Source organism: Ipomoea triloba, chromosome 3, assembly GCF_003576645.1.
Source record: "Ipomoea triloba cultivar NCNSP0323 chromosome 3, ASM357664v1".
NCBI classification, from domain to species: Eukaryota; Viridiplantae; Streptophyta; class Magnoliopsida; order Solanales; family Convolvulaceae; genus Ipomoea; species Ipomoea triloba.
In genome coordinates, this window is record NC_044918.1 from 17,720,813 (window position 1) to 17,792,901 (window position 72,089).

At 34.4% G+C, this 72,089-nt stretch overlaps 5 protein-coding genes and 1 non-coding gene across 6 annotated transcripts; 2 read left to right on the plus strand and 4 right to left on the minus strand.

Annotated features, from left to right (window-relative positions):
* Window positions 1-21,053: 21,053 nt before the first annotated feature.
* Window positions 21,054-24,059, minus strand: LOC116014223 (indole-3-pyruvate monooxygenase YUCCA2). Its single transcript, XM_031254235.1, has 4 exons — window positions 23,115-24,059; window positions 22,067-22,315; window positions 21,678-21,800; window positions 21,054-21,338 (listed from the first exon to the last, which is right to left on the minus strand). The coding sequence occupies exons 1-4, from the start codon at window positions 23,808-23,810 to the stop codon at window positions 21,123-21,125; spliced, it is 1,284 nt and encodes a 427-aa protein (XP_031110095.1). The 5' UTR covers window positions 23,811-24,059; the 3' UTR covers window positions 21,054-21,122.
* A 17,739-nt stretch (window positions 24,060-41,798) lies between these two features.
* LOC116012997 lies at window positions 41,799-43,634 on the minus strand. The gene has a single exon (XM_031252662.1). It carries the CDS (start codon window positions 43,632-43,634, stop codon window positions 41,799-41,801), a length of 1,836 nt encoding a protein of 611 aa, XP_031108522.1.
* Window positions 43,635-48,366: 4,732 nt separating this feature from the next.
* Window positions 48,367-49,844, minus strand: LOC116012224 (heat stress transcription factor C-1). The gene is made up of 2 exons (XM_031251717.1): window positions 49,523-49,844; window positions 48,367-49,435 (listed from the first exon to the last, which is right to left on the minus strand). Exons 1-2 carry the CDS (start codon window positions 49,727-49,729, stop codon window positions 48,590-48,592), a joined length of 1,053 nt encoding a protein of 350 aa, XP_031107577.1. The 5' UTR covers window positions 49,730-49,844; the 3' UTR covers window positions 48,367-48,589.
* Window positions 49,845-65,683: 15,839 nt separating this feature from the next.
* Window positions 65,684-65,764, plus strand: TRNAL-AAG. Its single transcript has one exon. It is a non-coding gene; the product is annotated as a tRNA-Leu (tRNA).
* Window positions 65,765-65,797: 33 nt separating this feature from the next.
* Window positions 65,798-68,741, plus strand: LOC116014096. The gene is made up of 6 exons (XM_031254092.1): window positions 65,798-66,014; window positions 66,095-66,164; window positions 66,305-66,410; window positions 66,632-66,730; window positions 66,815-66,961; window positions 67,032-68,741. Exons 1-6 carry the CDS (start codon window positions 65,882-65,884, stop codon window positions 68,304-68,306), a joined length of 1,830 nt encoding a protein of 609 aa, XP_031109952.1. The 5' UTR covers window positions 65,798-65,881; the 3' UTR covers window positions 68,307-68,741.
* A 257-nt stretch (window positions 68,742-68,998) lies between these two features.
* LOC116012998 (G-type lectin S-receptor-like serine/threonine-protein kinase At1g67520) lies at window positions 68,999-70,180 on the minus strand. The gene has a single exon (XM_031252663.1). The coding sequence runs from the start codon at window positions 70,178-70,180 to the stop codon at window positions 68,999-69,001; it is 1,182 nt and encodes a 393-aa protein (XP_031108523.1).
* Window positions 70,181-72,089: the final 1,909 nt, after the last annotated feature.

The following is a 72,089-nucleotide window of genomic DNA, read 5'->3' on the forward strand; positions in this document are numbered from 1 at the left end:
CACCCTTCTTTTTAGAAGGTTGCAAAAGGTCACTATTCTTTGTTCATTTTTGTACTACTGACATAACTTTATTACGGAGTATGTTTTATCTAACAGCTATAAAATTGTGGGTACATGGGGACAGGAGAATTCTTCACAACTTCTTCATCCTAAGTTGCTTGTTGGATCCATATCGTTGCTCTCTCATGGTCTAGTCACACACACTTTATATGGACCCAACAATTCTAAATCGTTTCCTGGACAAAAATTTGTGTGAGATCAACTATTTCACAGATCTTTACCTGTGATACGGGTCGGGTTAAGATAAAATGTAATACTTATATTAGCAGATGTAATATTAAATTCTGAATAGAATATTCATTACTTATAAGGAAAAATATAATACTTTTGACGAAAAGAATAATACTTTTACATCAAAATATAAATTAAAGTAACAAACATTTTAATCTTAATTTTTTTTTATCAAACCAGAAGGGGAAAACCCCGAGGAAAACCCAAATTTGGGCACTGCCCCTCGCTCTACGGGCACTCGTCACCCGCACAATATCATTAAGGACGAAAGCTTCACTACAAGGAGGGCAAGTTTCTAAATCCACTAGATTTGCTTGTTGTACGTTGTTCATTAAGTATTTATATTTGCCCGATTTGACTCGACCCGTCTCATGGATAAGAATCCGTGAGACAATCTCACACAATTCAAGTATGACCCTTAGGATTGAGTTCGGGATAAAAATCTTATTTAATTGGTAAATAATTTTTTGTGTTAGTTTTTTTATTTTTTGATCCACATTAATGAATTATTTGTCCAATCTTTGTTGCGGAGCTCAATATTGTGGAGGAAGAATCAAAGAGAATGAATGTTTTCTCATTACTCAGCAAGAAGGGAAAGCAGAATGTTTTATACACAGAATTGGAGGGAAAGGAAAACTGACTGAACTGCTGCTAACTAACTTCTAACTATAGCTAACAGAAGAGAATTAATACAAAGGCTATTAATTCTATTTTATTCTCCTAATATCCCCCCTCAAGCTGGATTGTATAGGCTCAACAATCCAAGCTTGGATATGTATTTCTGAAAGGAGCCAGGACAGTGAGCTTTTGTCAAAATGTCTGCTAACTGATTTTCTGAAGCAACATGTAGCAGTTTGATGATGCCTTTGTTCAACTTTTCTCTAACCAAGTGGCAGTCTAGCTCGATATGTTTGGTGCGCTCGTGAAATACTGGATTCTCAGCGATGGCAATAGCGGATTTGCTATCACAATAGACAGTTGCAGTACTTTTGTGATTCACCCCAAGCTCTGTGAGTAGATAGAGAAGCCACTGGACTTCACAAGTAGTAGCTGCCAATGCCCTGTACTCAGCTTCTGATGAGGACTTGGAGATGGTAACTTGCTTCTTAGACTTCCAAGATACCAAGGCATTCCCTAGAAATATGCAGAAACCAGTTACAGATCTTCTAGTGTCCACACAGGCTCCCCAATCTGAATCAGAAAAGGCTTTGAGCTGTAAGTCAGAGGAGGAAGGGAAGAACAGCCCTTGGCCAGGGGCAGCTTTTATATATCTTAGGACTCTTTGAGCAGCTTGTAGGTGCAGATGAGTAGGTTTGTCCAGGAATTGAGACAATTGTTGTGTGGCAAAACTAATATCAGGTCTAGTAATTGTCAAGTATAGAAACTTCCCAATTATCCTCCTGTATCCAGTGTTGTCTTCAAGTAGTTCTCCTTCATTTTTGTTCAGCTTGTGGGATGGAACTGTTGGGCTATGGACAGGCTTGGAATCTGTAAAACCTGTTTCAGAAAGCAATTCAAGGGCATATTTCCTCTGACATACTGCAATGCCCTTCTTCTGTCTTGCCACTTCAAGTCCTAAGAAAAATTTCAAAGGGCCTAAATCTTTTATTTTGAAGTTGGCATTAAGCTGACTTTTAACTTCTTGTATAATTCCCAAATCAGCACTGGCAACTACTATGTCATCCACATAAACAAGTAAAGCTATAAATGAATGACCTTCTCCTTTAGTGAAAAGAGAATTATCAGGTATGGACTGCCTAAACCCCATGTTCTGTAGTGCCAGGGTTAGCTTGGTGTTCCACTGCCTGCTAGCCTGTTTCAAGCCATACAAAGACTTGGTTAATTTGCATACCTGACCAGCCCTTTTGTCTGCAAACCCAAGAGGCAACTGCATATACACTTCCTCCTGCAAATCACCATGAAGAAATGCATTGTTGACATCCATCTGATGAAGGTGCCACTCTTTTGCTGCTGCTACTGCCAGGAGAGTTCTGATGGTTGTCATCTTGGCCACAGGGCTGAATGTGTCAAGGTAATCAATGCCAAGAGTCTGATTGTAACCTTTTGCAACAAGTCTTGCCTTATACCTTTCAATTGTACCATCAGCTTTGTGCTTAACTTTGTAAACCCATTTGCAGCCAATAGGTTTCTTTGAGGGAGGTAGATTGACTATCTCCCAAGTGTTGTTGCTTTCTAAGGCTTTGATTTCCTCTTCCATGGCTTTCCTCCAACACTCATGTTGAACTGCTTCCTTGTAGTTATTTGGCTCAGAATGGCATGATATATTCATTACAAAAGACTGAAATGAGGGATCAAGTTTGCTGTAATCCATAACCTTGTTCATAGTGTGAGGAGAAGTCCTTACTTTTAGGTTGTGGCACACATAGTCCTGTAGATATGTGGGAGTGTGCTTCTGCCTAGTGGATCTCCTGGTGATCTGTTGGTCAGTGTTCACAGAAGGATTGACCTGATGATTTGTCACCCCAGGTGATAGTTCACTGGTTTCTTCACTCAAGGGACCGTGTTCACAACTGTTTTCATCATTAATTCTGACTTGGTTCTGAGGCTGCATGACATCAGGCACTTCTATGGGAATTTCATTCATTGAAGGAAGTATGATTTGGGGAATCCTCTCTTCTTGAGTAGTGTCTTGTTGAAATGGGAAGATGTGCTCATAAAAGATAACATCCCTAGACAGCAGTAGTTTCTTGGACACAAGGTCATACACTTTGTATCCTTTTGTAGCAGTGGCACATCCAAGGAAAACACATTTCTTGGCCCTAGCATCCAGTTTGGATTTGGGACTGACTATAGTGGCATTGGCTAGGCAACCAAACACTTTCAAGTTCTGGTATTGTGGAACCCTTTTAAGTAGCACTTGATATGGAATCTGATCATTGATGGCAGCTGAGGGCAACCTGTTAATTATGTAAGCTGCATGCAATATGCATTCACCCCAAAAGGCTTCAGGTAGATTGGCCTGAAATATGAGTGCCCTAGCAGTGGCTAAAAGATGGCCATGTTTTCTTTCAACCCTGCTGTTCTGTTGAGGAGTGTAAGTACATGAGGTCTGATGCACAATCCCTTTCTGACTAAAGAACTCTTCCATGTTGAATTCCCATCCATTATCAGACCTTATACATTTCACACTGGAAGCAAACTGATTTTCAACAAGCCTGCAAAATCCTGTGATCAAGTCCCTAACCTCAGACTTCATCTTCATCATGTATACCCACACTGCTCTGCTATGATCATCTAATATGGTAAGAAAATAGTGATGACCATGAATGGTAGCTACCTTGTAGGGTCCCCATATATCCACATGTAACAAATCAAAGCAGTTAGTTGACAATGAACTACTAGACTGAAATGGAAGCCTCTTTTATTTAGCAAAGTGACAACAGTCACATATCAAACTTTTATTGATCTGAATCATAGGTTCCAATTTCTGTAAGCATACAAGTTTTGAGTATGAAGCATGGCCTAGTCTAGTATGCCACAAAGTGCATTTATTAACAGTTGAAACTGAATTGCATACAGATGAAGGAGTAGGAAAAACTAGGTGATATAAACCATCTTGCAGCTCAGCTCTTCCAATCATTTTGCCAAGGGTAACATCCTGTATAATGCACTGATTAGAGTGTATCTTCATAGCATACTTTGAATTCTTAATGAAGGCTCCAACTGACATCAAATTGTAATGAAAACCAGGAACATATAGCACATTATGCAAAACAAACTCATCAGAAATGTATACTGAACCAGTGAATGTAATGGCAGCCTGATGTCCATTGGGTAGGCTAACATGCAGATTGTGAGCCTTTTCTTGATTACTTAACAGCTTTAAATCACAAACAATATGGTGGGTAGCACCACTATCCACAATCCACTTAGCCTTGTTATATTTAACAGAATTAAGTGAGATTGTACCTTCATTTTGGAAATCAGCTGACACTGTGTTGGCTAGAACTTGTGTAGGCTGATCAAGGGGTGAATTCAAGCCCTCATTACTTGATTTCTGCATCTGCATGAATTCCAAGAAGTTCTTGAAATCATTCTGAGTGAAGGACATGCCTTCATCTTTGACACTGGGCTGCTGTGTTGCAGGTGAGCATTGGAGTTGGTTAACTGATCCTTGGCTTCTTGATCTTGGTTTCCATCCAGGTGGATAACCATGCTTTTTATAGCATTTATCTTGGGTGTGGCCTGTGTAACCACAATGAGTGCAGACTGGTCTCTTGTTAGTAGGTTGTGTCCTTTTGTAACCTTGTTGAAATCCCCCATCACTCTTAGCCATGAACACACTGCCTGTAACACTGTTTTCACCTGCTTGGTGTAACTGACTGCCAAAACCAACATTGGCCAACTGAAATTGCCTCTCCTGTTGAGCAATCATGGAGTAGGCTTCATTGACATCTGGTAAAGGCCTCATGAGCATAATCTGGTTCCTAGCTGCAGTATATTTCTCATGTAGCCCAATCAGGAAAATTGAGAGTTTGTCCTTCTCACTCTGTTCATTGACCTCATCCAATTTTTTGCCACAACCACACCTAGTGGTGCAAGCACAGCTCAAAGGAGGTCTAATAATAGCTAATTCATCCCATAACAACTTCTGTCTGGTGAAGTATTCATTCAGGGAGTTATCAATCTATTTTGTTTGGTAAATCTCACATTTAATTTCTGCAATCCGAAACAGATCTTGTTTGCTAAACCTCCTTTTCAGATCATTCCAAATGCCATATGTTGTTTCTATCCACAGAACACTATGTTAGGAATATTTGTAATAAGATTTTGATGAGCCAAGAAATGTATTTTAGTTTGAAAAATTAGAAACCCAAAATTTTCGTAAGCTAATGTACCTAAAGAGTCAAAAGTCAACTTGGAAGAATTCTTGGAGAAGGAAGGAACTTGGTTCGAATCCGATGGAGGTTAAATTTAATTGGAGCACAAGGAGTAACAAACGGTTGAAGCAGTAGAGATAGTAGAAGACTTGTAAAGATGGTTAAGGGTCTCTAGTTCGAATCCCCTAAGCCACGAAATTTTAGGAAATCAGAACTTCTCATATATTATTTAGAGGCATAGTAAACAAAAGATTGAGCGGAGCATTGGAGTTGAACTTGGCAAATAATCTAAGTGGTGCTACGTTCGAATCCCAGGAGAATTTATTTAGAGAAAAATTAATTCAGATGAAAATGCACATTGAAGACTGCAAAAATGCACATGGAAGATGCGAAAATTCATGAAGGAATATTACAAGGAAATAAGTCATACAAACACAAAAAGGCAAAGGTGTATAAATCTGATTTGTTCAAATTATCCCACTTCAACGGATATATTTGACTGATTTGCTCAAAATGGTTTTGAGCTGTGGTGGAGGTACGGAGATACGAAAATAAGGAGAAGAGGTCTATTTACTACATTCCAAACAGATGAAGAATATCTGGAGATTGAACACTACACTACAAAATGGAATATGTCTACAAACACTACACTACAAAATAATATGAATTGTGGAATAAATATATCAACTCAACTCAAAGTAATCTGACTACTACATTGTGGAATATATCAACTCTATATCAACTCAACTCTCCAACGGAATTAAGGCCAGAAGAGAACAAAATGGAATATGTCTACAAACACTACACTACAAAATAATATGAATTGTGGAATAAATATATCAACTCAACTCAAAGTAATCTGACTACTACATTGTGGAATATATCAACTCTATATCAACTCAACTCTCCAACGGAATTAAGGCCAGAAGAGAAGAGGAGCAATTTCAGGAGATTAAGGCCAGAAGAGAAGAGGAGCAATTTCAGGAGGAATATAAACCAACTCTATATCAACTCAACTCTCCAGAAGAGAAGAGGAGCAATTTCAGGAGGAATATAAACCAACTCTATATCAACTCAACTCTCCAACGGAATTAAGGCCAGAAGAGAAGAGGAGCAATTTCAGGAGATTAAGGCCAGAAGAGAAGAGGAGCAATTTCAGGAGGAATATAAACCAACTGAGCAATTTCAGGAGGAATATAAACCAACTCTCCAACGGAATTAAGGCCAGAAGAGAAGAGGAGCAATTTCAGGAGGAATATAAGGAAAAGAAGAAGGAGCAATTTCAGGAGGGAAAGGAGGATCAGGAGGAATATCAGGAAGCGGAAGAAATACGGAGACTGCAATAAGCACATCAACAATAAAGAATTAATCTTTTCCAACGGATTAATTCTTTCATCAGCTATAAATACGAGACACTTGAGCAAGAAGAAAAACGGAGATATACAAGTGAAAGGCAAGAAAAGCAGTGTGATACATCTGAGAATAGCAAAGCAAGAAAAATCCGAAAAACCAAAAATCCATATTTTTAGTTCCTGAGAGTTGGAGAAAAATATTTTCTTTTACTACCTTGTATCAAAATTTCTACTGAGTGTAGATAGAGGGCTGAGTAACAAGAGGAGCTTGTGAAAACGCTAGGGAGTGTAGCTTTGTGCGAGACACTCGTTGGTGTAGGAGTATAACTTTGTGCGAGATACTCAAATCTCTACTGGGTGTAGATAGAAGTGCTGGGTTGGCACTTGGTGTTCACTATTGTATCTGGGTGATTGAAGATAGTGAAAGGAGTAGAGTGGACGTAGGCTGGGTTTGGCCGAACCACTTAAAAAATCTCTCTCTCATTTACTTACTGCCCATATATGTTTTGCTCTGTACACATAATATCTGCTTGCACGTACACACACTGATTTGCAAGATTCATATTTGTGAAACCCATTTAATATTCCTAATCTCTACAACTTGCTTATTTGGTTTTGCTAATTTCCTGCATTCATAATATTTTCAAGACCCAGGCACTATTCATCACTATTCACTCTTATCTGGGTTTACCAATTTCTGTTATCTCCTACGTCCGCATGCAAGCCAAATTTATTGTATATCATATTTGAGCTATTCAAAGTATTTCTATCGTATTGCATGTGATATATCTCCTCTCTATCACTGAGTTTTAATTATAGCACTTTACGTACATTATTCCGCTGTGCATTTCAAGTTGAATTTATTCACTTGAAATTATTTTAGTTAAAGTGTTATTAATTTTTAATTTGCTAGAAAAGTCTATTCACCCCCCCCCCCCCTCTAGACTTTTCACCACCCATTCGGGACCAACACACTACTTCCAATTGAAGGGGATAGGGTTCGTACAATCCAGGATTTCACCATGTTGTTACATCTTTCCCAAACGAGATACTTCTCTAAATCATCCTCGGATGGTTTCTGGATGGTTCCATTAATGAAAGGTATCTTATTCTTACAAGAAAGGGCCATAGTCATTGCCCTAGCCCAAGGATGGTAATTCGAACCATCTAACGGGTAAGAAACGAGTTCCAAAGCAGGATTCTCTTTAATGTGTAAGAAGTAAGGATTCGACTGCGTAAGAGGATCATAGGTTACCTCAGTTGCAGTGGATCTTGTTGCTGGTGTGGAGGAAGAAGGAGTTGCACTTCCGGTCTGATTTCCAGCAGGATTGCCTGTTGTGTTGTCGATCGGAGTGGATCGGTTGTTGATCGGAGGCCAAGCAGCCATTGCAAGGGAAGGAGGAGCTCATAGCTTGAATGCTCTGATACCATGTTGCGGAGCTCAATATTGTGGAGGAAGAATCAAAGAGAATGAATGTTTTCTCATTACTCAGCAAGAAGGGAAAGCAGAATGTTTTATACACAGAATTGGAGGGAAAGGAAAACTGACTGAACTGCTGCTAACTAACTTCTAACTATAGCTAACAGAAGAGAATTAATACAAAGGCTATTAATTCTATTTTATTCTCCTAATAATCTTTACCCTTAAACCTTAATTAGTACCCCTCCTACAATTCATGCTCACTAGTTCTTTGCCCCGTCCCCCTCATTCGGACCAAACAGACTTGAAACCCAGGGAAATCTGAATGGTGGGTCTGATGACTCCTGATGATGTTGCTCAGATTGCATACTGTGTGATGAAGATATGGGTTCAGTGATCTGCAAGGATTTTCTCTGTCAAAAAGACAAGTGTAGCAGAAAATTAGAGCATACCAACAATGAGTAGTCTCAACAATGGAAAATTTGTCGTGATATTTTTAGTGCCATGTAGGAGAGCTTGGAAGAGAAAAGAGGAATGAGTAAAACAAAAGGAAAAAATAAAAAGGAAAAAATTATGACAAGAAAATGTGAAAAGAAAAAATTTAAATAAATTTACGTGCTCAGCAGTGCCTTTTAGGCACAAGCTACTAGGTAGCTTTCTCTCACTTCCTCAATCAATATATTCCACAAAAATTTTGATTTTGTAAGAGATAAATTTGAAAAAAAAAAATCTCACCCCAAGTTTTTTGTTTTGAAAAGAAGAAAAAAATCTTTATAAGAACCTCTATTAGTGATGCTCTAACAAATTTATAGTTTTTCAAGGCTGTTTAAGTTGCATAAATCATAACTTTTTGTGAGCTCCACGAAAAAAAAAAGAAAAAATATGATAAAATTTGTTGACCGTTGTGAATGCTCTTATAGATTATGAAGTGGAATTGATTGGTATGAACTTTATTGTAAGAGTATCAGGATGAGATTTTATTCCGATGAATTTTTATTTTTATTTTTTTGTAATTTGTTTAAACAATAATATAAAAATAAATTATATTAATTTACAAGGTGTTTGGTTGGGAAGAGGAAATTATTTAGGAAATAAATTGCAATTCCGTGGGAAAAAAAAAGATGTGAGAATAAAGTAAGAATTGAAATTACATTGTTTGATAGGGAAGAATATAATTATTGGGAATGAGAATGGAAGAAGTGATATTAAGACTAAAATGTCATTGTATAATAATAATTAATCAAGGGCAATTTATTAGTTATTTTTCTTTTTTTTTTCTTTTCCCACTACTGTTGAATTGGAGTTTCCTTATAATGTATGAATTCCAGCCAATTCCACGGAAGGAGAGAATTGTATGTAATTACCTCCAACCAAATAAAGTAGTTTCAGTAATCAAAAAATTGTAATTATGGTGTATCAAATAGGCTCTTAATGATCCATGATTGATTATTATTTATTAAGAGAAGCTAATGTTATTGTACCATTTATAATTAAAGTAAAACTTTGTGCATGCACGTCAACATCTGAAATCTCAGTCGAAAAAACAACTATTCCCTTTGACGTTGCAATGGTGTAAGTTTGTGTTTTGTTCATCACCAATTGACCATCTTTCTTATCTTAACAAGTTAAAGTCCATAAGGTTCCTTGTCGTTCTGAAACTTTTCTTGGTTCGAAAGTACTTTATTTTTTCCGATCTTTTGATGTGACTATGAAATGATAGATATTGGAAAACGTGATCATAATTATGTGTTTAGGTGTTTGTCGACTTTTCTTGTTTAATGTGATATTGTCTTCAGCACCCAAGTGCATTTTTATTTTTTTTTTGAAAACAAGAAGTGCATTGTTGCCTAGTTGCATACATGCATATATAGTTGTACTTTATTTTATTTCTATTTTTCTATGTTTTGATGTTTAATTCAAGTTATATATCATATAATATTGATAATATAAATAAATTTATTGGTATCAATCCATTTTTAATTTAACATTGCTTTTTCAAACATTCTTATTTAGTCTCAGTATTATTGTGACATGACCATTTTTATTATTTGTCAACAAAATTATTTAAATTGCAGTAAATACAAGTGCATATTGATTTATTCAGTTTTAAATGTTAGGCCTTTTTTCTTTTATGGTTTTAGATTTATATGTGATATTTCACTTTTAGTCATTTTTTTTTTTATTCAAAACATTCTTGTTAGTCCTAGCACTATTGTGACATGACCGTTTTTGGTCATTCATTAACAAATATGTTTAAATAACATTAAAATGACGTTATTAACCATTCAAAATCTTAATTTTTTTTCTTGGGAATAAAATTATTATCAATACATATATACATCTACTGCAATTTATTTTATTTTTTTTTACACTAAACCCTACAATCTCATGTCATTGAATATTTTGGGTGGTTTCAACAAAAAATTTCAACATTTTAAAGTTAATATCCTAAATTTTTAATTAAAAAAATAATACATTTACATTAATAAATATAACCTAAAATATTGTGGACTGCGGAGCATGCTTGATCGGACAATGGTAGGCGGCTTTTGGTGTAGGCTCAAGTGCCGCCATAGGCCTTTAATTTGACCACGCTGCTGACTAAACTAATTCAGACCAAATCCTTATTATCAAATATTATTGGTGATTGGCGTAACCCAGTCCAATTAATCTGGTTATTGATTTGGTAATTATTAAGATTTTAAATTCAATTTTTAATAAGAATAATCTAGTGGCCACTTGGTTTTCAAAAAAAAATAATTAGTGGCCACTTAATTTTAGACTGATTTACTCTTTTGTCTGTTAGGAACTAAGGTCACAAGATGAGATTTATCTTATTAGCACTTTTGAATCTTTATCCGTAAAACAGGTTAGATCAAAATGGTTATACTAAAAATGTAACACTAATCATGCATAAATTGTTTGTTACTTATAATGAAAATGTAATACTTTTAAAACAAAATGTAAAAGTATTACATTTTTCTTCAAAAGTATTGCACTTTTCCTTATAAATAACACACTTTATTTCTAATTAATATTAGAATTTTCAGTATAAGTATTGCATTTTTTAGTATAAGTATTACACTTTTATCTTGACCTGACTCGTCTCACGGATCCTACATACATTTTTGCCTTTACTCTAAGGTTGGTTTACCTATTTTGTCGGTTGGTCACAATATGAGATTTACTCAGTGCGCACTTTCGAATAATGACGATGCATTTTCCCAGCCTCCCCATCAAATATATAAGATTTTGTTTAAGATATTTCAGCTGCTTTCTCTATACTTTGTTGTTGTGTTGTGTAATTAGAAGATTTTGTTGGCCAACTACTATGTAGTGTGATGATACTTCTGTTATCATTTTAAATGGGTGATCACAAGATAAAACTCTGGTGGTAGGGGCATTGATTTTGGGCTGAAAAAAGATTGAGAAATTATAAAACATATACTACCTTGACACCTTGTAAAGAATCATGAGTGGTTTTTATTTATTTATGGGGAAAGCACCGAAGTAGCTTATTTGGAGTTATTTTGACACTTATTAGTTATTATTACGGTATTTACGAGAAATAAGAGAATTCAATACATTTTAGGAGAGAAATTGCCAATGACCTTGTGGTCTAGTGGCATCCGGTAGTGGCATTTGGTTGCACCCCATGTTGGAGGGGGCAGGTTTGAGCCTCAGTGGAGGAACCTTTAGTAGGTTGAGAAAGTAGTTTATGAACAGATATTACAATGTAACTGAGTCAGTAGTACTCAAAAAAAAAAAAGGAGAGAAATTAAATTTTGCTAATTATTTGAACCACATTTATAACAAGCCATTATAATACTAATTATGCCTCAACATATTGCAATTATTTTGTACAATATAAATGAAAAAGCACGTGCCGCTTGTCCTGTATAATGCCATTTTCATTTTAAGGTAAAAAAAATGACAAATTAAATTAAAGGAAAATGGCGGCTAAATTGCATGGAAAAAGCATGCACGCTTTGAAAAAAAATTAACGACCAATTCGACGAGTGTATCTGCGTGTGTGTTAGTGTTTAGAATTTTAGATGTGTGTTAATGAACAAAGTTTTTGATAAATTATCCCTATTTGTGTTTAATAAATGTTTATTTATTTTGGTAAACAAACATAAATGAATAAATTTTAGAGTTCGTTTAATAAAGGAACAAAATCTAAACATTTGTATACTCGTTTGTATGTTAAGAGCTTATGAACGCATTTGTTAGTGTTCGTTTAAAAATGTTCATGAACAAGTTCGTTTAATGTTCATGTAATATGTTCACGAACATGCTCGTTAAGACTATTCACAAGCATGCTCATTTAAGTGTAACTTATTTTATTTTATGTTTCAAAATTTAAGATACTACTTTAGTTTATATATATATTTTTAACATATAGACTATTTCTTATTCACATACAAATTGAAGCATGTGCTCATCTCAATTAAAAGCCTAAACTGATAGTTGTATTACAGATTTATATTTATTATATATGCTAAACACGCCCCCTCACGTGCGCGGGCTTTGGCATGGGATTGACTCTGATACCAAATTGAAGCATGTGCTCCATCTCAACTAAAAGCCTAAATTGATAGTTGGATTGCACATTTATATTTATATTTATATATTATATGCTCAACAAAGCAAACACAATTTTCAAAAATCTTAACAAACGAATACGAAGACTCCAAAAATCGTAATAAACAAACATGAACAACATCTATTTGTTCGTTTTTAGTTCGTTAAACGCCTAAGTGTTTGTTATAAACAATACTCAGCACTCCGCAGATTCTTTATTGGCAATTAGACATGGTATAAAACACGAAGATTATTAGTGAGAATATAATATTTATACCTTGGAAACCCTTCAACCTATATAATATTAACTATATATTTATACATATAGAAAATGTTTAGGTGACGACTTAACTTGTATCGAGTGTAATTTTACATATTATTGGAAATATTGCATTTTTTGTCCTTCAATTATATATACATGTGGTACAGGTTTAGTTCTTGAGTTATATGTGTAACTATCTTTTAACCGCTAAGTTATGCACAAGGTGACGATTTAAGACACTGGATGACAAAATCATGCTACTTGATTATATTACATATACATTGGTGGCAAACTAGCAATAGAGATAATCATGGTCCGGTTTGAACCGAACCGTGCACGGTAGAAATCAAACTGGAAGTGTCCAATTTGATAAAATGAGAACGATTTCCGGTTTGAAACCAGTCGTTTCTGGTTCCAAATTGAAAAAAAAAAAACAAAAACAAAAAAAAAAAAAAAAAAACAATACTCCAAAGTGGAAGACAATGATTGTTTAAAAATTTCAAAAAAAAAAAAAGTAAGAAAACTGTGTGGCTTTTAATTCTTATTAAAATTTTGATAAGATAAGTAAACAACTTAATTTTGATAAAATTAAGTGCAAGCTCAAAATTATTGTTATTTTTTGTTTAACTTTAAAGTTTAAATATTTGATAAAGTACCATTTAAAAAAAATTCAAAATTGAAAAATTCCAAAAAGAAATATTAATTGTTCAATTTGAACTATTTTAAAAATAGAAAATATTACAAAAAAAAAAAAAAAAAAAAAAAAAAAGAAGAAGAAGTTCAAATAGGCTGTTAAAATCGGAACCAAAACCTTCTTAAAAGGTTTTGATTTTGGTTTGTCATTTTCCATAATTGTGAACCGGAACTAAACTGCAATTATGGTCTCACAGACACCGTCTTTTACCATAAATATAACTTACAGACACAAAATGCAATTTTTCCTATACTATTTGAGTTAATATTAGATACAAGTAACAATTATTTGTCCTATAATATTTAGTACAGTCACATATATAGTGAGCAATTGTCCTAATTAAGTACAAAACTACAAATCAACACTATGCCAATCACTACCTTAAAATTTTCATAGATATACGGAGTGAGTTTAAATGAAAATATAATCTTCCTGTATGTAACAATCCATCAAGATTGTGTTGAATATATAAAACCATAGGCAACTTCAACAAATGACTTGGTTGTTATGACTTATGACCCAAACTAAAACCAAAACCTACCATATGCAAGTTGAATGCGTTGATTGTTAAGAACCAAACTAGTGGTGGCTTAGCCTAGGGCGGGGTGGTTAGGTGATACGAGCAGTGTGTCAGGCAGGCTGGTTGAAGAACATGCAGAAAGGCAGCCTGGCCTTATATATATCTAAGTGCACCACGAAACATACCTAAATGTATCAACATATCATCAAACTTACCAAAATATCACCACATGCATTTTTTTTTTATTAATTTATCGCCCCGTTAATCTAAGCTCATCAAATGGTCCATATCTGTTTGCATGGTTGCTACACCAGAACCAGGCCCCACACACACACAGCTCATCAAATGGTCCAGATCTGTCTGCATGGTTGCTACACCAGAACCAGGCCCCACACACACACACATATATATATAAATAATAGCTAGTAACGATGGTGGTGGTGGTGTGCACAAATAAAAGTGGTATGCATGCAGCAAGTTGGAAGTGGCGGTCCCCAATAGGGGATCGAGATAGAAAATTAAACCCTGCAGAGAAATGAAAAGTGGAGAAGGTGAAGATAGATGTGTATGTGACAGTGCAGTGCAGTGCAGCGTTAATACGTACTGTTACCGCCTCATGCGTTCCTCCCAAAAATATATATAATTCTCACCAATCTGATCAATAAATGGATGACACAACGCAAACAACAACGTATGTAGTACATATGAGATAAACCAACCATGTCGTTTGCGCCTGCTTGAGTTGCCCCTTTCATCCACGTAATAAAGCCGCGTTTGCTCAGCTTGCTAGCTTCTTATAACACGCATGCACTGCACACTCGATCATCCCCCACTGCACTGCATGCTAACCATCATTCTCCATATGCCTATCCTAGCTTCCATCTCCCACCCCAACTGCATGCTTCCTATCATTTTTCTAGCTCCCATGCATGCTTTATTGGGGAATATTCTTGAAAATCCAACTACCAAGCTGATGAGCTAGTTCCATCTCACCCAAACAGTTAACCAGTAAATCTACGACTTGGGAGAAGAAAAGTAAATCTACGACTTTATATACTACTTGCTTAGCTTATTATAGATGAGATGTGACAATCACCCAAATTATCTATAAATATTAGTATACATATTTCTTTGAATTGATTGGACTTTAAATTCTTCTCCTTTGACCGCACAATATAAATAATAAGTAATAAGGATATTGACCTTTGGTAGTATCAAATTTTGATACGAATTCTTAAATCGACTTTATTCTTATCTCCTTATCTTGCATTATTTGATTGGTTTTATTTAGTTAGTATTGTATTATTTACTTTTCTAATTCAAGAAGGATCCGGGTCCGCTTAATTAGGAAATCAAGTCATGGGGAAATAACATGTATTTTTCTTCTTCAAGTATTTATAGGTACAATGTACAAAATCCGACTATGTATACAATCTCTTGTCAAATTACCTCATTATATTGTATGACTATTATATTAGATTTTCTTTTGTGTATTTGATTATTATGTAGATATGTTTGATGATACATTTTTACTACATTTCGTTATATAAACACTAAAAATAGGTTCACTAGTATGTTACGAATACAAGTAATACTGTAGCACTTCATGCTAGTTGGAAACCAAGCCAACTAGGTTACTAGCTATTTCCTTTGACAATTCTTTGAATATATAGATTTCTTCAGCAATATAATCTACCTATAGGTGAATGCCTAGCCTTTTCACTTCAAGGGAAACCCACTAAGTTGCATTGATAAAAGATTTCCAACCTTCTAGTCATAAAAGATAATATCTACATGATTTTTTGAAACTTCGAATACTTAATTAATAGATGAAAGTTTGAGAGTTTGATCAAATTGCTTGTGTACATGTCTCTTCTTATCATCACTTGTTCTTAATCTCTAATCTTCTACTAAGTTTCATGAAAGCTCTATTTATAGATTGTGGACTGCCAAGATTTAATATCAATTTTAAAATTGTCTTTTGATTTTCTCTAAGATGGTATGTGTTGAAAGATTTCCATCTCTTCCTTTTATGTTGAACTTCTTTGACTATTGGTATTTACTAGCTTTTTGGTATAATATATTGCTTTATCTTCAAAAGTAGCTTTGCATCCTTTCAAAAATTGTCTTATTCTTAGGAGTCTTGAGGAATGTGCCCAATACTTTCTTTTTTTATAAAGACATTCTTTTTTCCTTGTATTGGATTCTTTCCTATGTACTTTAGGCGGTACACCTTGAATTTTGTTGCACTAAGAATATTTGTCCAATTTGGACTTCGATAGTTCTAGTACTAACTCCAATCATAATTAGATGTTAAGACCTCTATCGGAAATCTCAACACATAAATTAAAGTTCTACCATTTGCTAGTCTGGGTAATGAGCCAAATTGGTAGATCTTTTGTTAAATAGAGACTACTTAATTGGATATGTTGGTAAGTTTTTTCTACTGAAAAGTTTTAGGGAATAATCTAAACAAGTTTTAATGGAATCAGTTCTACCATTGTTTGTTGTAAGATCTACCAAATGACTTTTGCCAAAGTATAGATCTATCGCATTTGGATCTTCCAATTGTTGTATACAATTGTAAATAATGAAGATTACTACGTGGTATTTTGGATTTAACAAATTATCCTATCAAATAGGAATTACAATTTGCAACAGAATTTTGGAGGTTCTAAAGCAATTAATTATCTTTACACATTATTAGCATCATCAAAATCTAACGAACATTATCCCTAACCGTGAGGAGGATGATGAACATGACCAAAGTAAAGGAAACAAAAACGCCAAGAATCCAGTTGAATGACTTAACTAAAGGACCAACTTTAAATTAAATGTGGTGCTAGTTGTTATGCAAGTATAAGGAATAAAGGAAATAGAGTTGTGTTTTTATTATTAGTTATAACTTTTGACTTAATACTAACAATTGGTATCAAAGCATATTGTGCACTTGAGGGTGACATGTTTTGAGATGAAATTGTTGGACACACCAGCTTGAAAAGACAAGTTCAGCATTATGTCACTGAAACGTGACATTAAATACTAAGTTAGAATAATAAAATAAAATAAAATTTTTGTTATTAATTATAATTGGTGTAACAAAAATTGATGAATAAGTTTAACTAGATAGTAAAGATTGATCAAGAACTCCACTTGGAAACGAAATCCTTCATTTCTAATTGATTGAACGTTCTAGGATCTTTAACCAATGTTCCATCAGCCTTTCAATATAATTACAACATTTTCAAGACCCTTCTAGTTTTAGTTTTAGTTTTCGTTTTCTGTTTGTTAAAATGTCAAATTTGGCGGTGGGTCGACATTTATATACATATATTTGATAATATATACTAGTAGTACATTAAACTAGCAGAAAAACATAGTAATCAAACGGTTAGTAGTAATAAATAAAGTTTAGGACCACGAACAATAAAAGCAGTAAATCCATCAATTTAGTAGGACCATAATAACCCATGAGGGCATGTGCACCATGTGTACCCTGGTTTAGGGAAAGCTGTTGTTAGGGTTCACATATGTTTTTACCCTTGTGGCTTTCACGTGTCCATCTGCCCTCTGGACCAGAAACCACATTGCCCTAAACCATGGCTTTCGCATGCACACACATGCATATATATTACCACATATATATATATAGAGAGAGAGATAGATAGAGAGATATTAATGATCAAATATGGAGGCTGTGAGAACTTTCAAAAACATGAATATATACCACCTGTTATACGAAAGCACACAAATTATTCAATTCCAGAGTAGATTGTGTGTATTGTTCACTAGAATAATATATTATGAGCATTTATATATGTAGACTATTGACTATTTTGTGTATTCATGTACAAGTTCACAGGTTCTCACGAGAGTAGGGAATCTCATTGGAACATCACCATATATATATATATATATATATATATATATATATATATATATATATACATAATTTGGATCAAATAAGAACCCTGTCGCAAGAGAGAACTAGGAACTAGAGTCATCGATTTAGGAAAATCTAACGGCTTCAAAATTTAAAGCATAAAGATAGAAATGTGGTGACATTTTTGTAAATAACTCAAATTTTAAAGTGCAATTGACAACTCTAAATAGTGCAACTAACAACACCGTAGGGTGCACCCATGAAATATATAAGTGCAGAGATGCACTCTATAGTATTGATAGATGCACTTTATTGGGTTATTAGTTGAGCTTTAAATAAAGTTTGAGTTATTTATAAAAATGTCATTGCACTCTATAGCTTTGTTATTAATTGCACCCTATAGTGTTAAAAGCTGCACTTTAACGTTTGAGTTATTTACAAAAAGTGTCACGACATTTTTCTCTAGTTGCTTCAGATCTGTTAGATTTTTTAAAATTTATACTCTAGCATTTTCAAATGCACAATTGTAATTACAAAAATGTTACCACATACACTTTGTATAAAAAAAATTCAACCATTGATCATCTTAGATGGACAGATAAGAAAAATGAGAATCAATCATATCTGTCGATTTAAAAAGATCAACGACTCTTAAGCAAGAAAGAATACAATTGCATTTTGGTAATCATTTCAAACTATGAGTGCACTCCGCAAAACTATCGAGTGCATTCTTTGATATCTACATATACAATTTTTTGAGTGCATTTATAGAGTCACATATCACAAATGCACTTATACATGGCCTTAAATATACTAGCTTAGGGGTGTTAAAAAGTACATATTCGCACCAGTTTTTATGCATTATTCAAGTACAAAGATAACATGATTATGTCATAACAATACAATATTTATGCATTATTCAAGTAAAAGATAACGGCCCGCTTGGTAAATGATTGTTACTTGATTGGGTTAGAGGGTATGAATAGTTGACAATATTAGCTGAATGTAGAAAGGTGTTTGGTGAATTAACAGTTAACTTATAGTTATTTGGTATAATTTATTTTCTCAATAAACTAATTGAAAAAGTTATTTTGAGCAGCTTTTTGAATTTTAGAATTTTGGAGGTTTAAAAAGCTGATTAACCAAATATTTTATTGACTTTTTAATTAAGTCAAACAGCTAATAGTGATCAAATAAACTAAAATTAATTGATAGGCTAACTATTGGAAACATGATTATGTCATAACAATATAATCTGTCAGAAAAGAAGATAAAACCTGCATAGGATTTTTAGGGGATATGATCTTTGGGATATGAACCCTAAGGTGACCGTTTTCCTTATTCATTGCCTGCCAATATACACATTTATTTGTCTTCCGGTATATATGTCTAAGACTATATATAAATATGTATTGGAATGTGGCTTGGAGAGTCGACATCTGTGGTGTTAACTGCTACACAGGTATAACAAAATAAAGTTGTGCATTTGCTACAAGCTATAACTTTTGACGTAGTGATAAGCATTTGATCCTACAATTGATATCAGAGTCGGGGTCACATGACGAAGTATAAGGAAATAAAGTTTTTGCTACTAACACTATAACTTTTTGCATAGTGTTAATAAGCGTTTGATCCTATGCTATGGAGTTATTTTAAAATTTGAGTTCTATGGTTAAATATGTAAAGTTTCATTAATCTTTTTAACCTCTAAAGATGAGTTTGGCCTGAGCTCAAAAGTCGGCAAGTGTAGGGTAGAAACCCCAGAACTTTTAAGGATAGATAGCACCACGACTCCACGAGATCCCTCAAATGGTCCAAATATTTAATTGTAGGCCATTCTAATGGTCCTATCAATACTGGAATTTATGTTAGAAGGAGGAATAAATAAACCAGAAAAAGAAATAAGTCTTTGAAATGATGTTGATACTCATCTACATCTCTCTAGCGTTCTCTTATTGAGATTTAATTTTGGGTTGAAGTTATATGTCCAAATCTGCAGTCGTCGGTCGGAATAAACCCTACCATGCATCGTGAAACCCTAACTAATAATCATCCCTTTTGCCTTAAACACTTTTGTCATTTTCAACACCATTATATTCATTCTTCCTTCTCAACTCTATATCTATCTTTTTTTGCTTTTCTTTTCTAATAATGATGATCTGTACAAGAATACAATTTCTCACTCATTTTCAGCTTGATAGATTATCATATATCAGTAGAGATATTACATTCATTCATACATCATCAGTCACACTCTTAAAAATTGACCAAATGATTTGTGCCTGTGTGATAAATGATTAAACGCCAAGCCATGATTGGAACTGTTATGCAATATTGACATCGATGTTTTCATAAACTGTACTGTGATGACCCCATCCATCGCACACCAATAATTTTTGTATTATAATAATTATCCATCTGGCAAATTCCTATGAGTAATATCTATATGTTATTATGTAATAATGTCTTCATATTCCTAACTTTTGACAATTTAGGGTAAAAGTTTTATCAGATAAGTTTTCCAGATTTTTGTGTGGTGACTCTAAAGGAATCGAAAAACACATCAGAGAAAGTTGTATAATGCATATGCTTCTTCCAAACCGAAAAAAGTGATATCTATCATATCAACTAAGGTGGAAAACGAAAAGAAAAAAAAAAGTAGAATAAAAATAGCCATATTTCCTTTTTTAACCAAAAAAAAAAATTGTTTAGGTTGGGCGGAGGTTTGGAGGGTTGAATCTAAACTGTCAGGCTCTTATCACTACGCCAAAAGATATAACTACTAGCAAAGACGTTTCGATGACAGGATATTGGGCTCACTAACATTTTCCCATCAAAACATAATAAAGTAGAAACTACTACGTTGAAAGCGCTATAACTAATAGCGAATACACAATTTGCTAATAGCAAATGTTACACAAAAAACGCTATAACTAATATCGAATGCTAAGATACTGTATTTAATTTCGACGAAAAAATATGGCACGAATAAATTTACCCATTTTTATCACAATTCAAGCACCTATACACATCTAAGTCCAGTCCAATTCTTATATATATGTACTGGTTACTAAATACCTTAAAAAGATTTCCTCCCTGGCCTGATGCCTAATTGCCTATTAATCTCTCAAATAATTAATTTCAACTAGCATCTATATACAAAGTATTAATGCACCTGTAAATCCAACCCCGGCCCCTACCCCTACTTGCTTGCAACATAGTACACAATCAAAATTAATAATCCTAATCTATTATTAATTCTTAAGCTAGTTCGTTTATAATGTTGAAGTTTTGAAGGCAATTTTACATGCAGGCTTGGCCTTGAGCTTCCATTGTTGTTCAATATCCTCGGCTATTCTCCTCGCGTCCAATGATGTCCCAAGTAGACCTCGTTTGGTAAATCCGACAGCGTATAAACCATCATCGCCTTTCCACCCGTTTGGGAATGCTTCATTTGGAAATCCATCTTTCTCCGAAAAGAAATGTTTTCCCTGAGGAACACATAAAACACCGTTCCGTTAATAAGAATCTAACATTCCCCAAGAATGTGGGGTTCCACCTGAATTTGTAGACACCTCTATGGGGTGAGACAGCTGGCCTAGAGATTTAAGGCTGCTTTATATCCAAAGCCAAGAATCGAATATTGACTTTTGTTTAAGGATCAATGAGTATCTTCTACTCAACCACACCCTCCAGGTTAATGTATGATTCGAGTTATTCCTTTGAATACATCCTCGATTATGAATTACAAATATGGAAATTTGACATTCCGCTAGCTACCTAAAAGATGAATTATGTATCACAGACTTTTTTGATAGATAGTTGTATACCTTTAACCAAGATGGGACGTTACTTTTATAGCCCGTGGCCAATATGATCGCATCAAAGTTTTCCATCGTTCCATCTATAAACTCCACCCCGTGATGGGTCAATCTCTTTATAGCCGGAACAACCTGCGCGCAGGCAATCATATATAAATTATTCCATGAATTTTTAGGTGACTATAAGAAGATAAATCAGCCTAATAAGTTGTTCATAGTTGATCAGCTCAAACAAAAAATGAGCTATTTTAACTGGGAGTCAAATTTGTAATTTTATGGTTATCAAGTCAACCTGCTAATCAACTTGGTTAGGCCGGTTTCCTCCATAAATTTCATGTATTTTGTAATTACGAGAAAGAGAAAATGATGAAAATTTGTGGTTAAAGTTAGGAATTTACCTTAATTTTGCCCGTTCTGATTTTGTCTAGTGTTCCGACGTCCAAGACGGGGGTTTTTCCGGTGGTGACTTTGAGTTCAAGGGGACCAATCTCAGGCCGGATGAGACCAAGATTTTCTGTGTTTCCGATTACAAAACGAGAAATAAATAGCAAAATACGGTCCGCTAGCCTCACCGGAAACCACTTGAGCAACCACATCGACAATCCAAACGTCGACCTCCCTAGCATCTCCTGCGGCAATACATGCACCTGCAGCAACCAATGAAGGCAAAGATTCCTTAGACCTTTAAACCTTTTTACGTAATATGTTGTGTTTTTCCGATAATACGAAACATAAAAAAAAAGTTGGGTTAAGTTGAGGCCGGGATAAGAAGGTTTAGTCAATTCTTGGGCTGGACCATTTGTTGATTAAAATGATAGTGTGTGTACTTTGGAACCCCATTACGTGCTTTATTTTTCTTTTTCCTTTTTACAGGGAGATGGAAGCTGCTGAGAGAAGATCAACTTGGAAGTCCCTCAAATCTACTATGGAAATGGTGTGTCAAGTACAACGCATGCTATATAAAGCACTGATAGTACAGATGAATCCAGGAATATAATTTTAGAAAGTACAAAGAACTAGGTCGTCTGCTTCTAAAACCCTAATAACTAACGCTGCTTGGTCAAACTTTTTAAACCTCCTATACTAATTTTTCAGATTCAACATTATATATATTCCCAAAGAACCAAGATTCTATCAAACATATTTTTATCCTAGTTAGCATATATGTCAGAGGAAAAAAGAAGAAAAAAAACCCCTTAGCTTCTTGACTAATAAATTATATTACTCCCCAGCAACTTATTAGATTTTGTTACTTCTGCCATCATTTCAATACCTAAAATAGACCATGGTTTCCTCAATTTCAACTCTACCATCTTCTAGGTCTTGAATTTTTACACCCCTATACTTCATATTTTATATCTTATTGGCTAGTTCGACTGATAGAAAGAGACTGAAAGATGTAAAGTTCGAATTTTCTAATAGGATATGAAACGTTATTGAACTTACAGAATCCCTAACAACGAGAAACGGGTGAGCACTATAGTTGCAGAGGTCCAAACACACTTCCATGCCGGAATTTCCACACCCCACCACCAAAACTTTGCAGTCGTGGAAGGTTTTCCCGGTCTTATACTGGCTGGTATGAATAACCGGCCCGGAAAAGTTCTCCATGCCGTCGAAACCCGGCACAACTTCCTCGGCATTTTCGCCGGTGGCCACAATTAGCCACCGGCACACATACTCAGTCACCTCCTCCGCCTTCTCCCCCACACACTTGACCGTCCAAAACCCGCATTTCTCGTTCAGCTCGGCCCGAACCACTGTTCTATTGAACTCGGGCTGCAAACCGAACCGGTCCGCGTAGTCTTCCAAATAAGCCACGAATTGTTCCTTCGTAGGGTATGTGGGAAAGTGGGAAGGGAAGGGCATAAAGGGAAGTTCACAAAAGTGTTTGGGGAGGTGGAGGCGCAGCCGGTCGTAGGTTTTGAGCTGCCATAGAGACGCTATGCAATTAGCCCTTTCAAGAATCAAGCTCGGAATGCGCCGCTCTTTCAGGCAAGCCGCGGCGGCTAAGCCTGAAGGGCCGGCGCCGACTATAACCGGGCCGGGAACCCAAACCCGCCTTGGCGATTTGGACATTATTTTCTTGGGCTCGAATTGATCGTGAGTTCTTTTACCTTCCATTTCCTTCAGGCAGTCCATTAATAACAACCGAAATATATAAAATTTCAAGATTCAAGAAAAAACCAAATAGAGTTGTTGCAAAATACTAACTCCTAGCCCGTACCCCGTACGAGAATTAATACTAAGTAGACTAGAAAACTAAACCTTGGACGACAAATTATATATGGGATGTGTATGTCCGAGTAAAATTAGGATTTGGTTGAGATGATATGATGAAAGAAGGTTGTTATGGTTTGAGGAAAGAGGCGATCGAGGAGACTAAGGTTGACACAGAAGTTTAGAGTGAAGTGAATCACAAAGGAATTGATTTGGAGATGTAGCTAGGCTGTAGTGTATGTGTCAATGTGTGTATATATACACACACTGTAGTGGGGGCATTATTTCTTTAATAGAAACAACTACCACTAACCAACAACAATTCCCTCACAACTTTGTGAGGGAAAAACTTATTTAGTTACTTAGGTGGTTCCCAAAAGGTTGAATTCTAAATCCTAAGGGCCCATGATAAAATTTGTATACCCAAACTCTATCTAATGAAATTTCAATGGATTTGAAGATGGAATTATGGAGATGATGGAAAGATGCATAACTATGTCCCGCCTAGCTAGTAGTTAATTTCCAAACTCTATCTAGTTAATTTGTATACCCAAACTCAAAATGTCATTTTCTAAATGGCTATGGCTGGTGGACCCTTTATTAAACTTATATTGGACTTGTTTGATTAATGACGGATCCGTCGTTTTCAACGTTTTGACCAAAGTCAAAACGCTAAAAATCATGTTTGGTTAGTGGCGGTTTGGAGCAGCGGATTCGCTCCAAACCGCCAAAGTGCAACACGCTACAATCGGCAGCATGTTGCAATGGCATTTTGAGAGTTTTCCAAAACGCCCTTCACACTTTATAATAAAAAAAAAAATTAAACTAAGGGGGCAGGCTCCAATTAAGGAGCCCGCCTCCTGAAATCAAAATGGGAGCCTTGAGGCTCCTATAAGAGCCTTGAGGCTCCTTTTATAGGAGCCTCAAGGCTCCATTCCTCACTTATCCCACCGATGTGGGATAAGTGAGGGTTTAGGGAATTAGGGGAGCCGCTGTGAGCGGCTCCCCTTTTCTTCTTTTTTTTTTTTGTTTTTTTTTTTAAACATTATTATTATTATTGAAAAAATTATTAAATCTCTTTTTCTTTTTATTTTTTTATTTAAAAACATTATTATTATTATTAAATTATTAAATATATGTATACCCTTTTGGTCATTTTACATGTTAACCGCTAATCTAAACAGCTAATTTTACCAAATATCTTTTTACAAATCGCTAATGTACTCCGCTGGTCAAACTCGCTAATACAATCCGCTATTTGATAACCGCTAACACAACCCGCTACCGCTAACTACTAACCGCTAATAACCAAACAAGCCCATTGTAAATAACAAAGATTCCATTTAAATGTTCATACTTCATAATCAGAGAATGGGTCAAACTAAAAATCATTTTGCACACATACAAGCTGTATGTATGTGCTTCTGTCCCTCTCCGATTCGCATCTTCTTTGTCCCGCAGTTTCTGATTTCCTCTAGCCGGAGCCAAACCGTCACCGTCGTCTCTTCCAAACCAACTCCGGTCACCGCCGGTGGTAGTTCACGGTTGTGCCACCTTGTGATGGTGGAATATTGCCAGAAGAGTGGAGGATGGCGGGAGAGTACAGTTCTCAAAGCAGCGTTCCGTTATCAGATGGAGGCCGGCTTCAAAGCCTCCATCTATCCTCCATGGCAAATTAAATAGTCATCCATGTTTAGAGCAATTTCAATAGTTAATTTTTGTTACTATTTCATATCAATATCTATTAGTTAGGGGATATTTGGTCCATGTCATCTAAGATTATTTATGGATTGTGAGTATAATAATTATATTAAGCTAGATGTGACAGTAATATTTTAATTCAAGCTGATATTATTACATCCTCTTCTTAAGTAATCTAGAATTGCCATCCAATATTCCATGTTTATAATAATAATAATAATAATGGTCAAATTTGCCACTAAAGTGAAAATTTAACAGCACTTTTCTTGCATTGTATTGTCAATTGGACCATATGGATTTCAACATAATTGTTTACAAAATATCTTAGGAGTAATTGGGGGAGGAATAAAATCAAAATCAAACTAAATATATAGACACTTATTAGAAAGCGATAAACTTAAAAATGGACAATAAATAAAATATATTTTAGAATTTTTAATAATGTTTTATAGGAAAAAAGTGTCAATCGCATTAACACGTACTTATTGTGGGGCGGAGGCCGGTGATGGACCAAGTCTAGCAATTGGTGACTAACGGGATTCTTGGGCAGACGCTGGTGAAGGGTCAAGTCCAACACCCTGCCTCTTGAAAATGTATGGTGGCGGTATATAAGGAAATAAAGTTGTGCCTTCGTTGTAAGCTATAGCTTTTGACGTAGTGGTGGAGGCTAACAGGTGCTGGGAGGGAGAGTTGTGGTTAAGTGACAAGTCTGGGATGGGAAATTGTGGTGAAGGAGCAAGTTAAGCACCTTACCTCTTGAAAATATGAAAAGCGATTGATCCTAACACTTATAATGGCGTTTTAATGCTAACTTAGCAATCAATATATTCATATATGATGCACTTAAACTAACAAAGTTGTTGTATGATAACAACATGCAAATTAAATGAATGTGCACCTAACTATTTAAGTGAATACAAAGTTCAATGTAGATGGATAACCTTTATATGCTCATTCCTTCAAGTTAAAATTAAGTTATGTTGATATCAGTGTAGATGTCTATAATGTGATATAATTTAGGGTATAGTATATCTATATATGGTCCACGCTCTTATTAGCTCAAAATGGTCCAAAAGGGACGGGGCAATCAATTATCAGCGGCTTCAAGATTGGATTGATCCGAGCAGATTCCTTATTCTTCCCAATCATTATTGTGTGGACCATAGTTCATACAGCTGTGTGGACCTCGTAGTCTGTCTTGTTGGTTAGTAATTCCTAATACTCTAATAGTCAATAGGTTGGGCTAGTGTATTGGGCCACTTGGCTTGAACTTATTATCTTGTAATTAATTATTTCATTGTAGCCCAATATATTTTGTTCTAGTGGTATTGGGTCCTATTAATTTAATATTATTTTCTCTCCCTATTTCTCCTACATTACATCAGTTTGGTGGGCTCAATCCATTAAAAACTATCAATATACACTTAATGTGCAAAACGAAAATATATTACCCATATGAAGTGGCCAAGTAAATGGAGCATAATTCTCATATCTTACTAATCATTTATTTTTACCGATCATGACTCAGAGCATAGAGCGAAAGAATGTTGTACATAATTAATTGAATATGTAACTAGACAAGATAAGAAGTGAGATACGAATCTGTGGAGAATACTTCCCAATCTCCTGGGGATTCTATAATCACAAAAAATGTTTGGGGATGATGAGTGGAGATAATGGGAATCTAGAGGGCAATACATATATCTTCCAATACCCAAAGATTAAAGTTTATATCACAAATAGTTTTGCAATCAAAAGCCACTTTCACAATCTATTGGTGTCCTTTAAGGGAAGGGGTCGGAGATCGAATGAGGACAAGTAGTCCCACAACTTTGGAGACTCTGTAACCATTCTACTACTACGCTTTGTTACCTGTCCTTCTAAGAACACTACTAATATAAATTGCACTGGCTGGCAAAGGTTCTTTCCTTTCCAACTCACAACGTGGTATGCCTGGGGTAAATATATATTCCACTTTCACTTTTTTATGTCTTCTTTACATTTTACTTTTCGGTACATGCATTTTTGCTTGCCTTTCTCTATTTAATTTGCCAATTGCGCACCATCAAAATATCATGGATCTTATAACGGGTGTAAATTTTTTTTCTTTGTTACATGTAAAGACCTAAATTGTATAGTTATTAAGATTCTATCTCCCTCAGCAGTCAGCTCCACTAGGGACATATAGCGTGCCTCTCAACTTCAATGATTCTCCTTGCTTGTTTAAGAAGGATTATATACTTATTATTGGTGGTTTTATTAATAGAAAATACTTATTTGGTACTTGATAGGATTTTTAATGGGAACACATCAATTAAAATGGAGGTTTTTTTACCACATGTGGTTAGAAACACGAAAAAACACCTAGCAATCTACTATCTACCCAACCAACTGTCTCGACCAATTTCATTGGTGAATGACGTTTACAACCACCAATGATGAACCCAATGTATTAAGTTATAAACCAATTTGTCCATCTCAAAGAAAAATTAATTTTTATTACTAAATGGATATTTAACTAGTTGACCAAATTTTAAAAAAATAATAATAATACTCAAAGAACCATTTATAGTTAAATTGAAAATCGAGATTCAATTTTAAGTCGATAATAAAAATTGATAAATGTCAGTAATCAATGAACTATTCCTGAAATTAACTTTCAGTTAAAAATTAACAATCAGAATTAAAATTTATTTTTATTAAATCTAGCTCGTCGCATAAATTGAAATTTATAAAACGGTATCACAGGAGACCAGCTAACGCCCTAACCTTTTGATGAATTTCAGCACCTATCTATGCGTGGATGTATAGTACGATACCACATGCATGTTATATCGCATGCTGCAATATAGCTTGGTAGGCCAATAAAGTAATAGTAGTAGCACAACAAGCTAGGAAATAACACCTGCTTGATGTGTCAAGAACACCTTTTGGCACGTAGAGGGATTAATATGCAGAAGAAGCTAAGTCACCAGATCAGAACACTGAAAGATGTCCATTATTAACTTAACAACAACAATAATAATAATGTGCATGAGACCGTCTCACAAATTCTTATTTATAAAACAAGTCTGATCAATATGAAATGTAATACTTATATTATAAAATGTATATATTAATTCGACTCGTCTCCCATAAAAGAATCTATGAAACGATCTGTCTACACAAATATGATCCGTGATATATATGGTGACAACCGTCAAAGGGCCCCCTCAATTTACAATTTTTTGTTTTTTTTTCTTTGTGCGTGCGCACATCAAGTAATAATTTTCTCGAGTTGGGCAATGATCATTCCTCTCAAAATTTTCAAAGTGCTACAGTAACAACAACTTGCCAACCTCTCCTCGCCACTTGGCCTGGCCTCCTCATCTCACTTAATTCCCTGCATGTTAGTTCTACTACTCTACCTAGCAGCCAATCACATATTTATAACAAATCTAGTATTTATGTAGTAGGATTTGGTGGAGTCGGTAACTATATACATATATGCTAGGATTGCATTGGATATGACCTCAACTGAGATTTTAGGGTAGGTGTATTGTTAAGTATAGGATCTCTAAATTGAATAAGAAGTATTTAACGATTTGAGAGATAAATATGAGATGATTGATGGATCGTGTTTGGACCAAATTAAGAAGGAAAAGTTACTTATAAGTTGAAAACGTGGATGCCCCTTATGCTCAGAAGGAGATCTAATTGCATTAGATGGGAGACACATTTTCCATTTCACAACCCATCATCAAAATGTTATCATTTGACTTAGTAAAAGAACTTGTAATTTTTAAGAATTTGATTTTTACTTTAAAATTTTCTATATATTTTACTATCATATTTTCGTTACAGTCTTTAGTACTAAGAGCATCCCCATTTATGATTTTTGGTGTGGTCTTTTTAGGATAGCAAGCTTATGTGGAGAAGAGAGGAAGTGAAGAAAGAAAAAAGCTCTCCTGCAAGGAGCTGATTTTTACTCAGAAAAGTACTGATGAGTCTCACCATGTGTAAATATGGCTTGCATTTGGTCGCATGTGGAACAACCATAGCACCCAGCTGGGTTCGTGCACTGCAAGTATTCCTTTTCTCTTTCTTCACATCTTCTCTTTTCTATAATCACACTTGTAAAAACTACAACTATTGAGGATGCTCTAAATGATAATTGTTAAGAACTAAAAGGGAAGAAGCTGAATGTGGGCAGTAGCTAAAAGACTTATATTTTCTGTGTTTTCTGTGTGTTCTTCACTGCATAAACTGATACACATATATAGGAGAGAGGGAGAGACAAGACTCCCTAAATCTTGCCCTAATACATGCTAGTGCTCCACTAGCCTTAATATAAGGAATCCACTACTAATAGTTTATATACTATTAATAGTTTATACATTATACTTTAACACTCCCCCTCAAGCTGCAGCATAGATATCAATTATGCTGCAGCTTGTTACAAATATCTCACATGAACCATAGCGCTTGAAACTGTCTTGCCTTAGATTTACTGTTGAAAACTTTGATGTTGTGATGCAATCGGATGGTCTTGAGTACTGGCAGAAAACTTAACCAAATACCACATAAAGTAACTCATGACTTGTATCTGGGCCTTGTACACGCCATCAAAGTTGACGCTACTCGCGTAGACCAAACAAGCTTGGGATTTAGCACTCCCCCTGAAACAAAAGCTTGAATGCTACCAATGCCTACAGATACCTCCCGTCCCCAAACATGTCAATGTCTTTCTAGTTGACCACAAAGCTCGACCACGAAGCCTACTATCATTCGGCCACCAAGATTGTCAACACGACCTCGAAGCCTACTATCATTCGTCCACCAAGGTTGTCAACTCGACTACGAAGCCTACTATCATTCGGCTACCAAGATTGTCAACACGACCTCGAAGCCTACTATCATTCGGCCACCAAGGTTGTCAACTCGACTACGAAGCCTACTATCATTCGGCTACCAAGATTGTCAACTCGACCACGAAGCCTACTATCATTCGGCCAAAACTTTATGCTATTTTTCTTCTCCGATGACGGATTGCCATTTTCACCATCCCAATTAAACACCACAATGCACCTCTCACTCACACCATAGCATGACTTCTAAATATGAGATATTCCCATGACCCAAACAACAAACAAACTAAACTTAAGACCAAATTAAATTAAAACAAACTAAACAACACAATCTACTGCCCAATTATTCCCCTTCATTCCACCATCAAAATAAAACCAAAACACACAAAACCCAAAACCTGCTGCCCAACAAACCTACTGCAAAGAGATCCTCCCTCCTTATAACACTTCCAACATCAAAAATACCTATTACTTAATCATCTACAACCATAGCAGCCGGGAATATTCCCCAGCCACCACTGCAGCTGCTGCCAGGAGCGTTCTGCTGTGCCGGAAATGAAAGAGAGAGATGAAGCATCGGAGAAGAGGAGTCCAAGGTCACTGGAAATGACCCAGCTGCGCCACTGCTCGACAAGCTGGTTCGTCACTGCTGATCCAGGTTTGCTGGTTCGCCGGAGAAGAACAGGGAGAGAAAGAGAGACGAAGCTTCTAAAGCTGATGAAGACTCGCCCAAGTGACACCATCAGGAAATGGGCTCATCAAAACGAGACGAACGAGACAAATTTCTGCCGGAAATGGCCTCACGCGCCGTCACGCACCGGCGAGCGGTCGCCGGAGCTCCGGCCGACGGTGGCGCGTGGAGGCTCCGTTCGCCGCGAAACTTCTGCCGGTTGCTCGCCTCTTTGCGCCGATCAATGCCCAGTAGGCTCTGATACCATGTTAAGAACTAAAAGGGAAGAAGCTGAATGTGGGCAGTAGCTAAAAGACTTATATTTTCTGTGTTTTCTGTGTGTTCTTCACTGCATAAACTGATACACATATATAGGAGAGAGGGAGAGACAAGACTCCCTAAATCCTGCCCTAATACATGCTAGTGCTCCACTAGCCTTAATATAAGGAATCCACTACTAATAGTTTATATACTATTAATAGTTTATACATTATACTTTAACAATAATAACCTAGTTTAGCTTTGTCTCGGGTACAAATAAAACCATGCATCACCTATACACATGCATATATGATTTATACAGGGAATGTGAGCAGAGTCCTACAAGAGGGTAGGGAACAAATTTTCTTTTCCCCTAGCTAGTTGGGTTTCTTGTTTTTGTCAGGAGAGTATATTCCGTTGAAGAGAATTTAGGCCATTGTTAATTGGTGCCCATCATCACACTTTGATCAGACTCATATATTGTACACAACGTGGAAGGCAAAATAGTTCTCAGTGCCTCTGTGAAACAGTGAAAGATTTTTCCATATATATACGCCCTAATCTAGAGTTGCATTTAGGATTTTAGGATGTAGGATGAATCTAAGTTACCTACTAGATAGCTCCGATTTTTTTTTTTTTTCATACAATATAGACGCTTGTTTTAATACTAATTATAGCTTAATAATTTCTTGCTATTTATGGCAATACTTTGGGTGCCGGGATCAATATACAGTCAAATTATTTACTTATTATAGCCCAACATCCCTAGCTTGAAATTGATTGACATTTATAATAATAATAATAATAATAATAATAATAATAATAATAATAATAATAATAATTGTGATGATGATGATGATGAAAACATTATATTGTGTCATTTGACAAGTATAGCTAAACGGAATGTTGCAAAATCTCGCCTAGGCACCGATTAATAGGCGCTAGGCGCTGGCTAGCCGCCTAGCGTATCACCATAAATGGTGGTCTAGGAGGCTAGCCGGCTAGGTCGCCTAGGCCTCCTAGGCACCGACTAGGTCGCCTAGTCGATGGATTAGCTATTGTTCCCTTCTTTTCTAAATGAGTTACTTCACTCAAAACGACATCATTTTGAGCGAAATAACCATAAATTATTCAAATTGTAGATGTTTTCTATGTTAATATTTAATATTTTAGTATTAACTATTAAAATATTAAATAATTTATAATTATCAAGTCTTAAAAGATTAAAAAAATTTTAAAAAAATTTAAAAAAAAAATATACATGCACTGATTAATTGCCACCTAGCGATTTTTTCAACCATGGTTAAAACCCGAAATACTAGTATTAGTATGTGAATGGATTAAGAATACAATAATGTTTTGTACGATTAAATAATAAAGTATCTATATTGAATAGATACTACATTGTAATAGAGTCGATAGTACTCAAAATAATAATAAATAAATAATTTATGTCGGTCAAGTTAAATTATAGTTAATTCCTCCATTGATGAGTGCATCCATGTAAAAGGTTTAGGATCATCTAAAAGTCAGGGAGTGATATGATGATCAAATAGCATCCTGGATTTGTGGTTTGTTGCCTTTTCTTCCCTCTTGTTCCTTGTGTGCTCCAAAAGGTTAATGGAATATTTTAATCTTATATATACATATATATATATATATATATATATATATATATATATATATATATATATATATATATATATATAATTTGTTAGGCGAAAGTTTGGAAGACTAAGTACAACATTTTTGTCATCAAAACGTAAGACTGATTGGGACTCAAATCCATGACCTCCGATTTGACGAGTCAAGCACCCCGTGCCACTAATAGACCACAATGTCATTGGCGCCTATTATTATTTATACCTTAGAAAATTTTATAATTCATTCCATAAGATTTATGAAAATTTAAAAATGACTTTTTTATTATTATTTTCTACTTTCTTTACTTTGTAAGCACAACTCTAGCTATTATACATTGTATGGAGAATAAAGAAGTGATTAACAAAGTGAAACTTGATAAAGTAAACTTGCTATAGATAGTGAAAGGTGAGGGGTCAATTAAACAAACATTCATAAATTGGTTTTTTCTAAATTATGGGTCACATGAAACCTGAATCCTATAACTATTGTCTTATAATTTACTAATTAAGCCAACACAAACCTAATCCCATTGGATTTGTATGTAGGCACTCATCATTGTTTTAGAATTTAATAATCAAACATGTATTTCTTGAACTAACATTATCGTCAATATCATATGTTCCACTCATCCGATAATGATGTTCAGATTCTTAATCATTTTCCCACTTAATTAATGCTTATTATTATATATGATGATGATGTTCTTAATTCCCTCTCATTCCCAGGATTGTTTCACTGAATTGGGAACACTCCACTACTCCTGAAAGAAATCTAGGCTTAATTAATTAGTACCTAATTAATCAGAAATACCAAGTTTGGAAAAAGTTTCAATATGTATTGTGTCTTAGGTTTAGTAAAGTTATATATTCAATTATTCACATTATATGAGAGACTAGAGATAGATACAAGTTGTAAATTCAAGCATCTTGAGATCAGTTGGCATCTTTGTGATTTTTCTTGTGTTGACTCTTTGTTTTGCAATAGATAGAGAAAGTGTTATAGAAAAGACATAACAGTTTTTGCCAACCACTGAACTAATTAGAGTGTATTTAGTTTACTAGCTGGATTTAAAGCTTGATTCAATAACATAACTCCTATTTTATTAGCTGATTACATACTATCTAAAAATTGAAAAATTACAATACATTGGAGGATTCTAATTTCTTTATACAAATTACTTATTAGTATCATTAAAATTTATAAAACATTATTCCTAACTGTTCACTAAATAGAAGATATCATATTTGTAGATATTATATATGTAGAGGGAAAGCAAAAGTGTTAAATTAGGTGGAGATATGCTTCATCATATATTCATATTGTGCTACAGTCCACTAGGATTTGCTGGCTCAAAGTTCTTACAATTCAAAAGACAAGGGGATGATGAGTTTAAGGTTATGGGGACAAAATAATGTTGTTAGTTTGGAATCAGAAGTATCACGACACCTCCGCTGGAATCTCAGACATGAGTGACCAACATTTGATACTTGTGTCTAATAATGTAATTGCTCTAGGAAACACACCATCCCCGCCTCCATTCAATAAAATGTTCTGATTTGTTAGTGTAATTCATCGATTGAGAATATCTGTGATTGTCTAACAACTTGCATTTAGAATTGAAATTTGATTGTTTAGTAAAGTGGGAATATGGATATGTATAGTAAAACTCATAATCTAAATCTTCTCTTGGCATTTTGGTCATTTTTATCTGAGGTGAAAACTATTAGACAAGATATGAAGTGATGTGTATGTATTTATGCCTTTAAGAGAGTTGTTCTTAAAAAGATATGATCAAAATTTGACTGGTTAATCTCATTTTGCGAGATGCATATGTAACAACGCTTTTGAAAAAATTGTCATTGAATGAGATTAGAGTCGACTAACATTCGTCTGAATTAATCTCATCTCATGAGGTGCAAATTAAATATCAATGTATACAATAATAAGAATTATTTAGAGATAGAGTGATATTGAATATAATTGCAATATGGGCCCTATGGAGCCTCATTCCTCCAGCCCAAAACTGGTGCTATAGCCTATAGGTGCTGCACTTTTATATCCATCAATACCTAATAGCTTGGTGGCCTTTGGAGTTTGGGGCACCTTACTTTTTTAGCAGCCCTTCTTGCTATGTGGACTGCAAAAATAATACAACTCTGCTCATCACCTTATACTATTTTTTGTCCAACTTTGAATTCATTCTTTAATAATTGGTCCAAGTCACCCCTCTGTTAGCCTGATAACTGGGTCACATAGGTGGACTGAAGACTGGAATAATTTACCATATTAACATGAATTTACAAATCTCAGATAAAAGGTTTTTGGGAAAAGGGTTAAATAGGCCATCAAACTTTAGCTCAAAAGTTCATTAGCCCCTCAACTTTTTAAAGGTACAATTATACCTATAAACAATTCATTTTGATGCAATGAGACCCAAAAACAGATTAATGACCTGCTATTCTGCTATTACAGGTCATTAGAAATCCGACCACCTTTCAATACATTTTCAAACAAAAAAAAAAAAAAAGTGACCGACGACCGACAACGGTCACGAAGAAGGAAAACCACTGGTTCGCCTTCTCACAGCGAGAAGGCGGAACCACTGGTTCACCTTCTCCGGCTAGAAGGCAAACCAGTAGCCGCCTTCTCGTTGGTGGTTGCCTTCTCCGATTGAGAAATCTTCTCCAGCTAGAAGGCGAACCAATGGTTCCCCTTCTTGCCGAAGAAGGCGAAGACTAGTTCGCCTTCTCACTAGGGAAGGCGACCACTTGGTCACCTTCTCCCAGCGAGAAGGCGGAACCACTGGTTCCCCTTCTCCGTGTAATTATACTCTATATAATTATTGTAATTATTATTGATAATGACTTGTAATTATACTCTGTGTAATAAAATATGAAATACATAAGAGTTAATTCCCAAAATGATCCTCGGACTATGGTCTTTTTTTAAATTGGTCCATTAACTTTTAATTGCACCCAAAGTGGTCCTTCGACTTTTGAATTTTAAGCCAAAATGGTCCTCCGTTAGCTTTGGAGTTAAGTAAGTGTTAAAATGAAGAGTAAAACTGGAAATTCAAGTTTTGCGTTCCAATTTAAAGCAATATGTGATTCCTTTTAGCAGTCTACGCACATATTTCTTAAAATTGGGTTTTTGCTCTCATAAATCTGCAATCAAAATGTGGGATAATCAACTAGAAGGCCAAAAACGTTGATCTTCAACTTCATCCACAAACTCTCCAAGACAAAGATTTCTGGCCTTCTAGTTGATTATCCCAAATTTTGATTGCAGATTTAGGAGAACAAAAACCTAATTTGAAGAAATATGTGCGCAGGATGTTGAAAGCAGTCACAAATTTCTTTAATTTGGAGTGCAAAACCTGAATTTACAATTTTACCCTTCATTTTAACACCTACTTAACGCCAAAGCTAACGGAGGACCATTTTGGCTTAAAATTCAAAAGTCGGAGGATCACTTTGGGTGCAATTAAAAGTCAAGGGACCAATTTAAGAAAAGACCATAGTCGGATGACCATTTTGGGAATTAACTCAATACATAATTATATGAGTATGATTGACACAGGTGTTGATCATTACTTTAGAATTTTTTTCACATAACACAAAATATCACAGACCTTCTGAAAGCTTGCCAGAGTGTCACGCTGCAGGTGATGGTGGTGTTTTCTGACTTCTCCTTCGCTCCAATTCTCCGATTCGTCTTCATTTTACGCTTCATCATGCCTAGGTCCTGGTTTCCAATGATTGAGTCATAAACACCTGAAATACGCTTTGTTCTTGCACAAACACACAACATTCACTTAGAAATTAGTACAATTAAAGCATATTTATAAGTTAATTCACGGCTTATCATCTCCTCACCTTCTAAGTTCTACATAAATATATTTGTGGAACTTAATCTATCTAGGTGTTAATCAACTAGCACGCAGAGTTAACTACGTACATTCAAGTACAATTAAAAATTTAATAGGTTAAGAGTTAAATTTCTATCAAAAGTAATTTTATTAGAGTATCTTTATCATCTATACTATATATAAAAGCATTATCCTCCTTCCAAAGTTTCCCGCCCAAAATTAGGGGCATTTTGGTAAAATTAGTTATTTTATTTATTAATTTATTAATTTATTATATAAAATCAGTTAGTGCCTATTATGGTTAAATTTTGGTAATTGAATAATTGGATTGATTACATAGTTAAGTGTGAACACGGTAATAAATTAGCCTTATTCTTGGATCTCCGTTCTTATAACAATAGTCAAATTGGTTCTACGAAATTATAACATATTGCTATATTAATTTTATGGTAATTATAACATATTATAACATATTTCTATATTAATTTTATGGTAATAAATTATAACAGTAGCGTAATTATGTTTTTTTTTCTCCTACTAATCAGCCAAATTTCCTAAACTACTCCCCCATCTCCACCCCTCTTAATTTCTTACCTTTTTCACCTCTATCTCTCTCTCTTCCTTATTTTCTATATAAACTATTGCTTATAATCATAATTCGTATTCCATGTGAATTTTGAGCCGGATTTTACCTTTATTCTTCTCTCTCTATCTCTTAAAATTGGTTTCTCCTGGAAAATCAACAACCACGAGTACTGTAAACATGGTGGGGTACCGGATTGATGACGCGGTGGAGGTTATCACCCAACGTTGATAGCATTACGTTGATAGCATATATTAGGATCAGGGTTCTTAATATATTGTGGTTTAGTCACATCCTTAATTCTTAAATATTTATGATATACATTTAGTTAATTTTATAATTTCATTTCCTTAATTATATTTGCTATTGTGGTTTAGCCCTACCTTTTCAGCTGCAGTGCATTCCAATTCTCACAGAAAAGTTTTGGAGATGACGCGGCAAAAGATGGGAGGAAAGAATGGGATCCCGAGTAACGAAGCCTGTGGATATAGGGTAGATTGTGGTGAGTAGTTTACAACATCCCGAGAAGACGAGTAATTGAAACTAACCATATATTTTTGGTGTATTGCATTATTACTTTATTCTATTATGTTAATTCACTTAATTGTATAATCTTCTAAAAATTTATTTACAACTTATTTTGATGACTTTTCAAGTGTTACAATAATATTATGTTGTTTTTTTTTTAAACAATAATTTTATGTTGTCAAAACAATCCAAACATGGTAACGCATGCTTTCAATGTATATATCAAATATATAAATAATAAATTGATAAAGTCCTGCGGTGCACGTCGTAATATATAAAATCATTACCATACAATTTAATATTAATTTCTAACCATTTATAATCACTTATAACCAAAATTGAAATGGTATTCGAAATGGTATTCAAAATTTAAATGGTACTCAAAATTGAAATACAAATACAATACAATTAGCACGGAATGGTAATAATATTCGAAATTTATTATATTTCAATTTTGAATACCATTTCAATTTTGGTTATATCCATTCCGTGCAAATCCATTTCAATTGAAATAATATTCGAAATTTGTTGTATTTTAATTTTAATTTCTAACCATTTATAACCAAAATTGAAATGGTAATATCCTACTAACATGTCAACCTTATTCCATTTTATATTCATATAACAACTTTACAAAAATATCTTCAATTTTATGAGTTTAAAAAAGAGACACATTAATAGAAGGTATTTTTAAAATGAATAATGACATTCTTTTTCTAATTTTATCTCATAACGTTCATGACAATAAAATCATTTTGAATCATTGATACTATAAATTGATTGAACGCATCATGCGTTTAAGTTTTTTTTTTTTTAATATTTTATTAATTTATTAATTAATCAAATACTATTATTTAAAAAATCAATCACATATTACCAAATAAAGAGTTAAAAATTAAGACTCAAAATTTAAAAAAAAATAGAAAAAAGAAAAAAATAGAATTTAGCATAACTCTTATAATGATCACACACATATATAACGTCGCATATTATAGAAGGGCCAATATATATTAAAAAAACCAATATATATTTTCCCTTCTTTCAATACGGATGTACTATTATTTCTATATATAAAATGAGTAATTTATGGAACGGGTAAGTGTTATTTGGGACAAAATTTATTGTATTTTAATTTTAATTTCTAACCATTTATAACCAAAATTCAAATGATAATATCTTACTAACATGGTCAACCTTATTCCATTTTATATTCATATAACAACTTAACAAAAATATCTTCAATTTTCTGAGTTTTAAAAAGAGACACATTAATAGAAGGCATTTTAAAAATGAATAATAATATTATTTTTCTATGTCACCCCATCTTCCGTCTAAGGAATTTTAAAAATGATTAATAATATCCTCCTCCCAAATTTTCCCACCCAAACTTAGCGGCATTTTAGTAAAATTATTTATTTTATTCATTTATTATTTTATTAATTATTCATATATATATTTATTCATAAAATCAGTCAATTGCTAATAACATGCCAATTTCATTTATATTTATGATAATATGGTAATAGGCGAATAAAACTATTGATTTAATTACAAAAGGTAAATTGCATACAAAATAAGAATAATAATTAAAATAATAACACAAGTCAAAAACGGTGGATGCATGCATACTAGGCAAATAAAAAAGGCAAATAAATTGTTTTAATTATAAAATTAAATCAAATATTTATTATATTTTATTTTCTAACCAATTCTCAAATGGTAATAACCTACTAACACGAATTGTTTGCTTACATAATATTATTTTATTAAATTAATTTTTTCATTAAATCGTAACAAATATTAGCATATTAATGTCACTTATACACGGTAATAGCAGTAATGTACGTGCAATAAAAATTGGTAATATTTATATATACACGAAAATTGTCTTCAAAAAAAAGTATACACGAAGATCACGTCCATAAAGTCATCATTTATTAGTAGAAAATTAAATCAAGAATATGAGATATTATTGGAATTGAAAATTAAATCAAGAATATATTTAAAAGAAAATGAAATATTAGGAAAGACGAAATGAATATATTAATATTTCACTGGAAATATAGCATAACTTTCCCTACAAAAGAATTAGTAACCAACAAATGAAATATTAGGAAAAAATTATGAAGGAAAAATGAATGAAAATTAATAATTCTTTTAATAAAGGAAAAAGGAAATGAATATATTCAAAAGAAAATTAAAATATTAGGAAAAATTAAATGAATATATTAATATTTCATTGGAAATATAATCGGCAATTATATTATTATAATTATATGAATTAAATATTAATTAATTAATTAATTATATTAATTATTAATTATATTATTAAATACTACTCCATCAGGAACGCGCTCTTTTTAGTCGTAGAGTTAACCGAAACTCCTTCCGAAAACAGCTAACTTATCACATAATTAATATTTATTACTAGAAGGTTGATCAATCATCTCAACAACTTTAGATGTCGTGATCAAATTAATTAGTACACATGTGACATGAACACTGCAGAAGGTCGAACATATTTAATATATAATAATACGGAGTAATAATTTTTGTATATACGAATTGATATTCCGGTTAACGAAAAATAATTAATTTAGTGTAATTGACTAATAATAATTGTCTAATAATTATTATGTTAATTAAGCTAAATATTGGTCGTTCAATTTATTTTTATACTCCGTAGTAATTAAAGTTAAATTATTTCTCATTTTTCCATATTTATTTTTGTAATAATATAATTACTTAAGTTATACGGAGTATTAAATATCGATCTTTTTAAGATAATTGTAAATAAACAAGTCATATATTATTCAATTAATTGAGTGATACTTTTGCACTAATCTTATAATCAAATAAATGTACATGTTCAATATTAGATTTTTTTAAATAATTTTCTTTAATTTTATTATCTAAATAAATAAATAAAAATTTATCTGTGAATCGCACGGGTAATTGGACAATTATTTGCTCTAATTCAAGCAAATAAAACATCAAAAAACATAATCAATCCAACCAATTTCATCAATTGCGCTATATAATATTCGATGTTATAATTTATATAATTGTATATCGATCCAAATATTCTTAAAATATTATAACAAATTCATTCCGTGCAACGCACGGGCGAAAATACTAGTTTATATAACAATATTTGATTCCATTCGCCCAACAAGAAATACGAAAAGTGCACGAACTAAACGAGTTACTAAGAACTTTACAAGAAGCCAAGGACATTGTGGTCCAGTGGCATCAAACCCTTCTTTTTATACGGCAATACTGATTCTTGTGCTTCAATAGGTTGAGAAAGTAGTTATGAACAGATACTGCATTGTAATAGAGTCAGTAGTATTCAAAAAAAAAAAAGAACTTTACAAGAATAAATGATAGGATCAAAATAAGATCGGTCTGAACCACAATAAGATCGGTCCGAACCACAATAAGACTGGGCATGTTAAGTCCTTGTTAATTGTTATATGTGTGTGGGTGGCGGAATGAGATTGAAGGAGCATCAAATAATCATTCAATCCCATACCACTTTATAAGATAATAATAGCTAACATGAAAGTAGAATACAACTAACCTTTGCTTTTTTGTTTGTTTTATATCTCTTGGTTTTTTGTATGCAATTGATTACTGTTAAATAACAGCACACAACAGGAAAGCTTTTGTTTTAATTTTGGTTTTGTCAACGGGCTGTAACCTAAGCTAATTGTACGTGGATCATCACTAACCACACAAAGAAATAATAATTCCTCAGAAAGAAATTAAAGTAATAACATGCATTTGGTAAGCCCAAACACATGGTTTAGGTTGTAGGGAACCAATTAAGATTTGGATTTACCTTCATCAAAGATGACATATGGACAGGTGTCACTAACCCTTTTGCTCCATTTATCTCCCCTCGCCACACCGACCCCGGTGGGGTAGGGAACTTCAGACATAGGTGTTCCATGGATATGATGCTCCGGAGGTCCTCCAAGGCGGGTCGGTCGAGAATGATGTTGTGGGCACATTCGATCTTGACGACCACGAACTCGACTTCCCACCTCTTGACATGTGGCGCGATGCCTATCTCCACTTCAAGGTTAATGGAGCCCTCCGTCTCGATCGAGTCTCCTGTGAACCCGGACAGCGGGGTTCTTACCGGTGCCAACTGCTTCCTTGTCAAGCCGAGCTTAGTGAACGTGTCATAGTACATGACGTTCACGGAGCTCCCCGTGTCCACCAACACCTGGTGAACGATAGTGTTGTTGATGTCCAAGGAGATCACCAAGGCATCACGGTGGGGTAGAGGTCCATCTGGGAGGTCGTCTTCTATAAAGATGATAGGTTCCCTCCTCTGCTTCTTCTCTTGCGGTTGGCGGACGACCTCCCCTACGTAGAGGTTCCGAGCCCATTTCTTCCTTTCTGATTGTGTGTCTCCTCCTTCAAGACCACCAAAGATGACATGGATGACCTGTTTTTTTGGGGGGTGGGGCTCGTCCAACTCCTTCTCCTCCTCCTTAGTGAGTCGGTCGAGCTCCCTCTTGCGCGACCCGGAGGCGGGTGGCTCGGAACCACCCTTCTTTTTCCACACATTGGCCGGGCATCGGCCTTGCCCCGACCTTTTAACGTATTGACCGAGGTAGCCCCTCTGAATGAGCTCCTCGATCTGCCTCTTCAAAACCATGCACTCGTCCGTGTCATGTCCTTGCTGCCTGTGGAAACGGCAATATTTGTTGGGGTCCGCATTGGGTGACACCTTCATACATTCTTCTAGGTATGATACGATGCCCATGACCTCGGCGTGCTCTAGGATAGCACTCACCGGATGCGTTAAGGGAGTGAGGTAGCGCAACGGGGCCAGCCGCGGCCCCGTTAAGGGAGTGAGGTAGCGCAACGGGGCCAGCCGCGGCCCGGCCTGGCGTGGGGGCCTCGGCGCACGGCGTTCGTCTTGGGGTGCCTTGTCTCGCCGACCTCGCTCCTCCTCCTTCTTCTTTCTTGCCTTGTCTCGCCGACCTCGCTCCTCCTCCTTCTTCTTTCTTTCGGCCTCCTCCGCCTCCGCGAACCTCGCCTCACGGTCCAGCAACGCGGCGTATGTCTTGGGACGGTTTTGGACGAGGTCGCGGTGGAAAGGACCTGATCTGACGTTGCTGGTAAAGATCGGTATGGCTGCTTTCTTGTCGAAGTTTTCAACCGACCTCACCTCCTTCTTCCATCTGGTGAGGTAGTCGGTCAATGTCTCCGTACTCCCCTGTTCTAACTTGCACATACTGGCAAACTGCTTCTTCTTCGGTATGCTGCAGGCGTAGTACGACAAGAATTTCACCGAGAAATCCGCAAAGGTCGAGATGGATTTCTCGGGCAACGACGTGAACCAGTCTTGCGCTTGGCCGTCGAGGGTTGCGAAAAAACCCCGGCACATGACGGCGTCACTCGCACCTGTCATCATGATAGCGGCTCGATACTTGTGGAGGTGGGACCGGGGGTCGGCCGACCCCGTATAAGCCTTGATGGTTGGGAATCGGAAATCCCTCGGTAGCGGCTCCGCCATGACATCGTCGGTGAAGGGGGAGGTCAACACCTCCTGAGGCTCCGAGGACCCTTCTCGTGCTTCCAACTTACGTTGGAGCTCGTCCATCCGCCTACATAACTGCTCCATCTCACTGCTGTGGGAGCTCGAGGGTCGTCCACGAGTCTCCCCGGATTGCTCTATACGCGAGGCTTGCTCCCGCTGAGGTTGAGCGCGGGGCTCAAGGCTCGGGGCCCTTCGTGAAGCCGACCCCTCGGTGGGCGCCTCGATGGGAGATCCGAAGTCGAGGCGTTCGTGGATTGGGACCCGTGTGCCCAATCGTCCGAGAGCGGACTTGGTAGCCCGGACCAGGCGGGCTCCTCTTGTCTCGAGCTGTGCAAGCCTACCTCGAGGAGCCTCATCTCCTCCCCTCCTTGCTGAGGGCCGAGGTGAATTAACCTCCTCGCCAACGTGAGGTTCGGGTGTGTGAGGTCGGCAGGTGCTCGGACCCTCCTCCCGCCGTGACGGGCCGGGGGGGAGAGCCACGAGGTTGCCTTGAAGCCCATCCAAGATCTGCGTCAACACGGTGGTGGCTTGCCGGAGCGCGACCACCCCCTCCTGAAAGCCCGGGGCTGGAGGTGGAGGGGGCGGGGTCGGCCCGGCGTGACGGTTGTTGTTGAGGACGTCCCGGAGGTCGCCGGCCGACCTCACGGGCAGGGTTTGGTGACTCGCCGTCCCGTTAGGTTCACCGGCACGGGAGGGAGCGCGGTTACCCCGCGAGCCGTGGGAGTTACCGGAGTTGGATCCTGATCTTGTCATAGCTAGTGAATAGCACGCTCGAGCCTGTACGTCGAGCTCTCAATGAAAGCACCAATGATGGATTTAATTAACCCGGGTAGCCCGAATCAATAAACAATGATGGATTTAATTAACCCGGGTAGCCCGAATCAATAAACCCGAATGGATTTAATTAACCCGGGTAGCCCGAATCAATAAACCCGAATAGATTATAGGGGGTAGGGTAGCCCGAATCAATAAACCCGAATAGATTATAGGGGGTATGACAAGTATAGATCAAAGCGTACCTCGGAGGTACTTGTATATATTGAACGAATAACAAAGCTATTACAGGATTGGTAATAACAGGACAAAGATGTCGTTAGAACAAAGAAGTGGAAGATGTCTTGTTTAGACAATGTTACATGTTTATATACTAGCTGTAGGTCCAACAACCTGGAGAAAACCCCTCGAGCGGTCCTGGACCGCGTCCCACGCCGATAAGACCGCGTCAAACCACGACCCGGGGCCCCAGCCGACCTCCGGAGAGGTCGGCCCAGCTGACCTCGTGGAGGACGGTCATGGGCCGAAAGGGCCCAGGTCGTGCTCCCAGGTCGGGTGATCCTTGACCCGTGCTCCGTGCTAACTCCGTGGCGGGTCCGGGTATGATTTATCCATCATTTACTAATAGTTATATTATGGTCAGTAGTTATGCAGCATCGTATCATAATAATTTCAAATCATCCTTAAATTCTTTCTCTAATATTTTTTCAATTTAAATTCATTTTTATCTTTTTTTTTTACAAATAAAATTAATATATAAAAACTATATCATTAAATGGCTCTTATTAAAATATATTTAAATGATACACATATTACTATATTTTTTTAATTTTATAACAAACCTCTAGATATATAAAGTCACTACACTATTATATGTCCATAAATGACCAAGCATATATGTTCACAAAGTCAGTAATGTACGCCATAAAATCAAAAGGTACTTGGCTTCATAAAGTTACTATTGAAAATTCATAAAGTCATTATTATATATTTATGAAGTTACTATTACAAGTTAAGAAAATTATTATTGTAAATTTAGAAAGTTATTACGGCAGATTCACTACACAGTTATAAAATGATATATATCAGATTAATATAGGTATTATTTAAAATATCTCCATAAAATATTTTTAACGATATATATTTTTTATACATTGATCTTATTTATACCCAAAAGAAATCTAGAGAATTATATATTTAAGTGATAATTGATTAATTAGTGTTATTTTTATGAGCATGCATATTATGATTATTATCTTTATAAACTTAAAATACTATTTTTATGAATTCGAGTATATGATATAATATTATAATTTGCCCACGGTATAATATATTCATGTATATTGAACTAAAGATAAGATATAACACATGTATATTCCATTAAGCAACGTATGGTATATATCTTCGAAATGTGGTAAACATTTGTTTGATTTTGATTTTGACTGTATTTCTTATATAAGAATCAAATCTATATCATTGTGTTGCTCGATCTATATGGTGATAGTAAGAAATTCGGAACGTAATTGAATACAACAAAACTCGAATGGTTAAAACTCAAATTTATACTCAATTTAAAAATTTAAAATTCAAACTCAAATTAAGTTGATTGAAGTCTAATTTCTTGAATTTGAACTCCACTTGAGTAGCTAGACTCAATAGACTTTTTCTACTTTTTACATAGAAATTAAAATGATAAGAGTTTTACAACAAATATAATACAAAGCCATCAAAGTAAAGTATTGAAGGAGTAATATATAACGTGCTTTCAAAAAAAAATATAACGTTAGATTTGGGTGCCCTGCAGATTGCAGAAGGCAAGGAAGAGGACAAGCATTGATGCTGTAAGTGTCGTACGTGGAATGAAAGTGCCCCACGAGGGCGGTCGTTATACTGTGGACCATGGTCCATAATGTATTGTGGATCATGGATCATGGTTGATACTGCAGTTGTGTTGAATTGATACTGCAGTTGTGTTGAAAGGGAACTGCAGTTGTGCGAAACAGAGGCCGTGTCATTCATCTGGAACTGCAGTTGTGTTGAACGGATATGCAGTTGTATTGAAAAGATACTGCAGCTGTGTCGAATGGATACTGGAGTTGTGTTGAACAGATGAATGGCCTCTGTTATGTGCAACTGCAATTTCCTTTCAACACAACTGCAGTATCTTTTTAACACAACTACAGTATCCGTTCAACACAACTACAGTATCAGCTATGATCATGGTCCACGGTCCACCATATAATTTGCGCCACGAGGGGGCTAATATAAATCTTATAAGCATATATACTCTATATATATATATATATCACATTATTTGTCGGTTTTCAGGAAAATGGATAATATAAAAGACGATATGCATGCTTTTTTTTGGCTGTCTCCAGCTCTGTATGAGCCCAGAGGGACCACGATACATGGCCTAACCAGACTTCATCTCAGAACATAAATCTAATAACTACTGATTATCTAATCAATGTAGCTGCGCTATAATTTTTACAAAATTCATATGATCAGACTGTCTCAATAATGAAACCAATTTCAAAATGTACTGTTATATTTTATTCTTTATCACTCAACCAGTAAACAATATAATTGACTTCATATCATTTATATATATTAACGGTTAAAATGTTAGCAGACTAATATTAAGGTAAGTAACAATAGTTTAGTACAAGAATTGTCTGTGTCGCCCTCTATCTTTACAATAAGATTGACTACTTATACTATGAGTGTAACCGCTTTTCTTCTGGTGAGTGTAACGGACTCATAATGATAAGCCTATATTAAGTGCCGGGCAATAACTTTATGTTCGTTTCTCAAAATATATAACACACACCTGAAATCCTAATCATGGTGACCACTAAACGTCACACCTGCACTAATTGGTTTGTTCGGGATTTTCGATAAACCCCCAGTCAACCTACCTCTCGTGTGCCATCCAGTCGGTTTGCACTTTCAAGGGGATGATGATATGGGTCACGTGAATTTTATTTTAAAATATGCGGAAAAAAAAAAATAGACGTCGTTTTTGAACCGTGACCTAGACATTCATGCAATAACTATCCACCTGCCTCATAGCGGACCCATGAAATTCAAAACCCTATCTCCTACCTTAATGATAGAGGGGCGAGCATGGTAGATCGGTAAAGCTTATTTTGACAACTCTATTTATTACCACTAAACTACATCATGAACTCATTTATTTCCCGAAAATAGAAACTATAACATTAACTCATCATAACATGTTTAAATAAATTAAAATCATGTTTAATCTATCCAGAAGAAATTGTATGGTGCTAATTAAATACCATAGGAGGTAGAAAGCTGAATTATTCAGAAGATTCTTCGAGACGAAAAACAGGTATAATCTAATCAAGTATCATTTAAGAAACTTAAGTAATTTAGTTGTGTCACATCGACTTAACCCCTCTTTTTGTTTTTTTTTTTTTTCTAAATAAAAAAGGAAAAGAAAAGAACATACCCCTTGGAGGTGGGAACGATTTATTTGGGATGTACTAACCAGCAGCCAAGTAGGGACCCATAGCTCACTCTAATCTGTTTAGTTTTTATTTTATATTTTGTTTAATAATGAAACGTTACACCTACCAATCCCCTAACTTCACTTGGTGGAAAGCCTTTCTGCCATCTACGCCCTTTCTTCCATTGCACACCACTACACTACCATCTTCACATCATTATTCTTTAATTTCTTACTCCATCTTCATGTATATATGCCCCTATTAATATAATAATAATAATAATAAAGGAACATTATATTCTATTGTTGTGTGGTATATATGATACACTCAAATGGTACAGTGTTGAGATAAGATTGTATTTTGTATTTAATAAAGTTTTAATGTCTTGTATGTTATATATTTGCAAAATGAGAATACTAAAATTTAAAGGGATTATATCTATCTATTTAATAAGTTAATACAACAAAAAGAGCAAAAAAAAAATACTTCTTAATATATTTTTTACTGAAAGTGTAATACATGTTAAACTCATAAAAGTATCAAATTTGAGATTCTTCTCATAGGGCTTTGACATAATTTTTTTGTGGGGCTTCTTCTTTTTTTTTCCTCAACATATTACATATGTACTCAAAACCTTTACAGGGAGTAAAAATAAATGAGTTACAGAATGCATATGGGGTTTCACCCAATCCTAGATTTTACCAAATTGAATCTGTATTGGTTACGATAAAGTTAAAAAAAGAAAAATTGTTTTTTATTCTCCAAAGATAAATCTTGTGACATGCCCAACTAAAAACCACCTCCTAAAAGTGAAAAAGGATAAGGAGGCGGTGGACTAGGACTAGCAGCCTCACCACTTAAACTTGCTCCTCCTCCGCCGCCGCCGCCGTAGCAACTAGAATCTCCGGTGCCCCTCGGTAAACCATCCAACGGCGTCGCCACCGTGTAGCTGCAGCTCTCGGAGGACCCCGACGACAAGGACGTCGTGGAAATGGCGGCACAATTATTTTTGCCGAGGTCGTTTACGTTTAGAATCATTGGCCACCCGCCGCCCACAAGTTGTCCGCCGCCGCTCAACCAAACGGCGGCCGGTGACGGCGGCTCAGGCGACGACTGACAAAACGTATCCACATCGAAATTCGCGTCCGGGGATGAAATTGACGAGATTGCCCCTCCTCCTCCTCCTCCTCTTATTATCACTTCCTCCTCTAATTCTTCACTCTTCACCGATGAACTTTCCGACGTCATCGCGAGCTTTCTCCTCTTCTCCCCGCTGCTCAAGCTCAGCCTCCTAGCCCTCTCCTTCTCCAGCATCATCCGGGTCAAAATCTCCGGGTCGTCCACGAATTTCCCCAAGAACGTCATCATTTGCTGCGGCCGCCGCTCCGTCGCCTCCAATCTCTTGTTCATGCTCTGCAGCTCTATCTCCAGTGCTTTCTGTTCCTCCTTCAACCTCTCAATCTCCGCAACAATCTCCTCATCATCATCTTCCCCCTCTTCATGTCTATGCTGTACAGATATCCTGCCTATGCCGCCGTGTTTTTTCCTCACAATGTTCTTCAATAAATGCGTCTGCCCTCTCAAAAACCACTCGTTCGCAAATTCCCATTTATCCGGATCCACCTTTCTGAATCCCTAACAATCCGCAAATTCCCATTAAAAAAAAAAAAACCGAATGGATTAAGATTTAAGACTGAGGTTAATTAATTAATTAATACTCACATAAGTGTTGAGCTGGCGGACGAAGCTTGAGAAATTGCTGTGCTTAAAGAAAGCCGGCAAGATTTTCTGGGAAAAATCCAGCGGGTCGACGACGACGAAGCTGTTATTGTCTCTGCCCCAAGCGATGAGCGCGTCTAGCTTAGGATCGTTGACCATCTGATACGTCTTCATAACGAACGGCGCGACGATGTTATTATTATCCTCCATCTTCTATGTTGGGTCGAGGTTCTGAACGGCCGTGAACAGTGGCGGCACGGCGGTTCACGGTGGTAGAGTGGTGCGGGTTGGAAACTTGGAATTTACGATAAGCAGTGAAAATGGAGGCACCTGTGGTTTATAAAGGAGATTGGGTGCACAGTAACTTATGTAAACGTGGAGGGTATTGGGAGGATAACTCGTACTCTCCCCATTCTAATTTATTTGCCACAATTATTATTTTGCCAACCAAATTATTATTTTAATTTAATTTAATTTAATACACGGTAGTTTTAATTTTTTTTAAGTAATATCAACTCTATTACAATGTAATTTCTGTTCATATATATATTCTCTCTAACCTATTGAAGACTCATTAGAGTTCGAACATGTGGTCTCCCATTTAGGAGAGCCACAATTTTGCTGCTTGACCGAGATATTTCGGACAGTGGTTTTAATTCTTTTTTTTTTTTCCAAAAAATTATTCTGTATATATTAAAAATAAATTAATTTTTATTTTCATTTATAATTGTTTAATGTATAATATGTGTGCATTTAATTTTTAAATATTAAACAAAATTGTCAACTTAAATCTCTTTTTTTAATTGAATGTGTTAACTTCAAGCATAGTATCACTTTAACTATCAAATGAAGCAGTGAGTAGATGTCTATCACATGTTATTTAAAGTGGATAGATTCCTTAATTAAATGAAAATTAAATTCACAATTTGCTGCAGTGGTAATTATGTTAATCGACTACATTGTATCAATCTGACAAATTGAGGTGTTTAGTTAGAACTTTTAATAATCTTGGAGCATAATTTATCATATAGTTTGAGTCTCTTTTTCAAAGGGAAAATGACAGTTTTAGTCTATTAATTATGCCTAAATTGTATATTCAGTCCATAAATTATTGCTTTGTACAATTTTTTTTCCTTTTAATTATGTTGAAAGTGGTCGTTTCAATTCATTACTTATAAATTTTGTTAAAATTAAAATTTTAGTTTGATTTACCAAATTATTAGAGGATAAATTGGTATTTTGTAAAAAAAAATTCAAGTATAACAAAATAAGTTTTTCACATTGACGATTTTCAAGTGAATGTTGGGTTTGTTGTAAATTTGTAATGATGATTACACGAAAATATGAGATGAGTTTTATGTATTATTAAATAATAAATTTAGTTCTTAACTGTTTAATGTAGGTATAAATAATTTTTTAGATTTTTAATCATGTTTCAGTTTTTACCTTCTCATAATGAATAATTAGAAAGAAATTTTTTGTCTATAACTTAAAGATTAAAATTGCAATGCGATAAAAATTTTGAGAATTATGTTCTTTATAAACAATTTAGTTTATTAAGAAAAATTGAGAATGAATTGAATTTAAATCTTATGAAAAAATTACTTGAAATACTGATTATATTATTTATCGATAGAAAATAAAGTATTGAAAATAATTAGTATAAATAATCAATTGCTCTTACATAATAAATATATGTGTAATATAGAAATTCATATTATGTATTTTCTCAAAGTGTGAAAAATAAAATATATAGAATTCGTTTTTCTGAATTTTTTTAAATGGGAAAATGACAATTTTAGTCCATTAATTAGGCCTAAATTGAATAGTAAGGTATTCTCGTGTAATCAACATTACAATAAACTCAACATTCACTTGAAATCATCAATGTGAAAAGCTTATTTTGTTATACTTGAGCACATTTAACAAAATTTATAAGTAATGGATTGAAACAACCACTTTCAACATAATTAAAAGAGAAAAGTTGTATAGAGCAATAATTTATGGACTGAGTTTACAATTTATGCATAACTAATGGAGTAAAATTGCAATTTTCTCTAATTAAAATTAAAATATTTGAGGAGAGTATAATTGTTAAATAGTTTTTTTCTAAAAATATTTTGTTTGGCCAGTTATCTAGTAGTCTGATGGCATTATTGTTATCCTTTCAAATAGAAGGTCTCAAGTTCAAATCCAATTTCTAATCAAGGATGTTAGCATTATCATACTAACTACTACGTATTACATTAGATTATAATAATTAAAAAAAAATTGTTTACGATAACCTGAATAGGACCCACAGGCCAGCTTTTTTGGTACACGTAAGGGAAGATATTTTTAGAAGGCGGAGGTGTGGTGTTGTGATGCGCGGGTGTGCGCGTGGGAAAGTTTCGGGGAAATTGAGGTGGTCCCCTGGGCCATAAGCAACGTGTCAGATGCTGAGCGGAAGATGCCAAAAGTGCTAAGCTGGAAAGGACAGCTCCCCGAATCGCATTGGCTTTAGATTTGAGCATCACCATTTCATTCAGATTATTTATTATTTATTTCTTTTTTTCTTTTTGGCTTCATGGATGTTTTCTGATTTAAAATTTCGAGGCCTACTCCCCATAACGGCAAAAATACAAAAATATTAAATTGGTCCATTCAACTTTATATAATATTTTAGATTTTAGATTTAGATATTTTGTTGGTATTTTTTTTGAATATCAACAATAAAAAAATTTAGAGAAATTTCGTTTATCAAAAATACAGAATTCATATTATTTAAATAAAAATGGGTAGTGATATTCTTGTAATAAATAAAATGATAGTTATTAGCAAAAATGTTACCTCTATTTTTATTTATAATAGTATGTATGATTGTATGGTATATATATTACATATTGTACAACTTTCTTAACAATTTATCAAAGTATTTATCCAATCACTTTAACACATCACTTGTAAATATAAAAGATTAAAAAATTGTAGCATTTATACTCATTTGCAAGCATTATATATTTTCTGCATCTCAAAGATTGGGAATTATTTTTAAATTTATATTTACATGTGACATGTTAAAATATTGACCAATACTCCATTAGTCATCCATTAAAAAATCTGTTAATTTACCGTTAAAATGGACAAATAACAAAGGAAAAAAAATCATTACACATATCGTAACTCATATTTTGAACACATTAGAGTTGTCAAATAACAAAGGAAAAGATCATGACGCATTATTATGTCAATACAATTCATTCAATTCACAATTTAATAGAAAGATACATAGAGTAGTAACAAGTTTTGATAGAACACCATAAAGCCATAACTCACTACAAATTATGTGTCATCAAGTGAAATGAGAGAAGATTCTTGATCAGGAATGTGTACGGAAAGTATTAACATAATGTGTCAGATTTTTTCCTTTGTTATTTATCAATTCTAATGTGTTCGAAACATGACTTATAGTATGTGTAAGGATTTTTTTTTCTTTATTAATTCTAATGGTAAATTAATGTAATTTTTAACAGATGACTAATGGTGTCAATCAAATAAAAGTTAGAGATGTAATATAGTAAAATTAAAAGAATATGACTAAATGTGGTAATGTCACGATAGTCGAAGACTAAAAGTGAAATTTGCTCTTTTATGTTGATAAGAATAAAGCGAGAATTGTATGCACAGGCTTAACTCACTAGTTTAGTATGCAATATTTAGAAGAAGAGACTAAGATTTGAATTTAGACAATAACAATGTAGGAATTATATTCAAAATGGAATGATCTCTAGTGAGCAGGAATTCAACCTTCGGGAGAATATTAAAACGAGAATTGAATAGGCACGCGCCTAGGAAGAAGGGGTGAGGACAGATGTATGAGAGCAGCGGCAAAAGAAGGTCCAAACAGAGGCTTAGATTCGGTTGCTTTTTCTCTTTTTCTTGCTAATGCACTAATATTATATATATTTTTTATTTATATCCTCATAATTAAGAGGTTATTAATTCATATTTATTAGTAAACTGAGTATAAAATATGCATACTATATGTAAAAGTTTGTGTTTAATATTATTAGAAAAATGACACTTTTATCTCTAAATTATAGAAAATAGTACATTTTGTTTCTCAATTATATTGTTATTAATTTTTGTTATTCAATTGTTAGTAAAGTAGCTTTTTTCATCTTTCAATTATCTACAAAATTCATACTTTTAAACCTAATTTTAACAAAACATAATAAGGACAAAAATTACTTTGCAATAATTGAGGAATGAAAAAAAAATTACTTTGTAAACAATTGAATGATATGAAATGGTGACAAAAAATGTTGTTCCTCTATAATTTAAGGATGAGCAAAAATTGTCATTTCTTCATATTAAAATAATAATTATGTTAAAATCATTTTCAATTTTGAATTCAAATGATCTTTTGCAATTTTTTAAGAAATTAATGCTTATTTTCAAATTTGAAAAAATGCTGAGCAAAGAAAATATTTATCCTTTTGCCTATTAATAATGGAAAGCATTTTCTAAATTTTAATATTTATTTTTATTAAAATATAATTAAATTTATTTATTTTGTTATTCTAATTAATATGTACACATATTTACTTAATATTACTATTAAAGAATAAAATAAAAGATATGGCGGATGCATATCATGGATTGGTAACAATAATAGAGAAAATTACGGAAGTTTTAATATCAAATGTATTTTTTTTTCAAATACACCTTTTTATATAATACAATACATTAAGGCCCTGTTTGGTAACATGGTTAGCTTATCAGATAATTTTGACTTATTTGACCACTATTAGCTGTTTGACTTGGTTAAATGATCAATGTTAGTGTTTGATTAATTAGATTTTTATAATAGCTTATTACTCCAAAATGTTAAAATTCAAAAAGCGGCTCAAAATAACTTTTCCGACCAGCTTTTTAAAAAAGTCATGTTGCATGTATTCTGCTAACAGCTAATTTACGAAAAACTTTACTACAATCAGGAATGCTATCAAGTGATGGAGCCACTGTAGGGGCAGTGGGGGCTGCTGCCCCTACTCACCCCACCCCACCCAATATATAGCCTTGTATGTATATATGTATATACAGTACATATTTTAGATATAAATATATGAAAACAGATATTGTAAATAATTGATTAGCTAGACAAGATGGTAATAACATGTTTTGTTGGTTGTGTGTTCGAATCTTGTGGGTAGCACAATTTTTATGGCGGCACTTCTTTAATCACTATTTTAATAATATCTATATACACATAAAGTAAAAATAGATGAATTTACATAAGATGTTAGGTTGACTATTTCGTAGATTTGTGTTTGTGTTAAGAAATCTTAAGGGTTCAATTCTTTTATTGTACAAAGCTTTATTGATTTTTTAATTTTTTTTACATTAATAATGAGATATGTAATTTATAATGTGTTTTCTATTTGAATTAATTTATCAAATTAATTATGTTTTATATTTTTTTATGGATATTTTTATAAAATTTGATACGTTTTATTTATCTCATATATTCAACAATATTTATGATTATATTTCTTAAGTATTTCTTCTTTTTTTTTCAACCACTACAACAAAATTCAACATATAGTTAACTATCTATTTTATTTTAATACTTCGCCCCCGCTAGAAGAAATTTCTGGCTCCGTCCATATTTTCAAGAGTCTAGGGTGGGTTCATGAGTCCATAATAATGTTATAATTCAGTGAAGGCAGAAACTCCAAGTTATATAAAAAAAAAATGATCTCCTCATGAATCTAAATGTGAGTTTATATGATTCAGATATAATCTACCGTTATCAAAAAAAAAAAAAAAAAAAAAGAAAAAGAAAAAGACGTGGTCTTCTAGGAATTAGACACTTGTACGATCTCTCCCCATTTATTAAATATTATATTTTGTATTTCAGTGGGTGCTTGGTGTGTGGGAAACATATTGCTCTCCGAATCTATGCTTGTTTTCTTACTAAAATACTCCTACCAATTTTTTAATCCTCCACTTTCAACTTTATGCTAACTCTAAGGTCATAAATCGCAATATAATATGTTACATTTGCAATTATTGAGGCCTAGCTTTATATTTCAAAAAGGACATGTTTCCACTAGCTACAAAGTGGACAGATGGTTTAATTTAACAGTGACATTATAGTAAAAAAAATTTATAAGTTAGATAAAGATTCGAATAAGTGAAAAGTAAGAACAGTTTAATAGACATAGTTGATAAAATCAAGTAAGGATGTAGTGATATAGATCTACACTCTTCTCTTCTTGATCGAAGTTTATCCCAATTAGAGATTGGAATTGTCACTTGCGTCATGTGTATCTAGAGGCTAACAAGTGTGTAATGTTAACTAGATTGGCAACTGGTTTTAAGAATTTATAACTTGCTCTCCATGTGATTGATCTTCCCCCTAGGGTCCTAGTAGATTATGATTGTTCTTAATAGCGGACAACATTAAGGTGACTCTATTACAATCTATGTAGTTTTATTTTGTGTCTATCATGTATTACACATATAATAAAATCAAGTGAAAATTTATAAGAGTGAATTCAGATTAATACCATTAAATTGTAAAGTATAATTTAAACAGTAAATTATACTTCTTTTTAAGTAATAGGTAAATTTTAACTCGAATCTCATCGCTATTGACATGTATATGTAATCATTTATTTGCACATGTGACTAGATGGGGGAAAATTTTGTTGTGAGATCAGCAAGCAGATGTGGAGGCTCTCAAATGCAACCAAAATCTTTATGACATGCATGCAAGCCTCAATTCTTGGTACATTCCTCATTAAGCAAAGTTCTGATCATTTGTTTCCTAACTAATTATATAAGTAATTAAGGTCCCACTAATAATCTTTTAATTAGCCAAGGATAATTTATTAAAAATTCCAATATTTAATTATTAATGTTTACAAATTATTCGATGTCCACGATTCACTAATTAAGGTAAACATTGACTAATTGACTTCTAAATTATTATTATTTATCACATTTATTTTAGACATTTATCACCAATTTTTTTTTCCTATTTGTTTACTTTTCATGAAAAAAAATTCCAAAAACTGAATTGTTGTAAAGATAAAAGTTTTACCACACTACAAGAAAACATTAAATACGCATAGATTAAATAGTTATAAATAAAAATACCTAGATCAAGCGCTTACCACAATACCAAAATGCATATATAGTCAATTGCGAATGCGCGCAACTTTATTTCATTATACTTGCGTAGTAATCAGAATGTTAGACTCGATTCTCTAAGCCGTCACCAAACAATCTCCTCTTAGCACTTGCTAGTCTCAGCTACACAAAATCCCTTTAGTGAAATTTGTTAGGATCAAGTGCTTATCACTACACTACAAGTTAATATACTTGTGTAGCAATCGTCAGCGCCAAGTTTCGATAGCCGGATGTTAGACTCGATTCTCCAAGCTGCCGCCCAACAATACCTACATATTTCATTGACGTACCTATAAAAATTCGTAGGTAAATTATACACATAGATTTCATTGATTTGTCTACGATTTTTCTATTGATTTTTTTTGTTTGTTTGTTTGTAGTACGTGACAGTGTCATAAGCTATAAATTGTTTTGCATATAAAGTATTGTAGGTTTATTTCATGAAAAATCAACGAACTTTTCATAACTGGGCAACATATATCTTAGCAATAAAGAGCCACTATCATATCAAATTATACCGACTTCAATTCCGATATATATCAATATTAAATTATTTACTTAACATCAAGGCATGTGCATTTGATTGGATGGGATATGCTGATATGCATTATTCTTCTCCCAGAAAGTTGAATTCCCAACCACAATGATATTCCACGTCTCGGCTCGACAAAGCTTCTAGTAGGATGTAAATCATAATAACTCAACTGAACACACAGAGGTTAGACCTTTGCTCACTGGGCACAAGAAGCCCCTTCACTTTGGGATATACACTATTTTTCTTCCCAAAGGGTTGAATCCCAATCCTAACGGACCCCACGCCCCAGCCCGACAGAGCATCGAGAGGATGTAAATCATGATAAATCAGCTAATCACATAAGCTAAATCTTTGCTTACAATGCATAAAGACTATTGTTGTTGGTAAGACTTGATCCTTCGTCTTTCTTCTCAAACTTCACCTCTGTAACCAATTGAGCTGCCCATGCGGAATATCCACTATTTTTTCTATTTAGGTGTGAAAATGATCCTATTAATTACAAATTAGACATTGTAGGTATTATCGCAGTGTCATTTTCTTCATGCTTCCTTGACTTGATACAATAATGCATGAACCTAGATATAACTAATCAAATCTTGCATCGAAGTTCTTTGATTTAGATAATTAGATTTGACTACTGTTTAATTACCTCTTAGTCATGCAAAATCTAAGATTTCTCTTACACAAACCTAGACTCTTCCTTGTCGTGTTCTTCATTTTAGAGCATCTGATTGGTTGGTATTTATTCAGGGAATCCATTAATTTGGTTTTCTTAAGGTCTAAGGTTGATAAACGAACATTTTTTTTAAATTAATTTGTTGATATTTTACATTACTTATTAATTCGGGAGAAATGTGTTTCAAAAAATGCGATAAAAAATTAATTAAATATGAACTCGTTTTTAGAAATCTCGCATTGCATTTGGAAATCACACATTCTTTACATTTTTTTTTCTTTTGAAACACCACATTCTTTAGATTCAAATAAAGGGAATAATATATATATATATATGTATATATATATGATGTGAAACTTTTGAGCACTTGACATAAATTATACTTCCATTAAAGTGATGTTATTGTGACGATGTAATTGAGGATCTATAATTAATTATATTACCGACTAATAATTAATTATATGAATTATTGTATTGCTAGAATTAGGGTAACATTATAATAAGAATTATTATATATATTGTTAGGCCATCCGCTGTGCTAAAATTCTTTGGAATTGCAATCGAACGTGGCTTTAATATTTTGCTTTATTTATTTATTTATTTTTATGTTTCTTTTAAAAGCCAACTCATTATTATTATTATTATTATTTTGATTGATGAAATAAATTATTTTTTTTTTGTGATGTGAATGTGACATGCCACTTTTGAAAGTAAGTTGAAATTGCATGCGTGAATGAAAAGTAAATGGCAGTGAATTGCAAATTTAATTATATGCTAGTATGGTCAACTTTTTAAAGTATGAGAAGATTTCTTGGATACGATAGCCTTAGAGTTAGTGAAATGATAATTAGACATATAAAATACAATACTTATATAAAATGAACTCCCTATATATATATTGTGAAAGATGATAATAATAATAATAATAATAAACACTCACTCGGGGTGGTGACTATTTGGCATGAGATCGTATCAGGTGTTTAGGTGCAAAATTAATTGACTTTTGCTGAATTGTGAGCTTTCATTGAAGCAGTAGATCAGAGTCAATTGGCGGGTTTGTTCACCAAGGGAATCTTGTACGGACAAGGAGTGAAGATTATAGAGATGGCAAATTTTTCTCTATAAAATTAATAAAATATACATTTTTAATTGACTAAAATTACATTATTTATGTATTAAATATATATCATTTGATAATATATCTCCAGTTCTCAAAGAATGTACTTTTAAATAATGTTCATTCTTTTTCAAAAAAAAAAAATGTCCATTCAATCCACAAATAATATACTTTTAGTATATTAAAAATGTACATTTTTATTCATGGTTCACGCAGTTGTGTGGACCGTGGTCCACGGAATAATATTGATTGTATAGAGATAATAATAAAGTTATTAAAATGTTATGTGCCAATGGCCTTGTGGTCTAGTGGCATCCGGCAGTGGCATTTGGTTGCACCCCATGTTGGAGGGGGCAGGTTCTCGCCTCAGTGGAGGCGATGCTGACTCTTTGTGCTTTAGTAGGTTGAGAAAGTAGTTTATGAACAGATACTACAATGTAACCGAGTCAGTAGTACTAAAAAAAAATGTTATGTTTATTTGGAGACTTTTATATATTTACTACGTGAGATACTCATTAACATGTTTATTTGTCTACCTTTGCTATTATACTATTGGATTCAAATTCTTTAAGAAATTATAAAATTCATTACCTTTTTCCTCTCCTACTTTTGAACAATGGAATCAAAACTGAAGAAGAAAAAGAAAAGTCACTGTCCATGGATTAAATGTGAAACTTTAATATATATATATATATATATATATATATATATATATATATATATATATATATATATATATATATATATATATATATNTATATATATATATATATATATATATATATATATATATATATATATATATATATAATGTGTGTGTATATGTGTGCGTGCGTGTGGTGTGTGTGTTGATTGCAAATCATATTTACTACCAAACAGTACAAAAAGATTCTTTTTACTTGGAACAAAACAGAGTGACGGATTCTCTTGTCGGAATCAGAGCTTATCAGGATACAACTTGAGTTGAGGTTCTTGTTCCCCTACAAATGTGGAGGAGCTTGTCATTTAGGATAGAAAGGGCGCTACTATCGAGCGCATCATGGAGGCTAACTAGCCTTCCTTTGCCCCCCCCCCCCCCCCCCCAAAAAACAAAAAAAAATTGGTTCTTGTAGTAGAACCGATTTTTGGAGAATCTTGGCACATTAGCAGCACTAATGGTGGTTTTTGATTCAGCACAAAAGCCTCCATTAGCAGCACCAATGGTGAAAACCCCCATTTAGGTTCACAGTAAAATATAGAATCAGGAATTAAAGCCTCTGTTATAGCTCGAGAGAGGCTTTGGGTTCAGGCATGAAGCCTGTCAGCTCTGTTAAGTTCTTCATTAGGCAACTAATGTAAAAGAATATTAACTCTGCAAACTGTCTGGCATAATGTATTTAAAACAATGTCAAAGAAAATGAACATCTAGATACCAAAAATGAATTTCACACTCATCCTTAGACTTTTATGATTAATTATAGTTCTCGTAGCTAAAGCACAACCAGCAACAACTTCAGCAGTAGCAGGCTTTGCACAGAGGCAAGAGCANAGAAAGAGAGATTCTTTCCACTTAATCAATATGTTAGCAATATTAAGTATTTGATTCTGATTATCATTTCAATTTCAATGTTTGAACCAAACGCACTCTAATGCTTGTAAAAGAAAGGGAATTCTTCTTTTCGTTCACTACTACGTAAAAGAAATGTTGAGTGCGTTTTTTTAATTTATGTTCATATTTCTCTTTTGTTAAGCGACTTGCAAATTAAATATTAGTGCTCACTTAGTGAGTGACTAGGGAGTCCATTTCTTATTAGTAGGTTAGAGGTAATGGTTGGTTTGACCTTTCCCTTTCTTGTTAGATGTATTGACTCTGTTTGGCAAAGCTTATTTAGGAGCTTATAGCTTATTTTAAGCTACTAATAAGCTATAAGCTCTATTTGGTAATGTTCCTAAAATAAGCTAGTAGCTTAAAATAAGAGTTTATTTTTGAATGCTATCTAAGGTAGCGTTTCAAAATAAGCTAATAGCTTCCTAACTTTTTTTCCATCTTTAACCTTATTATTTTAAAGAAATAACATCATTTATCCTTTCCAATTAAAACTTTTTTGACTTTTTCTCTTCAATATGTTTGGTTGTAATTTCAATTTAACATTTGTGTTTGAACATTGATTTTTGTATGAACTAATTTTATGAATTATAAACATTTTATTTTACTTTATATGATTTCAAATATATGTTATTACTTTATATTTTATTAAAATATATTGATTTCATTATTTTGTATTTTAATATATAAACAAACCTATTTAAATTGTACGAAGATGTCCTTTTTAGTCTTTTTACATTTATCAGCTTATCAAAAAGCTAATTTTACCAAACACTTTTAATTATAACAGCTAGCTTAACAGCTCTTCAGATTTCAGCTTCGAGCTTATAGCTTTTCAGTTTTCAGCTACTTTTCAGCTTTCAGCTACCTTTTCAGCTAGGTTTGCCAAACATAGCCATTGTATGCTTATTTAGGAGCTTATAGCTTATTAGTAGCTCGGTTTGGTAATGTTCCTAAAATAAGCTAGTAGTTTAAAATAAGAGCTTATTTTTGAACGCTAACTTAGGTAGCGTTTCAAAATAAGCTAGTAACTTCCTAACTTTTTTTTCCATCTTTAACCTTATTATTTTAAAGAAATGACATCATTTACCCTTCCCAATTAAAACTTTTTTGGCTAAACCTTTTTGACTTTTTTTCTTCAATATGTTTAGTTGTAATTTCAATTTGACATTTGTGTTTGAATATTGATTTTTGTATAAACTAATCTTATGAATTATAAATATTTTTTTTTAACTTTATATGTTTTCAAATATATGTTCTTACTTTATATTTTATTAAAATATATTGATTTCACTATTTAATTTTTTAATATATAAACAAACCTATTTAAATTTAAACTATTTAAATTCTATGAAGATGTCCTTTTTAGTCTTTTTACATTTATTAGCTTATCAAAAAGCTAATTTTACCAAACACTTTTAAGCATAACAGCTAGCTTAAGAGCTCTTCAGATTTCAGCTTTGAGCTTATGGCTTTTCAGTTTTCAGCTACTTTTCAGCTTTCAGCTACCTTTTCTACTAGGTTTGCCAAACATAGCCTTAATAAAATCAATTTCTCTTTAAAAAATATTTGCAATATTGAAGTTTTAAATTTAAAAAAAAAAAACTAAATATTATGACATAAAATTTAAACAAACTCTTATAAAATTTACAAAAATAAAGTTTATAAAATTCTACAAAAGTCTCGATTAAGTACATCCTTAATTAAATTTATGATACACGTGTAGAATTAAAAATATTGAAATGCCAAAGATTAAGCGCAAGTTTTCATATATTATAGTAGCCACGTAATTAGTTCCCACTGATGAAGTTGAGTATGACCAAAGTGAGATCGGAATCTTCAATAAAAAAAAAGTCTGTCCAAATGATGAAATGTCAAATGCTTTATAAAATTATAGGCATTGGTTAATGGAGTACAGCATCTTCTCCAATTTTGTAGGAATACTTGTTTTTGTTAATGCACATATATACATCTAAACGTATTAATAACCTATTTGGTACGTTGTAATTTGGTTGTAATTGAATTGAAATTCAATGAAAGCCTCAATTACATTGCTTCGTTGGAGGAAATTTCGCCGAATTATAATTTTCTTCATTGGTTGAATTGCAATTCATGGATATACCCCATGAATTGCAATTCGTTGTTTCTATGAATCGAAGAAAGGGATGAAATAACAAATATGTCTTTAGTTGTTGTTGTTATTGTTATTATTATTATTACATAAGGATATTTTAGTCTTTATGATTTTATATCACTTATTTTCTTCTCATTCCTCATAATTATTTTTCTCCTTACCAAACAATGTAATTTGAATTCCTACTTTATTCCAACCTTATTATTTTTCCACCGAATTACAATTTATTTTCCCTCTAATTATTTTTCTTCCAATCAAATAGCTTGCTAGTGTCAACCTAAACGTGGACAGAATTTTGCCTATACATTTCAATTCAACCACCACCACCACATGTTAAACTTTATTCGATAATAACAATAATGGACGAAAAGTGGCCTGGGTACAAATTTTTGTCCAAGGAATAAAAATTTGAGATAAACAATTTTGATACCTTCGCAAGTCAAAATTTGATTGGGAGGGAATCAACATACCACTTATCTTATGCTTTTAGCCATAATCCTAGTAAGTTTTCATTTCATAGTTTGAACTCTAAATATAAACGTTTTCCACAAATCTTATCATGAAAATTAGTAGATGAGATAAATTGCATGTGTCTCAACAAGTTTACAATGTTTCAAATGCTTGTATACTAGTGTTCACAATAAGGTCAAATCTACTGTAAACTAGCTAATGTATTCAAATACTGCACCATGTGACTACTAGTAAAAGAAAATTTTTGAATTTATTTTGGGTTGATTGATTAGTCAAGCTACACCCCGACTAATAATTTTCATTTTGATATCTTGCAGTGTTGTTATTGATTTTTGAACTCAAATTTGCATATTGTCTTCTTTGTGTGGTAATGAATTGAAGGACGGTGGTGACTAGTATAAAATTATTTTTTAAAATAATTAATGTCACAATATTTGAGTTTTGTAAATAAAATATAATAAGGGTTGAAAGACCTTTATGATTAAATTCATCATTTCTTTTTTATTTTATCCATTAAAAAAAAGAAGCTCAAGGATTAAATTCACTTTCTTTAAAAATGTTAATAAATAATTGACAAGTCATACCTACTGGCATGACATAATTAAGTAAGCAAGCTATAGAATCGACAGCTGCATTTTTGGACCACTTGATGTCACCAATTAAGTGTCTCGAGAAAGGTTAACATTAGGAAAGCCAAATTGTTTTTGGCTACAATGATGTATCATATGTATGTACTGCTCATATACTTATTACATCTCTTGTAAGTTGTAGCTTTCAACCTCTATCCGTTTCACCAATCACAATAAACTATTATGTGGTCAAAACTACTTGAGGAGGTATATATATTAAAACAAAGTAAAACCAAAGCAATAAACTATTTTTTTTTTAATACTACTAACTCTATTACAATGCAGTATCTGCTTTATGTGGTCAAAACTAATAACTAGTTGAGGAGCTATATATATTAAAACAAAGTAAAATCAAAACCTAAACCAAGTTTTGCAAATGGCAAATTTTACTGTGAACCATGGTCCAGAACGATGTCATTTCTTTTAATGAAAAGAACCGACACTCATTCTGTGTAATTAGTTATGTTTGTATATATGTTGTAGTTTAATTCAGCACAATTAAAGTTTCATTTTGTTTCAACTTTATTTTCATTTGACAAGATGTACTATTGTCAAATTTTATGTTAGGCTTCACTTGCAGAATCTTGAAAGCTCAATTTTTTTTTAAATGTATAATAATAACAACAACAACAACAATTTGAATTGTAGAGATGTTAAAAAAATAGTGAATAAATTACAAATATAATGATATAACATCGAGACTTACTTCTGAAAGTAAGGGAGATCAGACTTAACACTCATAAATTAAAATAAATGAAAAAGATGATTAATAGCTTTTGTAAAAATTTAAACAATCAAGGAAAAAGTAATGAAAGTGACCTAGTAATTTTTAATTTTTATTAATTTAAAAATCATGTAGTGATTTTTTTTTTTTAGTGGATGGAAAGAAAGGGAACACAGCTACACATGTCATTGGGGGAGAAAAAGGTAGATATGATATATTGGGTTTATCGAGGCAAACCCCACTCCTCTTCCGAGTATGTGAGTAAACCCTCGCCCTGTGATCCTAGCCGGCAAAGGACCGCAAGAAGGTTAACCAGCCTAGGTTGCCCATAGCTGACCGGCTCAAACCCGGGTGGCAGACGGTTTCGAACTCAGGACCTCACGGCCGCGAGCGTCTTGGTCTTGCCACTCAGGCTGCCCTTACGGGCAGGTAGATATGATATATGGTAGTGTGATTGGGATGAGGTGAAGATGCTATTGTCTTGATCATGGAACTTTAGTAGGGTACACAACAGGTGAAAGAAGAGTGGCATCATATGAATGTTATGATGTTGAAATGTGAACATAAATAAAAGAGGCCAGCCAGGTGTTTCATTTGTGTATGTGTGTACTAAATAAAATGTTCTCTTCTTAAAAGTGAATCACAAATCACAAGCAACCCCAAGTATATATGTGGTTCAACATCTGTTTGTATTTAATAAACTATTTATTTTAAGTTGTGAATATTAATTCGAAAAAATCCAGTATAAAATGTTTGAACTGTATTAATGTTTAAAATAGCGAAATGCCCACATAAAACGTATATTTTAGATTTGATCTCAAATCAATGATTGAAAATTGTATGAAACAAATAACAAGTTGTCCTGCGGGACTAGCTCAATTGATTCAACCGATTACCTTAAATTCAGTCATTGGGAAACATTGACCCATCAGAGATAATGAAGACCCATTGTGCATAGGGTGTACAGGTAATTAGGGAAAACATAGGAAAACTTAATGTATCAAAAAAAAAAGTTCAAACCATAACAAAACTTCAATGGCAAAACTGTCATTTAGTGAAAGGTAATTGAAACTTTCTGGTTATAAGTAAATTGTTTACTACATGCAAAAACAAAGTTGAGATGGCCGAGTTGGTCTAAGGCGCCAGATTAAGGTTCTGGTCCGAAAGGGCGTGGGTTCAAATCCCACTCTCAACAATCCGTTTTCGAAACCCCCGCACTCTTCCCTTTTCCGGTTTTACCCCTTTCCCTCCAAATTCCTCTCTATCAGTATCTGAAACTCAGAAATCCGAAAAACGATCGAGGTTGGAGTAAATGGCGCAAGCGGCGAGGCTAAACCTTCGAATGCAAAGGGAGCTGAAGCTTCTCCTCTCCGACCCGCCTCACGGCGCCTCTTTCCCTTCTCTCTCGTCTTCCTCCTCGCCCTCTCTCTCCTCCATCGACGCCCGTAAGTCTTGTCTTACTATGTGTGTATGTTTATGGCGTCAGTGTAACAAGTGTTCTACGCTTTGTTTCCTGATTTTTCAGAAATTGAAGGCCCAGAAGGTACTGTGTATGCTAACGGGATATTTAAGCTCAAAATTCAAATTCCTGAAAGGTAATTTTATGAACAAATTTTGATAATCCGGGAGCTCTGAATTAGGTTTAGTCGATATATGTGTTCCTTGCGATTTTTTACACTGCTTTCATGTCGATTTCGTTTTGAAGTTCATGTACCGGGTTTGAATTTCGTTTTAGGTATCCTTTTCAGCCTCCAGTTGTGACGTTCGTCACACCAATATATCATCCGAATATCGACAATGGAGGGCGAATTTGCTTGGATATTCTTAATCTTCCTCCAAAGGTTAACTCTTCTTCAATACACAATCATATGTTCCTTTTTAAATTCTATTTCACTGATTCTACCACGATGCTATGAGATATACATACTTGTTTATGGATGATATCTTTGGTAGATGAGAACTATTCTAAGAGCTACTGATGCTAATGTAACATTGTGGAGTTTGAAGATTTATTTTATTCATTATTCTCTAGCATTTTAATTAATTGTTTCAATTCAAGTAGGGTGCGTGGCAGCCGTCTTTGAATATTTCAACTGTTCTAACTAGCATTGGATTGTTGTTAAGTGAACCAAACCCTGATGATGGCTTAATGCATGATGCGGTAAGCATAAATTTTTTGTTGGAAAATGATGAATGGAGGATGGTGCCTACTAGATTTTGACTATGATTTAGGGATGGTGTGCAGAGTGAGGAGTACAAGTACAATAGACAAGCTTTTAATCAGAAGGCGAGATCCATGACGGAAAAGTTTGCTAGGGCACAAGCAAGTGAAGATGCTGGTTCTGTTTCTCACCAAGAAATTCAAACTCGAATTAATCCTGACATGGAAAAAGTAAAGTTCACTGCTTGGCTGGTTTTTGTTATACCCATTTGTAAGCTCTTTGATGTTTATTTTCCACCAGCTGCAGGTTGAGAATAAGGGACCAGATGCTTCAAAATCTAATGCAATTCAGTGCTTTCTAAGCCAAAATAGATTATGTGGAGTTAGCAAAAAGTTGTCTCTGGATTCTTCTGGATCAAAGCAGCATAGAATTAGTACTGAGAGAGTAACTGGGTTTCCGCCTGTTCCTTGTCTCTCTGACAATCAGCTTGAAGCTGGAGAGTTGAAGTACTATGGAGACACTACTAAGGAAGTAAATGAAATCCCTGCTGCTCATTATCTCTTAGACAATCATATTGAAGCTGGAGGGTCAAAGCAGAAGAGAGATTCTGCTAAGGGAGTTATTGAAGCTGGAGGATTGAACAAAAAGGCAGTAGGATTATCCAGTGAGTATGAGAAGTTATGGGGGACTGAGCTGAATATGTCACCAGAATTTTCAGGTTCATCTGATGCAAGAAATTCCAATAATAAGGATGATCTGATGCCAGATCAATGTGCATCCTATCTGGAGGCTCAAAGCAGCTCTGCTGATCCCCTTACTCGAGATAGCAGCAATACGGAGAAACATGCCAATCCCAGTGGTAGTGAATTTGGAAGTTTGAAGCGGAAGCAGTCACTACGGTATGATGATTCTGAACAGAAGAGTGGCAAGCAACTGCATACCATCCCCCATCCATCTGTACCCCATCAGTTTCCTTCCTCTGCTTCATGTCATAGTCTCCTATTGCCAGAAGGCCCGGAAACCACTGGTCGTGGCTGCATAGACACTGTTGATAGAACCTTAAACAAATTTTCCACCACAAAGCACAAAAAGTTAGGTTTAACTGGCAGGAAAATGTCTTTGGGATCATTGGGTTCATCTCAGAGAAATAACAAGGAGAATTTAATTTCTCTCGACAACGTTGCTGATTCAAAGGCTAATTTTCATTCTAAACCCTCACCCTTGCATGCAATGTCGGAAGCTGGTGATTTTGATGGGCATGTGGGAAAGTATTCTTCAAAGGTAGTTCAAGAGAAGCTGGGTGTGAAGCTGCAAAGGCAACCTTTGCAACCTATGGTTCATGTTCAAGAAAGTAACAATCATCATTTTCAGTTGGATAAGAAGCAGCAGCCTAAACAAGACCATGAGGAAAAACTAGAAACAAATATTAAGGAACATGAAATAGGATTACCAATATCTGAAGCACTGATTGTATTGGATAGTGATGATAGTGAAGACGAAAGGAGCTTGCCTACGAGGTCTAGATTGTCACTTGCACGAAAATGTTTGCCTGGGAAGCGAAAAGCTAAAGCATAGAATTTTCCATTGTGTGGATGGTTAAGAAGCATAAGCAGTACATGGATCCATAATCTGTGGGGGTGAAATATTTTGTTGACTAATTGCTGCATCAAACATTATGACAGCAAGCTTTTAACATCATTGCAGCTGTATGCCCTGGATAACCAGATTTTCAGGCTTATCTGGTTAGTCTTTCAATGTTTTACTTGTTCCATGCTACTCATGCTTCTTATCCATTCAATATTGAGTTAAACTTTTTGTTCATTTTGTGTTTAAGCCAACAGGAAGGAATATATTTCGCATATAAAGTTGATATTTTGAGTGGTTTCCTTTGAATTAAGTATTCACTTCTCTAAATCTCAAATCATGGCCATGGCTACTTTTTGTAAAAAAATTTCAGTGTTACTGGAAAGCTTTGACTACCCAAGACTAGTAACTACTTCTAAGTTTAAATGTATTGTGGCACTTTTGAATGTTATAGGCAAAATGACAGGGAAATTCAATCAGATTTTCTCATTTTTTCTGTATTTCATATACTACTACAATAAGGACAACCTGTCCATTTTTATTTCATAATGATAGACTGATAGTAAACATAGTTACATAAACTGCACCCTTCAAGAGCAAAGGGCGCATTCACAAACACGCAGAAAACCTGAATGGCAGTAAAACAGCAGCAACGCTTACAGAAAAATTACATTAACCAGTATCTAGCTTTTGTGTTCTTTGATGAGACGATAGATGTACAGTTCACCAGTTGCATCAAGTGTAAAATTATGGGCATTGGTATACAAATAGCAGCCAGTTCCATCAGCAAAAGACGATGCATATGCCGTGCAGAAGCAATTTTTCCAGCAGATGGAATGGCAATCACTGAGAGCTAAGCTGGAGCCATTTGGACTATCCTCAACATAAGATATGTTTCCATCAAGAAAATACCCTCTTGTCTGAACGAATACATCAGAACTCTTCCTGCAAGAAACCGGGTTTTCCTTCAAGCAAACCGCGCTGGGATTATTCTCCACAATGGGGAGACATTCTGCAGCATATCTCCAGTTCCAGCTAGACATGTTCACATTTTGTATCACGAAGAATTGCTCGATTTGGCCCAGAAGATCCAGCTTCCATTTGGCGAACGTGTAGTTGTGTTTAGCCGAGTAAGAGAAGTACTTCTCCTTCTCGTTTGACACGAATTTGAAACCAAACTCGGACTCTATTGCAGTCACGTCTGGTGCCTTCTCAAAGCTCCCATTTTTCCAGACTCCACTGGTCCAGTAAACCTTTCCCCGTCGTGAAATGACCAGTTGGTTAGTCCCGCCATTAACATCCAGGCCGAGCTCAAAAGCTCCTGAACCCGGGGCCTGGTCACTCAACCAAGAAGTGAGCTTCCAAACATGCCCGGTTTTCAGATTTACTCCGAGTTTCATTCCAGGCACAAGCACATCCGTGGGGTAATCAAAGCTCTGCCATAACACACCTCCAAAGCTTCCATTTTCGTGAACTTCACGTACGACCAAGTTTCCAGAGTCCAACAGCGTGGCGCCCACGTTGTTTCCCGACATTATTGTGGAAACATTCGACACTGTAATCATCCCTCCAACGTACGAAATCTTGAGTTTGCCATCAGCGTCGATGATGAGTGAACCAGATGAGTCTGGGAGCGGGGAATCACGGTTGGCAATCCAGACCGGCTGGTTTGGCACGTTGGTGTACCATATTCCTAGATAATGGTTCTCTATGTTGTTTGGAACGGAGTAGCCGGCAGAAATGCTAAAGAAACCCAGCTTGAAAATGGCCTTAGCAGAAGTCAAATGTTCCCAGTCTCGAATTTTGGCACCCTGCTTCAGTGTGTCTGACTCTGCAACTACACTAACGTAAGACCAAAATCCCATGTGGAGAAATGAGATTAGTAGAATGAGAAGAAAGATTTTGGAGGAATCCATTTAGCTTAGCTTAGGATAAAACAAAATGATTATATTGGATGCATTTCAATTTCAATTCCTAGCTTGCGTTTATATAGACTTTTACATCCAACTTTTTACGTTGCTTTCTTCATCAAGTGGTATGATTTCTGGTCTTTGAATCTTCATCACACGCTTCTGATTGCATGTTATTAATTAGAGAAGACATTTCAACTTTTCTTGAAAAGTTGAAAAGTAGTCAAGGCAGTAGCACAATAATGTAGGATAGTATAGTGAATAGAAAGTTTTGTGTGTTGCAAAGTGCAGCATTTATTGATAATTGGAAGCATATATATATATATGTGTGTGTAGGCAAGTGTTACAGCAAGTGAAGTGGACCAAAGTAAGTGTTCATGTCTTGGAACCATTGAATGGCAGTGGTAGACCGTTGTTACGTTGTCAAAGAACACAAGCTCTGACCATTGAACACCTTCAGTTTTTTCAATTTTTATTAATGATGCATGTCGGAATGACAATTTTTTCTGTTCTTGAAAGGGATCAAAGATCCCGCCTTAACGGTCCACAGAGAAGCGGAGAGGAAAATTTTCAAGAAACAGAGATCCATGGGACAGAGGTTGTTTGCAACTTTCTAATAGGGGTGAGAATATCCCTTCCTGTCATCAAGTATTTGATTCTTATTATCATTTCAATTTCAATGTTTGAACTAAACACATTCTAAAACTTGACAATTTGTATAAACGGGTTGGCATAATAACAGCACGAGCATGATAAGGCTAAGCATGGACATGACTCGTTAAGGTTAACGGATTAAAGTTATAAACATGATCCTACTACTACTCCCGCTTCCTTTTCTCATAAGAATTGAAAGCTATAAAATACATCATAATTAACCCAACAGTTTAAGATCATTTGTAAGGCGATATCAGCTAATTTTTAAAAGATAGCAAAGGCTATAGTAAGCTTATTAGCTACTTGAGTCAAATAGAGCTTTAGTTTCCAGGGAAGGGGGATTATTATTATCAATTTCTTTGTGCTTAGTTTTAAAAACTTCATTTTTGAGTCATTGTTCTCTGGGGAAACTGTTGGATCGGAAATATGTTTTCCAGAGAAACAACAGTGAATCAATGATGCAGGGAGAAAACATATGATATTGGTGCAATAGAGCCTCTACAGCTCTACTGCATGCACGCAATTCAAGTCAAACTTGCGAAGCTTATTTTGCATTGCACCTTAATCAGTTTCACCTTCACCTATTAATTAAACATATACAAAATTTATTTTGCACACTCAAAAAAGTGTGAATATATTTTGACCTAATTTAAATGGTTTGTGGATCTCAAATTCTCAGGCTCTAGTTTATTTTAGAACAAAAAATTTGGGGTGAGATTTTTAATTAATGGGACGGAAATTTTTTTTTGAAAATTTTTATTCTTGCAAATTAATTTTTTTTTTTGTGGGTCCCATAATTGAAAAGCCAGCCTATCACGCGTACTTGCTGCACCCAACTACACACGCGTAAATAATAATTTACTTTTACTTTTTGTTGTCAATCTTTTTCCTTTTTTTTTTCCTCCCTTGCTTACATGGCACTACAAAACCACAAAAACAAAAACAAGAACAAAAAAAATATTGTTGAGGTTGCTCTTATATCAATTTTTCAAGAACAAAAACTACAATAATATGTTGTTAGGAGCAATCTTAACCAAGTTAGCCAAACTGTTCGAATTAGTAACTACAATATTGCAAATTCTACTCTGTAGGAGCGCCATATTGGTTTTCTTAGTTTAAACCAAACAAGCTAACCTGGTTTATCTATTTGTGGTCCTTTACAGGCTAGAATTACAAAGTAAGTTTTATCCGGTACACACCCTAGTAATGG

Bases quoted from the DNA above. Each gene is read 5' to 3' on its own strand.
- LOC116014223 (XM_031254235.1), bottom strand. From the start codon at position 23,810: ATGGACTGCCTGAAGGAAATGGAAGGTAAAAGAACTCACGATCAATTC. The intron at 22,316-23,114 runs GTAAGTTCAATA...TGGTTGCTGCAG, and splicing joins TTCTCGTTGTTAGGGATTCT to GTGCATGTATTGCCGCAGGA. The intron at 21,339-21,677 runs GTATACAACTAT...TGTGTTCCTCAG, and splicing joins ACGTCCCATCTTGGTTAAAG to GGAAAACATTTCTTTTCGGA.
- LOC116012997 (XM_031252662.1), bottom strand. From the start codon at position 43,634: ATGGAGCAGTTATGTAGGCGGATGGACGAGCTCCAACGTAAGTTGGAA.
- LOC116012224 (XM_031251717.1), bottom strand. From the start codon at position 49,729: ATGGAGGATAATAATAACATCGTCGCGCCGTTCGTTATGAAGACGTAT. The intron at 49,436-49,522 runs GTGAGTATTAAT...GCGGATTGTTAG, and splicing joins TCCGCCAGCTCAACACTTAT to GGATTCAGAAAGGTGGATCC.
- LOC116014096 (XM_031254092.1), top strand. From the start codon at position 65,882: ATGGCGCAAGCGGCGAGGCTAAACCTTCGAATGCAAAGGGAGCTGAAG. The intron at 66,015-66,094 runs GTAAGTCTTGTC...CTGATTTTTCAG, and splicing joins TCTCTCCTCCATCGACGCCC to AAATTGAAGGCCCAGAAGGT. The intron at 66,962-67,031 runs GTAAAGTTCACT...ATTTTCCACCAG, and splicing joins TTAATCCTGACATGGAAAAA to CTGCAGGTTGAGAATAAGGG.
- LOC116012998 (XM_031252663.1), bottom strand. From the start codon at position 70,180: ATGGGATTTTGGTCTTACGTTAGTGTAGTTGCAGAGTCAGACACACTG.